Source organism: Ovis aries, chromosome 4, assembly GCF_016772045.2.
Source record: "Ovis aries strain OAR_USU_Benz2616 breed Rambouillet chromosome 4, ARS-UI_Ramb_v3.0, whole genome shotgun sequence".
Classification (NCBI taxonomy): domain Eukaryota; kingdom Metazoa; phylum Chordata; class Mammalia; order Artiodactyla; family Bovidae; genus Ovis; species Ovis aries.
In genome coordinates this window covers 89,920,190-89,992,278 of record NC_056057.1, presented here as the reverse complement: position 1 = coordinate 89,992,278, position 72,089 = coordinate 89,920,190, and the positions used below count along the sequence as shown (strand labels likewise).

The 72,089-nt window shown below is 39.2% G+C and overlaps 1 protein-coding gene across 2 annotated transcripts; it reads right to left on the bottom strand.

The window, feature by feature from the left end:
• Positions 1 to 23,699: 23,699 nt before the first annotated feature.
• Positions 23,700 to 59,568, bottom strand: LOC101102143 (hyaluronidase PH-20-like). Of its 2 annotated transcripts, XM_042248762.2 has the most exons (5): positions 59,467 to 59,568; positions 39,281 to 39,369; positions 32,323 to 33,483; positions 31,543 to 31,632; positions 23,700 to 25,758 (listed from the first exon to the last, which is right to left on the bottom strand). In XM_042248762.2, the coding sequence occupies exons 3-5, from the start codon at positions 33,271 to 33,273 to the stop codon at positions 25,147 to 25,149; spliced, it is 1,653 nt and encodes a 550-aa protein (XP_042104696.1). In that variant the 5' UTR covers positions 33,274 to 33,483; positions 39,281 to 39,369; positions 59,467 to 59,568; the 3' UTR covers positions 23,700 to 25,146. The 2 variants fall into 2 exon arrangements, with proteins under 2 accessions (XP_042104696.1, XP_042104697.1); XM_042248763.2 differs by lacking the exon at positions 39,281 to 39,369.
• Between the last annotated feature and the right edge of the window lie 12,521 nt (positions 59,569 to 72,089).

Genomic DNA, 72,089 nt, shown 5'->3' with positions numbered 1-72,089 from the left:
GAATAGAATCTGAAAAATATTAGATATATATATATGTATTTATAGATGTAATATCTCTCTATATATATATATATAACTGAAATATTGTTCTATACATCTGAAACTAACAAGACATTGTAAATCAATTACACTTCAATAAAAAGAAACAAACAAACCAAAAAAACCCAAAAACACCTGTCTGGGTACTGCATACGCACCTCAGATACAGCATACTCAAAGTAGACCCACAAGTCTCCTCTCCACCTGTGCCCCTTTCTCAGGAGTGGATGACAGTGGGAAAAACCTAGAGTCACATTAAGTTCCTTGCTTTCCCATTACCTTCCCAACTCCAAGCAATCAATTATTGATTTCTAGTTCTAGTCTCTTCTCTTTATCCCTAATATTAACACTTCCTTTGTTCAAGCTGTCATCGTTTCTGCTGTAGATAATAGAGCCTTGTCACCAGTATTTCTGCCTCCAGGCTCCAAGACTCTTCAGAGTTAAAATACAAAACTGACCATCTCAATCCTGCCTAAAGAATGGATTATGTGTTCATTAACAGAACCCAGAAGATCCGTCATATCTAACTCCATTCTACCTTTCCAGCCTCAACTTCCACTTCCCACCAAATACCACTTCTTGTCTCTTCTCTCTTTTTCACACACACACACACAGACACACTATTACAACTAGTATATTAGAGTCTACATTTAAAAATTTTATTCAGCTCACTAAGAATACATAAAATAACCACTCACAAGGAAACAATGATCACTCAATTTCCTACCCATTGTTTTCCTTCCTGAAAAAAAATACCCACAAAATTAACTTTTTTTTAACTTGCAGAGAAAAAAAAATCAGTTTTAAATCAGTTTTATCAGTAAAGAAAAAAAATTTTTAAGTCATCCTTCAAAGACGTAGAACCTACAAAACAATCTGAAACCAGCAATAGTATTTGTGTATTTTATCATCTTAACCCACATTTTCTGTCTGAAAGAAAAGCTAACTGATTCTTCTAGTGACATAAATGGTTAGCATGTGACTAGGTATTTCTGCTTGCTGGAACCAAAATCTTCAAGGATACAGAGATTTATTGCTGAAGAAGCCCAGGGGGTTGACCCTGCTCTTCTACTGCTCCCTGCTGCTGAAAATGTGAAGTTTTTCATTTTGTTATGAATGAGGCCAGGGACAGGTCAAGGTGATGCAAAATTCTAGTAGCTTTTCTTAAGCTTTCTTCCATTGAATGTCATTTTCTTTAGTCTGCACAAGCTGCACTTTGAAAGTATATATAAAAAATTAAGTGTCTCCTGATCACCTGTGCCCTAGGGTCACAGAAGTCTCAGCAGTTGGCAGACATCCATGGTCAGGTACTGCTGTGGAATAGAAAGAAGGAATTGGAAGTAGTTTTAAGTTCGATGTGCTGTGATGTTACTGCTTATAACTTTATGGGAGAGCATCGTTGTGTGATGGTGCAGAGCACAGGCTTACAGTCAAAGCCACTCACATCTTCATTTCAGCTCTGCCACCTATGGGACCTATTTTAAAGCTCAGTTTCCTCACCTGGAAGAAAAAATAATCAAATAGAAGTTGTCATGAACATTAGAGTACATGCATCTTTTTCAGTTATGCTTTCCTCAGGATATATGCCCAGTAGTGGGACTGCTGGGTCTTACGGTAGTTCTATTCCCAGTTGTTTAAGGAATCTTCATACTGTTCTCCATAGTGGCTGTGCCAGTTTACATTTTCACCAACAGTGCAGAAGGGTTCCCTTTTTTCCACACCCTTTCCAGCATTTATTGTTTGTAGATTTTTTGATGATGGCCATCCTCATTGTGAGGTGATACCTCACTGTAGGTTTGATTTGCATTTCTCTAACAGTGACTAATGTTGAGCATCTTTTCATGTGTTTATTAGCCATCTGTAGGTCTTCTTTGGAGAAATGTCTGTTTAGGTCTTCTGACTATTTTTTTTGATTGGGCTCTTTATTTTCCTGGTGTTGAGTTATATGAGTGGCTTATATAGTCTGGAGATTAATCCGTTGTCAGTTGTTTCATTTGCATTTTATCCCATTCTATAGGTTGTCTTTTAATCTGGTATATTGTTTCCTTTGCTGTGCAAAAGCTTTTAAGTTTAATTAAGTCCCATTTGTTTATTTCTGTTTTTATTTCTGTTACTCTAGTTGGTGGGTCAAAGAGGATCTTGCTGTATGTCTTGATGTATGTCAAAGAGTGTACTACCCATGTTTTATTCTAAGAGCTTTATAGTTTCTGGGCTTACATTTAAGTCTTTAATCTATTTTGAGTTTATTTCTGTGTATGATATTAGGAAGTGTTCTAGTTTCATCCTTTTATACGTAGCTGTCCAGTTTTCCCACTATTATAAATAGTGTACAACAGATGAATGGATAGGCAGGTTGTGGTACATATATATTCACTCATAAAATGAACACATTTGAGTCAGTCCTAATGAGGTGGATGAACCTAGAACGTGTTATACATAGTGAAGTAAGTCAGGAAGAGAAAAGCAAATATCATACATAAGCACATCTATATGGAACCTAAAAGGATGGCACTGATGAGTCTATTTGCAGGGCAGCAGTGGAGACGCAGACACAGACAGTAGACTTGTGGACGCAGTGGTGGACGGAGAGGGTGGGACAAGTTCAGAGAGTAACATATGAGTTATCATATGTGAAACAGATGATCAGTGGAAATTTGCTGCATGGCACAGGGAGCTCAAATCAGGTGCTCTGTGACAACGTAGAGGGGCGGGATAGTCAAACATATTTAGGTCTTTTAAATAAAGAACAACTCTGCATATATTTTAGTTATCCTGTTCCTCAAACTGGAAATTTTATGATCAGTTTAATTTCAAATTTAAACTCACCTCTCAGAGGGGATACTCCAGAAAGTGTATCAAGGGTTCAGATAAATGATGATCACTATCGAGCGCCTACCATTTTTATGACAAACACTCTGCTGATTCCTGTATGTTTTCTCTAATCTTCTCAACAACTGGCCCTCCAGGTTGAGGGAATAGACTCAGAATGTAACTATCTAACCCAAGGTCAACAACTTGCAGATGACTAAACTTGGATTAGTTTGTTCTTTCCCGATTTCCTTCAGCCAAAGATTGGGTTTCTCATGAAAAACTACCAGAATTTTCTTTAAAAGATATCTTATAAAATAATCATTTGCCAATTTTATTAGGTTTTATGGCTACATGAATGCAAAGAGATTCATTGGATAGATTAGTAGCTCCTAGTGACTGATATCCCTGATGACTCAGATGGTAAAGACTCTGCGTGCAATACAGGATACTTAAGTTTGATCCCTGGGTCAGGACGATCCCTTGGAGAAGGGAATGGAAACTCTGTCCAGTATTCTTGCCTAGAGAATCCCATGTACATAGCAGGCTGGCAAGCTACAGTCCATAGAGTCACAAAGAGTCAGACACTACCGAGCAACTAATCACGTGCGCGTGTGCGCACGTGCACACACACACACACACACACACACACACACACACACACACACATGCAGAGTGACTGATGTGGGCTTCCCTGGTGGCTCAACAGTGAAGAATCCACCTGCAATGCAGGAAACTGCTTGCAATTCAGGAGACTCGGGGTTCAGTTCCTGGGTCAGGAAGATCCCCTGGAGGAGGAAAAGGCAACCCACTCCAGTACTCTTGCCTGGGGAGTCCTATGGACAGAGGAGCCTGGCAGGCTACAGTCCATGGGGTCAGAAGTGAATGGCATGACTTAGCAACTAAGCCACCACCACCAGCAGTGAATGATGTGGTTTAAAAATACAGCAATGAAAATCAAAACTGACGCCACACGAGAAGTAATAGACAGAGGAAATAAAATGTTCTTTTTAAACCTGGCCTTTGATTTCCTGTTTCATATTGTAATCTGTTGATATCTGGAAAAGGTATACCTTACTTTTCAGAAACGGCAACATCTCCTAAAAATAGACTTTGAGCAATATGAGAAACAAAACAAGCTTTACTCTTATGAAAAAAAAAATTGTGGCAAGAAAAACATGTATACTATCATGTGAATTGAATCGTCAGTCTATGTCTGACTCAGGATGCAGCATGCTTGGGGCTGGTGCATGGGGATGACCCAGAAAGATGTTATGGGGAGGGAGGTGGGAGGGGGGTTCATGTTTGGGAATGCATGTAAGAATTAAAGATTTTAAAATTTAAAAAATAAAAAACTAAAAAAAAAAAAAAAATTAAAAAAAAATTAAAAAAAAAAAAAAAACAGAATACCCTTAACAAAGTATGAAAAAAATGTGTACTTTAAACTGGGATGCCATTTTTACTTATGGATAACAATAGAGAATTTGGTAGTCCCCAGTGCTGGTAAGGAAAATTGGCCCTCCCATTCACTATTGGTGAGACCCTTAATAGGAACAAACTTTCAGAAGAAAATTTGGCAATAACTCTCTAAGTTAAAATGTACACATCCTTTGCATTAGCCCTTCCATTTCATCCTGACAAGAACATGTATTATCTAAATACAAATACAAATTTGTTCTAAATACAGATCTATCAAATCTGCATTTTTGATACCTGGGCTGGGGGCGGAATTCTCCAGAACGTGGAATGTCCGTCAATGAGAACTTTCAAAAAATTTTTCATGTGATATAGTGGAATATAGCATGGTCACTATGAAATGTCCTAATGTGGACAGACACCTAAAATATATAGTCATGTGGGAGATGTAGATATAGACAACTATGGACCATAGCCTTATTTGTGTTAAATATGTTGTTTAATTAATTAAACAAAGAGGCCATTAAAGTAAGGTGGTTCTTAGCATACATAAGCAAACCAAAAATCTAAGCCTGTAAGTGACTCAGTGTTACACAATCAAGACACTAAGGACAACCAATCACAAATAGCCACCTAGGTGTTAAGCTCCAACTTTAAAAGAATAAAAAAGCTTTTAAACCAACATAATATAAAAGACTATATGTGTTTCTGGGTTTCCATTTAAATATTGAAGCTTAATATTTAAAACGGATGAACAATAAAGTCCTACTATATAGGAATTCTGCTCAATGGAATTCTGCTCAATGGAATTCTGCTCAATGTTATATGGCAGCCTGGATGGGAGGGAAGTTTGAAGTATGTATGGCTGAGTTTCTTCTCTGCTCACCTGAAACTATCCCAGTATTGTTAATTGGCTATATCCCAATACACAATAAAAAGTTCAAATTTAAAAAAAATTATTGGAGATTAAAAATGTAAAATAAGACTGAATCATCTTGATTGCTCCATCTCAACTCAAATATTAAACAAAGTTTAGACATAAAGAGACAAGTTCTGTAGTAAAACTTTTTCCTCACAGGAAGTATAATGCCTCAAAGAGTTGACTTTTAAAATTTTTATTGGAATATAGTTGTTTTGCAAATTTGTGTTAGTTTCTGCTGTGCAGCAAAGTGAACCAGCTACGTGTATCCTCTCTTTTGTAGATTTCCTTCCCATTTAGATCACCACTGAGTACAGTGCCTTGTTCTATATAGCAGATTCTTACTAGTTATCTATTTTACACATAGTACTGTATACATATCAATCCCAATCTCCCAGTTCTTATTAGTTATCCCAGTCTCCCAATTCATCCTCTTCCCCCCTTGGCATTCATAATCGTGTCTCTATTTCTGACTTGCAAACAAGTTCATCTGTACCAGTTTTCTAGACACCAGATTCCACGTTTGTAAGTGATATTATACAATATTTGTTTTTCTCTGTCTGACTTCACTCTGTCTCTAGGTCTATCCATGCCTCTGGAATTGGCACTCTTTCTATGACTGAATAATGTTCCATTATGTATAGGTAACTTATTTAAAATTCATTTTTAAAAAATATTTTATTTGACTATAAATCTTAGTTTAGGCATACAGGGTCTTAGTTGAGGCCTGTGTGGGATCTTAGTTCCCCTGCATTGCCAGGCAGATTCTTAACCACTGGATGACCCAGGAAGTCCCCATGTGGACCAATATTCTTTATCCTTTCCTCTGTTGATGGACATTTAGGTTGCTTCCATGGCCTGGCTATTGTAAATAGTGCTGCAATGAACATTACAGTGCATGCATCTTTTTGAATTATGGTTTTCTCCAGGAATATGCCCAGGAGTAGGATTTCTGGGTTTTACAGGAGTTCTATTTTTAGTTTTTTTGAGAAACTTCCATACTATTCCCCAGTATGGAAATTGTACCAATTTACATTTCCATCAACAGTGTAGAAGGGCTCCCTCTTCTCCACATCCTCTTCAGCATTTATTGTTTGTAGATTTTTTGATAATGCCATTCTTACAGATGTAAAGTGACACTTAATTGTAGTTTTGATTTGCATTTCTCTAACAATTAGTGGACCTGACATTCCAGCTTCCTATGAAATATTGCTCTTTATAGCATTGGACCTTGCTTCTATCACCAGTCACATCCATAACTGTGTATTATTTTTGCTTTGGCTCCACCCATGGCATCTGGTCCCATCACTTCATGGGGAATGAATGGGGAAACAGTGGAAACAGTGTCAGACTTTATTTTGGGGGGCTCCAAAATCACTGCAGATGGTGACTGCAGCCATGAAATTAAAAGACACTTATTCCTTGGAAGAAAAGTTATGACCAACTGCCAGGAGCCAGCACACGAGATCCCACCCATGACAAGGTCATGAGGAGAAGACCTGACAAGCAAGGCAGATCAGGACTCCAGGGAATTCGAAAAGCTGCCCTGGCACTCACCTTAAAAATGATATCTATCTTTCTGATGCTTGCTATACTAGGCTGCTCCTTAATTTCTGTGACACAGGCATAAGGCCTTCCCCAATCTCTTTCCAAACAAAATCAACTTAAAACTCTAATCAATATATCCCCCGGACAGTGGCATCCTATAAGATTATCTGGGATGAAAAGAGTATTTCAATCTAAACCCTTTTTGCTAGCATTTTAGTTTGCTTGACAAATGTGTTTATGCCCTTGGTACTAATGCACATGACAGTTCACAAGAACTTAATCATAAACAGCATAAAAAACCTGAACACACAAAAGGTCCTAATAGGCACAGAGCCCTTCAGGGGGTGAGGAAGCCCTATTAGAAAACATAAAAAATATTATTCTATGAAGTTGTTACTGGATCAATGTTTGCTTGCTGTGTTTTTGCTCTTAATATGCTAAGGGTGTACAATAATAACTATTGTTAATATAGTTCAGGTCAGTTCAGTCGCTCAGTCGTGTCCGACACTGCAACACCATGAATCGCAGCACACCGGGCCTCCCTGTCCATCACCATCTCCCAGAGTCCTGTCAGACTCACGTCCATTGAGTCCGTGATGCCATACAGCCATCTCATCCTCAGTAGTCCCCTTCTCCTCCTGCCCCCAATCCCTCCCAGCATCAAAGTCTTTTCCAATGAGTCAACACTTCTCCTGAGGTAGCCAAAGTACTGGAGTTTCAGCTTTAGCATCATTCCTTCCAAAGAAATCCCAGGGTTAATCTCCTTTAGAATGGATTGGTTGGATCTCCCTGCAGTCCAAGGGACTCTCAAGAGTCTTCTCCAACACCACAGTTCAAAAGCATCAATTCTTTGGCACTCTGCCTTCTTCACAGTCCAACTCTCACATCCATACATGACCACAGGAAAAATCATAGCCTTGACTAGATGGACCTTGGTCGCCAAAGTAATGTCTCTGCTTTTGAATATGCTATCTAGGTTGGTCATAACTTTTCTTTCAAGGACTAAGCGTTTTTTAATTTCATGGTTGCAGTCACCATCTGCAGTGATTCTGGAGCCCAAAAAGATAAAGTCTGACACTGTTTCCACTGATTCCCCATCTATTTCCCATGAAGTGATGGGACCGGATGCCATGATCTCCATTTTCTGAATGTTGAGCTTTAAGCCAACTTTTTCACTCTCCTCTTTCACTCTCATCAAGAGGCTTTTTAGTTCCTCTTCACTTTCGGCCATAAGGGTGGTGTCATCTGCATATCTGAGGTTATTGATATTTCTCCTGGAAATCTTGATTCTAGCTTGTGTGTCTTCAGTCCAGCGTTTCTCATGATGTACTCTGCATAGAAGTTAAATAAGCAGGGTGACAATATACAGCCTTGACGTACTCCTTTTCCTATTTGGAAGCAGTCTGTTGTTCCATGTCCAGTTCTAACTGTTGCTTCCTGACCTACCTACAGATTTCTCAAGAAGCAGGTTAGGTGGTCTGGTATTCGCATCTCTTGAAGAATTTTCCTCAGTTTCTTGTGATCCACACAGTCAAAGGCTTTGGCATAGTCAATAAAGCAGAAATAGATGTTTTCCTGGAACTCTCTTGCTTTTCCATGATCCAGCGGATGTTGGCAATTTGATCTCTGGTTCCTCTCCCTTTTCTAAAACCAGCTTGAACATCAGGGAGTTCACAGTTCATGTACTGCTGAAGCCTGGCTTGAAGAATTTTGAGCATTACTTTACTAGCATGTGAGATGAGTGCAATTGTGTGGTAGTTTGAGCATTCTTTGGCATTGCCTTTCTTTGGGATTGGAATGAAAACTGACCTTTTTGAGTCCTGTGGCCACTGCTGAGTTTTCCAAATTTGCTGGCATATTGCGTGCAGCACTTTCACAGCATCATCTTTCAGGATTTGAAATAGCTCAACTGGAATTCCATCACCTCCACTAGCTTTGTTCATAGTGATGCTTTCTAAGGCCCACTTGACTTCACATTCCAAGATGTCTGGCTCTAGATTAGTGATCATGTCATCATGATTATCTGGGTCATGAAGATCTTTCTTGTACTGTTCTTCTGTGTATTAATGCCACCTCTTCTTAATATCTTCTCCTTCTGTTAGGTCCAGACCATTTCTGTCTTTATAGAGCCCATCTTTGCATGAAATATTCCCTTGGTATCTCTAATTTTCTTGAAGAGATCTCCAGTCTTTCCCATTCTGTTTTTTTCCTCTATTTCTTTGCATAGATCGCTGAAGAAGGCTTTCTTATCTCTTCTTGCTATTCTTTGGAACTCTGCATTCAGATGCTTATATCTTTCCTTTTCTCCTTGTCTTTTTTGCCTCTCTTCTTTTCACAGCTATTAGTAAGGCCTCCCCAGACAGCCATTTTGCTTTTTTGCATTTCTTTTCCATGGGGATGGTCTTGATCCTTGTCTCCTGTACAATGTCACGAACCTCATTCCATAGTTCATCAGGCACTCTATCTATCAGATCTAGGCCCTTAAATCTATCTCTCACTTCCACTGTATAATCATAAGGGATTTGATTTAGGTCATATCTGAATGGTCTAGTGGTTTTCCCTACTTTCTTCAATTTAAGTCTGAATTTGGCAATAAGGAGTTCATGATCTGAGCCACAGTCAGCTCTTGGTCTTGTTTTTGTTGACTGTATAGAGCTTCTCCATCTTTGGCTGCAAAGAATATAATCAATCTGATTTTGGTGTTGACCATCTGGTGATGTCCATGTGTAGAGTCTTCTCTTGTGTTGTTGGAAGATGGTGTTTGCTATGACCAGTGCATTTTCTTGGCAAAGTCTATTAGTCTTTGCCCTGCTTCATTCCGCATTCCAAGGCCAAATTCCCCTGTTACTCCAGCTATTTCTTGACTTCCTACTTTTGCATTCCAGTCCCCTATAATGAAAAAGACATCTTTTTGGGGTGTTAGTTCTAAAAGGTCTTGTAGATCTTTATAAAACCATTCAACTTCAGTTTCTTCAGTGTTACTGGTTGGGGCATAGACTTGGATTACTGTGATATTGAATGGTTTTCCTTGGAGATGAACAGAGATCATTCTGTCGTTTTTGAGATTGTATCCAAGTACTGCATTTCAGACTCTTTTGTTGACCATGATGGGCACTCCATTTCTTCTGAGGGATTCCTGCCCACAGTAGTAGATACAATGGCCATCTGAGTTAAATTCACCCATTCCAGTCCATTTTAGTTCACTGATTCCTAGAAGGTCGACGTCACTGTTGCCATCTCTTGTTTGACCGCTTCCAATTTGCCTTGATTCATGGACCTGACACTCCAGGTTCCAATGCAATATTGCTCTTTATAGCATCAGACCTTGCTTCTATCACCAGTCGCGTCCACAACTGGGTATTGTTTTTGCTTTGGCTCCATCCCTTCATTCTTTCTGGAGTTATTTCTCCACTGATCTCCAGTAGCATATTGGGCACCTACTGACCTGGGGAGTTCCTCTTTCAGTATCCTATCATTTTGCCTTTTCATGCTGTTCATGGGGTTCTCAAGGCAAGAATACTGAAGTGGCTTGCCATTCCCTTCTCCAGTGGACCACATTCTGTCAGACCTCTCTACCATGACCCGCCCATCTTGGGTTGCCCCGCAGGCATGGCTTGGTTTCATTGAGTTAGACAAGGCTGTGGTCCTAGTGTGATTAGATTGACTAGTTTTCTGTGAGTATGGTTTCAGTGTTAATATAGTTAGGGATTTGAAAAATAAGAGTTTAGCCCTAGTGTGAAAACAATAAGACAATTGAATAATTTAGCTGATGACTTCTGCAAAAGAACTGACCATTATGTTACATTTCTACTATGTTGCAACCTGCTGTGCCTTTACCCTATGAGACTGCAACTTTTCTGTTAAGCTCAAGGCAAAGAATAGATTACAGAAAACAGGTTTTACATTCATCTAGCCTGTAGGAAAAAGTCATAAAATGTCGATAGGCCCCAAGGCCAGAAGACAATGCACAAAAATCTACTATGGAAAAGACTTTCATAAACAAAAAAGAATACAGATAACATCCTGGGTGTCATAAAGGACAAACTGATGTAATGTTAAACTAACTTTTGCTTAGTCATCCTTAACGTGCAAATTCAGGGTATAAAAACGCCTTGAAAAAATAAAGTAGCAGACCCTGCTTCATACCCGAGCTTGGTCTCTCTATCTCTCTCTCTTTCTCGCCAATGCCGTCCATCCTTAGGGTATCCCTGGATCCTGCTGAGCCAGTACCCCAGCATCCAACCTAGATAGCATATCGAAAAGCAGAGACATTACTTTGCCAACAAAGGTCCATCTAGTCAAGGCTATGGTCTTTCCAGTAGTCATGTATGGATGTGAGAGTTGAACTGTGAAGAAAGCTGAGCGCCGAAGAATTGATGCTTTTGAACTGTGGTGTTGGAGAAGACTCTTGACAGTCCCTTGGACTACAAGGAGATCCAACCAGTCCATTCTGAAGGAGATCAGTCCTGGGATTTCTTTGGAAGCAATGACGCCTAAGCTGAAACTCCAGTACTTTGGGCACCTCATGCGAAGAACTGACTCATTGGAAAAGACTCTGATGCTGGGAGGGATTGGGGACAGGAGGAGAAGGGGACGACAGAGGATGAGATGGCTGGATGGCATCACTGACTCGATGGACGTGAGTCTGAGTGAACTCTGGGTGTTGGTGATGGACAGGGAGGCCTGGAGTGCTGCGATTCATGAGGTTGCAAAGAGTCGGACACGGCTGACTGACTGAACTGAACTGAAATGACAAAAGACTTAAAAGCATGGTTAAAGATTTAATTACAATGCAATTGTTAAGAAAATTTGGCTACTTCTGTGACAGACGACATTTTAAGATAATAACTAGAATTATGACTGACAACATACCAGGCCATTTCAAATTTTTGGAATTTCATATAATTTCTGGAATATTTGTATTAATAATATTCATTCATGTAATGAATGAATAACTAAGAAGTTTATCATTACTCATTTGACAATGTTTTCTATGCAATTTAACATACAAAATCAGCCTAATGTGAGGGCCCTCTGAAGCATCTCAAACTAAACTGAACTGCACAATTAGTGATGATGAGCATCTTTCCATGTGGTTGTCGTCCATCTCTGTCTCTTTGGAGTACTTTTAAGATCTTAATGACTTTGTACCACAACCTCCAAGTATACAGCCCCTTGTGAATTTGGTGCATCCCAAACAGTGCCACCACTTTGTGCCTTCATCACTTTTGCCTCTTAAAAGAAGTCTGCGGCAAGGGAAGAAGGAGACATTTATTCAGGTGAGCCCAAGTAGGGCATTCAAGTACAACTACTCTAGGCTTTTACAGGGAATTGAAGGCTGATTGTGTCTGCATCAGATGTTTCTTTTAATCCAGTGCAAATTACAGTCCTCAGTAGAATCAGAGAAAGCATTCTAGTTCTTTTTCCTTACCTCTTCTCTCCTTTTATTTTCTTCTCTCCCACCTCCTTCCTTCCCTCACCCTTTGACTGCAAGCAGAGGAGAAAAGATAAGAATCCAGTTCTCAATTTTATTGATGGGTTTTATCAATAGATTTTCACTTTCCAAAGTTTAAACACACTATATGAGATTTCAGTGTCATCAAGATGTCAGTATCTTGTGCAGGATGACTGTGTTGACACAATCCCAGAAGCTTTGCTTGTGAAACAGATCATGTGAGTCTTAGTCCTCTAAGCTGGGGACACTGGTGGGCAAACTGCTGAGTCCTGAAATATCAGTCCTGTACCCAGGGTTGAGATTGCACTGCTTGTCAAATTCAAAGGAAACTTCCCTTCACCAAGTATAGTAATTCAAAATCTTTCCAAAAATGACTTCTCCATGAGAGATGATCCTTTCAGAGTTAGTCTACAAAGAACACTTTTAAATGGGCATATTGTTCATTTACTCTGATAGGTAGACTTACGAACTTACACAGACGAACAAAACACTACAAAGAGAAAACGTATTTCTGCTTCCCCATTTGTTCTGTGAGTCTTCATTTATAAAGGTGATTGAGTGGGTATGCAGAGGACCATGTGAGGAATACCAGCCATTGAACAAAACACAGATGCAGGAGTAGGAGAGAACTCATTCCAGGGTAAACAGATACTGGCTCATTTTAATAACTTTAGCAGGCTTTGGGCTGCATGGAGGAAAACATTCTATTTGATCCTCTTACAGTCCTTACATGCGTATGTGTGTGCAGGTGCGCATGTGCGTGAGCGTGCTTAGTGGCTCAGTCGTGTCTGAGTCTTCGTAATCCTATGGACTGTAGCCCACCAGGCTCCTCTGTCCATGGGGATTCTCCAGAGAAGAATGCTGGAGTGGGTTGCTATGTGCTCCTCCAGCTTGGAGTCCTTGGGTCTAAAAATTAAACTGACAAAGGTGGATTAGCAGGAGAAAAGCATACAAATCTATTAATATGTTTTATGGTGCACTAGTGCCTTCATCCGGAGAAGGCAATGGCAACCCTCTCCAGTACTCTTGCCTGGCAAGTCCCATGGATGGAGGAGCCTGGTAGGCTGCAGTCCATGGGGTCGCTAAGAGTCAGGTACGACTAAGTGACTTCACTTTCACTTTTCACTTTCATGCATTGGAGAAGGATATGGCAACCCACTCCAGTGTTCTTGCCTGGAGAATCCCAGGGATGGGGGAGCCTGGTGGGCTGCCATCTATGGGGTAGCACAGAGTCGGACATGACTGAAGCGACTTAGCAGCAGCCGCAGTACCTTTATCAAAAATATGAAGACCGAAGAAAACAGTTCAACCTGTGTGGTTAAATTCTAGGCTGGATGAAGAAGGGCAGTGGGGGAGAAATACAAGGAGTTAAAAAGAGTATGAGGTAATTGTAGGAAACTGGAGGAAACCGCACGGTGAGTTGTTTAGGTTCTTTTTGGCATTCTTTGGCCTTCAGAGAAAAATCTGCTTCTTCCCTCCAGGTCCACAGGGCACACCTTTCACATGAGGGTCTTTTGGCCTATTTCAGGAAAGAAAAGTGGAATGGGGAGGGACTTATAGGATCTTCCTGCTTCCGCTCTTTTCTCAAATTCTTTGAACTTGAAAAAATTCAGTAACCAATGTGCCATAATTTGGGGTTGTGTGTCCTGAACCCCAACAGGGCTAAAGAGGTGCTCTCCAGTTCTCTGGAATCTGGACCTAGGATGATGAAGGCAGAAGAGTATAGCCTCCTGGTATGTGCAGGCCCATAGAGGAGGTAGGACTTGGATTGGTTAGTTTCCATATCAAATTGTATGCTTTTTGCTATTTGTGAGACTTGACTAGTCCTGGAAAGTGCAGTCCATTCCCTGCCAGAAAGGTGTTTTCAGATGTTAACATCCACAGATGCAGAAAATAAATGACTGTTACTATTATTATTAAACAGGAAGTTAGGAGTAAGATCATTTTCAATATGTACCCCGCAAAAACAAAGAGGAGTGGTGGGGAGCATCTCCAAAGATGAAAATAATTTTAAACGAAATGTTCCAAAATAAATACCCTCTGGCAAAGTAAACCAAAAATGCATTCAACACAAGGTAGCTAAACAACTGAATTAAAAACATCAAATTTACTTTCAGTCTGTAGTAATTATATTCAATAGTCACTACAACCTTTTTTACGCAACTTTTTATCGAGCACCTATTCTGTGCCAGGAATTGTGCTGTGTCATAGGATCCCAGCATGTGGTTGCGCCTTTGCTAAGCTTATCTAGGAGTGGGTTAGAAAGAACACAGGCTGGAAATCACTTCAAAAGTGCAGCGTGAAGATACATGGCAAGTAAATGTCCTCACAGTCCTCAACTATCTAATCACACCAAACAGCGTATACCTAATAGTCCTCTTCCTCATAGTGGGTCAAACATCTTCGAAAGATCAATTAATTTGCCAACAGCCAATTTATTAAAATTTGAGAAATTCATTTTTTTTTACTACTACATTACCAAATAAAGAAATGGAGAAGCTCTATAGAGTCAGCAAAAACAAGACCGGGGCTGACTGTGGCTTGGATCATGAATGCCTTATTGCCAAATTCAGACTGAAATTGAAGAAAGTGGAGAAAACCATTAGACCATTCAGGTATGACCTAAATCAAATCCCTTATGACTATACAGTGGAAGTGAGAAATATATTTAAGTGACTAGATCTGATAGACAGACTGCCTGATGAACTATGGATGAAGGTTCGTGACACTGTACAGGAGACAGGTATCAGGATCATCCACAAGAAAAAGAAATGTAAAAAAGCAAAATAGCTATCTGAGGAGGCCTTACAAATAGCTATGAAAAGAAGAGAAGTGAAAAGCAAAGGAGAAAAGAAAAAAAGATATTCCCATCTGAATGCAGAATTCTAAAGAATAGCAAGGAGAGATTAAAAAAAAAAAGTCTTCCTCAGCTACCAATGCAAAGAAATAGAGGAAAACAATAGAATGGGGAAGACTAGAGATCTCTTCAAGATAATTAGAGATACCAAGGAAATATTTCATGCAAAGATGGGCTCAATAAAGGACAGAAATGGTATGGACCTAACAGAAACAAAAGATATTAAGAAGAGGGGGCAAGAACACACAGAGTTCAGTTCAGTTCAGTCGCTCAGTCATGTCCAACTATTTGCAACCCCATGAATCGCAGTATGCCAGGCCTCCCTGTCCATCACCAACTCCTGGAGTTCACTCAGACTCACGTCCATCAAGTCAGTGATGCCATCCAGCCATCTCATCCTCTGTCGTCCCCTTCTCCTCCTGCCTCCAATCCCTCCCAGCATCAGAGTCTTTTCCAATGAGTCAACTCTTTGCATGAGGTGGCCAAAGTACTGGAGTTTCAGCTTCAGCATCATTCCCTCCAAAGAGATCCCAGGGCTGATCTCCTTCAGAATGGACTGGTTGGATCTCCTTGCAGTCCAAGGGACTCTCAGGAGTCTTCTCCAACACCACAATTCAGAACACACAGAAGAACTGTACAAAAAAGATCTTCATGAGCCAGATGATCACGATGATGTGATCATTCACCTGGAGCCAGACATCCTGGACTCTGGAGTCAAGTAGGCCTTATATAACATCACTACAAACAAAGATAGTGGAGGTGATGGAATTCCAGTTGAGCTATTTCAAATCCTGAAAGATGATGTTGTGAAAGTGCTGCACTCAATATGCCAGCAAATTTGGAAAACTCAGCAGTGGCCACAGGACTGAAAAAGGTCAGTTTTCATTCTGGTCCCAAAGAAAGGCAATGCCAAAGAATGCTCAAACTACCACACAATTGCACTCATCTCACATGCTAGTAAAGCAATGCTCAAAATTCTCCAAGCCAGGCTTCAGCAATATGTGAACCGTGAACTTCCAGATGTTCAAGCTGGTTTTGGAAAAGGCAGAGGAACCAGAGATCAAATTGCCAACATCCGCTGGATCATGGAAAAAGCAAGAGAGTTCTAAGAAAACATTTATTCTGCTTTATTGATTATGCCAAAGCCTTTGACTATGTGGATAACAATAAACTTTGGCAAATTCTTAGAGATGGGAATACCAGACCATCTGACCCATCTCTTGAGAAACCTGTATGTCAGCCAGGAAACAATAATTAGAACTGGGCATGGAACAACAGACTGGTTCCAAATAGGAAAAGGAGTACATCAAGGCTGTATATCATCACCTGGCTTATTTAACTTCTGTGCAGAGTACATCATGAGAAACGCTAGGCTGGAAGAAGCACAAGAAGAAATCAAGATTGCTGGGAGAAATATCAATGACCTCAGATATGCAGATGACACCACCCTTATGGCAGAAAGGGAACTCAAAAGCCTCTTGATGAAAGTGAGAGAGGAGAGTGAAAAAGTTGACTTAAAGCTCAACATTCAGAAAACGAAGATCATGGTATCTAGTCCCATTAGTTCATGGGAAATAGATGGAGAAAGAGTGGAAACAGTGTCAGACTATTTTTTGGGGGGGCTCCAAAATCACGGCAGATGGTGATTGCAACCATAAACTTAAAAGACACTTACTCCTTGGAAGGAAAATTATCACCAACCTAGACAGCATATTGAAAAGCAGAGACATTACTTCGCCAACAAAGGCCCGTCTAGTCAAGGCTATGGTTTTTCCAGTAGTCATGTATGGCGGTGAGAGTTGGATGGTAAAAAAAAGCTGAGTGCCGAAGAACTGATGCTTTTGAACTGTGGTGTTGGAGAAGACTCTTGAGAGTCCCTTGGACTGCAAGGAGATCCAACCAGTCCATCCTAAAGGAGATCAGTTCTGGGTATTCATTGGAAGGACTGTTGTTGAAGCTGAAACTGCAATACTTTGGCCACCTCATGTGAAGAGTTGACTCATTGGAAAAGACCCTACTGCTGGGAAGGATTGAGGGCAGGAGGAGAAGGGGACGACAGAGGATGAGATGGCTGGATGACATCACTGAGTCGATGGACATGGGTTTGGGTAGACTCCGGGAGTTGGTGATGGACAGGGAGGCCTGGCGTGCTGCGATTCATGTCACAAAGAGTCAGACATGACTGAGTGACTGAACTGAACTGAACCAAATAAAGGCTAGTATTTTAGAAATAGTTCTTATTTCACCTCTTTCTGCTTTTCTTTTTTTTTTTCCTATATATTCCTGTGGGCTGTTTCCTGTTAGTCATGTTTGTGCTTGCATAATATCTGCATAGATTAAGAATCCAACAATTAATTTTCCTAAATGGACATACTGATGCAAAGTTCACTGGCATGAGCTTTTTTAAAAAAATTAAGCATTATTTTTTAAATTTTTCCTGTGCCGGGTCTTTATTGCTTTGCAAGGGTTTTCTCTAGTTGTGGCACATGGGCTTCTCATTGTTGGGGCTTCTCTTGTTGTGGAGTACAAGCTCTAGGCATGTGGGCTTTGGTAGTTGCAGCACACAGAATCAGAAGTCACGGCTTGCAGGCACTAGAGTGCAGACTCAGTAGTTGGGGCACATAGGCTTAACTGCTCGGTAGCATGTGGGATCTTCCCAGACCAGGGATCAAACCTGTGTCTTCTGTATGGGCAGGCGATTCGTACCCACTGCACCACCAGGGAAGTCTTTAAGGGCATTTTTTAACACCACTTTTCATGATTTCATTATTGCTTAGCAAATATCCTTAAATTGTTTTTCAGCATCTCTTAGAAATATCTGTTTAATTCTCATCAGTCAGTCAGTTCAGTCACTCAGTCATGTCTGACTCTTTGCGACCCCATGAACTGCAGCACACCAGGCCTCCCTATACATTACCAACTGCCGGAGTCTACCCAAAGCCACATCCATTGAGTTGATGATGCCATCCAACCATCTCATCCTCTGTTGTCCCCTTCTCCTCCTGCCCTCAATCGTTCCCAGCAACAGGGTCTTTTCAAATGAGTCAGCTCTTCACATCAGGTGGCCAAAGTATTGGAGTTTCAGCTTCAACATCAGTCCTTCCAATGAACACCCAGGACTGATCTCTTTTAGGATGGACTGGTTGGATCTCCTTGCAGCCCAAGGGACTCTCAAGAGTCTTCTCCAACACCACAGTTCAAAAGCATCAATTCTTTGGCACTCAGCTTTCTTTTAGAGTGCAACTCTCACATCCATACATGACTACTGGAAAACCATAGCCTTGACTAGATGGACCTTTGTTGACAAAGTATTATCTCTGCTTTTTAATATTCTGTCTAGGTTGGTCATAATTTTCCTTCCAAGGAGTAAGCGTCTTTTAATTTCATGGCTGCAATCACTATCTGCAGTGATTTTGGAGCCCCCCAAAATAAAATCTCTCACTGTTTCCACTGTTTCCCCATCTATTTGCCATGAAGTAATGGGACCAGAAGCCATGATCTTAGTTTTCTGAATGTTGAGCTTTAAGCCAACTTTTTCACTCTCCTCTTTCACTTTCATCAAGAGGCTGTTTAGTTCTTCTTCACTTTCTGCCATAAGGGTAGTGTCATCTGCATATCTGAGGTTATTGATATTTCTCCTGGAAATCTTGATTCCAGCTTGTGCTTCCTCCAGCCCATCATTTCTCATGATGTACTCTGCATAGAAGTTAAATAAGCAGGGTGACAATATACAGCCTTGACGTACTCCTTTTCCTATTTGGAACCAGTTTGTTGTTCCACATCCAGCTGACTGTTGCTTCCTGACCTGCATACAGGTTTCTCAAGAGGCAGGTCAGGCGGTCTGGTATTCCCATCTCCTTCAGAATTTTCCAGCATTTTTTAATAATATTGAATATATGCAAAGAACTGACTCATTAGCAGAGATTCTGATGCTGGGAAACATTGAAGGCAGAAGGAGAAAGGGCAACAGAGGATGAGATGGTTGGATGGCATCACTAACACAATGAACATGAGCTTGAGCATGTTCTGGGAGTTGGAGATAGACAAGCAAGCCTGGCATGCTTCAGTCCATGGCGTGCTAGAGAGTCAGACACAACTGAGACTGAACTGAACTGAATGCAATAAATCCAGTGGTCTACTATATGTTATTCTCCTTTCAAATTCACTTACAGAAATAAAGGCATATGTTTTCTCTAATAACTTTGGGACTGAGCCTTCTCCTGGTAAAGAGACAGGTTTTGTATGCTACTGAAAGTTTAACAATGTTATCTATATCTAACAAATTAATTCCCTATCTTTTAAAACTAAATTACTCAGGTCCTTTAGTGAGTGCATGTGTATCTGCCGAGTTGCTTCAGTTGTGTCTAAGTCTTTGCAGCCCTGTAAACCATAGCCCACCAGGCTCCTCTGCTCATGATTCTCCAGGCAAGAATACTGTGCCCTTCTCCAGGGGATCTTCCCAGCCCAAGGGTTGAATCTACATCTCTTATGTCTCTTGCATTGGCAGATGAATTCTTTACCACTAGCACCACCTGGGAAGCCCCAGTTCCATCTAGTACTCTCTGTTAATTCAGAGTTAAATTGAAGAAAGTAGGGGAAACCACTAGATCATTCAGGGATGATCTAAATCAAATCCCTTACAATTATACAGTGGAAGTGACAAAGAGATTCAAGGGATTATATCTGATAGAGTGCCTGAAGAACTATGGACAGAGGTTCATGACATTGTACTGGAGATAGGAATCAAGACGATCCTCAAGGGGAAAAAAAATGCAAAAAGGAAAAATGGTTGTCTGGTGAGGCCTTACAAATAGCTGAGAAAAGTAGAGAAGCTAAAGCCAAAGGAGAAAAAGAAATACATACCCATTTGAATGCAGAGCTCCAAAGAATAGCAAGGAGGTAAGAGTCTTCTTCAGTGATCAATGAAAAGAAATAGAGAAAATCAACAGAATGGGAAAGACTAGAGATATTTTTAAGAAAATTAGAGATACCAAGGGAACGTTTCATGCAAAGATAGGCTTGATAAAGGACAGAAATGGTATGGACCTAACAGAAACAGAAGATATTAAGAAGAGGTGGCAAGAATACACAGAAGAACTATACAAAAAAGATCTTCATGACCCAGATAACCACGATGGTGTGATCACTCACCTAGAGCCAGACATCCTGGAATGCGAAGACAAGTGGGCCTTAGGAAGCATCACTATGACTAAAGCTAGTGAAGGTGATGGAATTCCAGTTGAGCTATTTCAAATCCTAAAAGATGATGCTGTGAAAGTGCTGCACGCAATATGCCAGCAAATTTGGAAACCTCAGCAGTGGCCACAGAACTGGAGAAGGTCAGTTTTCCTTTCAATCCCAAAGAAAGGCAATGCCAAAGAATGTTCACTACTACCACACAATTGCACTCAACTCACATGCTAGCAAAATAATACTCAAAATTCTCCAAGCGAGGCTTCAACAATACGTGAACTGTGAACTGCCAGATATTCAAGTTGCATATAGAAAAGGCAGAGGAACCAGAGATCAAATTGCCAACATCCACTGGATCATCTAAGAAGCAAGAGAGTTCCCCAAAAACATCTATTTCTGCTTTATTGACTATGCCAAAGCCTTTGACTCTGTGAATCACAATAAACTGTGGAAAATTCTGAAAGAAGTGGGAATACCAGACCATCTGACCTGCCTTTTGAGAAATCTGTATGCAGGTCAGGAAGCAACAGTTAGAACTGGACATGGAACAACAGGCTGGTTCCAAATAGGAAAAGGAGTATGTCAAGGCTGTATACTGACACCCTGCTTACTTAACTTCTATGCAGAGTACATCATGAGAAACGCTGGGCTGGAAGAAGCACAAGCTGGAATCAAGATCACCAGGAGAAATATCAATAACCTCAGATATGCAGATGACACTACTCTTATGGCAGAAAGTGAAGAAGAACAAAAGAGCCTCTTGATGAAAGTGAAAGAGGAGAGTGAAAAAGTTGGCTTAAAGCTCAACATTCAGAAAACGAAGATCATGGCATCTGGTCCCATCACTTCATGGCAAATAGATGGGGAAACAGTGGAAACAGTGTCAGACTTTATTTTGGGGGGCTCCAAAATTACTGCAGATGGTGACTGCAGCCATGAAATAAAAGACGCTTGCTCCTTGAAAGAAAATCTATGACCAACCTAAACAGCATTTTTAAAAGTAAAGATATTACTTTGCCAACAAATTTTCATCCAGTCAAAGCTATGGTTTTTCCACTAGTCATGTATGGATGTGAGAATTGGACTATAAAAAAAGCTGAGCACAGAAGAATTGATGCTTTTAAACTGTGATGTTGGAGAAGACTCTTGAGAGCCCTTTGGACTGCAAGGAGATTCAACCAGTCAACCCTAAAAGAAATCAGTCCTGGGTGTTTCTTGGAAGGACTGATGCTGAAGCTGAAACTCCAATATTTTGGCCACCTGATGTGAAGAGCTGATTCATTGGAAAAGACACAGATGCTGGAAAGATTGAAGGCAGGAGCAGAAAGGGACGACAGAAGATGAGATGGTTGGATGGCATCACCGACACGATGGACATGAGTTTGAGTAGAACTGGTGATAAACAGGGAAGCCTGGTGTGCTGCAGTCCATGGGGTCACAAAGTGTTGGACATGATAGAGCAACTGAACTGAACTAAACTGTAGTTAGATGAACCTGTGTTCTTACAGCACTTCAATTTTTATACTTTATGTATATCACAGATTCTATGGACAAGTTCTGTTTACATGCCTAGCATCACCATCAGTGTGCAAGTTCATGAAGAGCAGGGATACTGTTTTATTTTCTTTGTATCTCAGACACAAATATGATCCCTGGCAAAAATTCTGGATCAAAATGGAAACAACTTTGCTTCTATGAACCTAACCATATACAAAGTGGTGTATTATACAAAATATTCCTGCCAAGTGTCTTTTTTCTATTTAGTAGCCTCTTTTTTCCACGGGGTTCATGGCAAAGTTTGCCATGATAAAAGTCTATTGTTTCGACACTCCATCCAACAACAGTAATACAGGCATCTTCTGTAACCATTAAAAACATATCTATCCCTTTCCCAAAGACTTTCAGTGTGTCGTTTCTTATTTATTTATTTATTTGGCTGCATTACGCCTTAGTTGTGATGCATGGGCTTCTCTAGGAGTGGCTTGTGAGCTCTAGAGCACTCAAGCTCAGTAGTTGTGATGCACAGGTTTCGTTGGTTACCCTGAGGCTTCAGAGATCTTAATTCTGGGACCAGTGGTCAAACCACATCCCCTGAATTGGAAGGCCGCTTCTTAGCCACTGGATCACCAGGGAAGTCCTTACTGTGTTATTTCTAAGGCTAAATTTCTTTTTGTGTATTATATGAGCCAATCCTCTCAAGAACCCTAAAAAATATGTATTAGTGCCATTTTATTAGAATAGAAGCTGAGCCAGGTTAAGTTTCTCAGGCTTGTAAGCTAGTAAATGTTGGAAGTTGGGATTTGCCTTTGTAACTGTCCAACTCCAAAATCTATTCCTTTTCCAATTCACCTTACTATCTCCATTCTATCACCTAACAGCCATTTAAGCATTCTAAGGAAGAGAGTTCAACTGTAGCATCCTTTCCAGATCACTATAAAATTGTCTCTTTTTGTGGCTTTGTCAGTAGAAGCATAATCGGAACAAAGACTGAAGGACAGAACTAAGGAAAAGGGCAGCATTAGTTCGAGAGGATCCCTTCTGTCATGACAGCTCCTACACTTAAAATTTCTCCCCATTGTCTTTTATTTGTTTGACAAATATTTAGTGGGCACCTACTAAGTCTCAGAGGCTATCCATTACATTGTGAATACAGCAGCAAGAAAAACAAACACCTGTCCTTATGATGTTTACTTTATAGGAAGGTGATGGGAAGCAAAAAGAGAGAAATTTTTGTGTGATAACTGCACATGGGGAAAATGGGGCAGGTCAAGCAGTTTGGCAGCATCTTCCTTGCAAGGCCCAAACTTTTTGATGTGGTTTACAGCAGCCTTCACCACATGGCCGTCTATTGAATACAACTCTGATCATCACAATCAGTGTTCTGTTCTAATAAGGTTTCTTCTATCTCATATCTCCGGATGCACTAATTGCTATTCAGTCTTCAAGGTAATGGACACTTCATATCTCTCATGGTGTCTTTGAAATCCTTCTCTCCCTCAGGCTCTTGTTTGTATACAAGAGCATGCTAAACTATAGTAGCTCTTCTCACACATTTTGCTGTAAGTTTCCACTTTCAATGTCTGTCTTTTTCAAATATACCACAAGCTCACAGATAGCAAGAAGCATGCTGCTTCACCTTGAACCTGCTTAATATTTAGCCTAACAGAGAAGAAACATTCAACAACGGCTATATGAAGGATGTGAATAACTGCTTAGATGAAACAAGGCATTTTAGGTACACAAGATTGTCAAATTTGATATCAAGAATTAAAATTAGAATAATTTATATGTGAACTTTGAAGACAGTAAACTGTGTACAAAAGTTAACAGGATAATTTGTAAAGTTTATCTTTCTATAAAACACAATTCAAACAAATTATCAAGATGAAATAGCTAAAAAAAAAACATAGTTCTATGCTGACATAGACTAGTGCACTTTGGATATTACTTAAAAAAATATGATGTTGAGCTTTAATATTTTTGGTATTTTATTGCAAATTACCAATAAAGACATTCATTTGCAGTAAATTGACATTATTCAAACTTTTACTTTCTGCAGAAGAACACAGTATCTCCAAGTATCATAGGCCTTATAATCAGTCTCTGATAGAACCAAGAATATAACAGACATCTCTCAGTATGTATTCATCACACTATGTGAAATGTTTGCTATACTTTTGGAAATTATGAGCTAGGAGATGACAGATATTTCATTATAGCAAAAGAAAAGATTTTCAGAGAATGACAAATCATGTAGAAAGTTTGTAATAGTTTTTATCATTCTGCTTATTGTTTAACAAGTGGAGAGGATGAGAATGATTTGGAGGGCTCCAAAACTTTATGAGTAAATCACGAATGGGCAGTTCCTAATTAAGAAACAACACCAGACTTGCAATTTAAAATGCTAGGGCTAAAAGAATTTAGCAGATCATTTTGTTCAGTAGTTCTTAATTTTGAGCATTGTTATGATAGGTTCCTTTGAAATTCTCTAGAAAGCAGTCAACTCTCTTCTCATAAATTTGACATCGTATTTATTTAATTTTTAAATAAACGCAAACTAATGCCAGTACTTTGGCCACCTCATGCGAAGAGTTGACTCATTGGAAAGGACTTTGATGCTGGGAGGGATTAGGGGCAGGAGAAGAGGGGGAAAACAGAGGATGGGATGGCTGGATGGCATCACTGACTCGATAGACATGAGTTTGAGTGAACTCCGGGAGTTGGTGATGGACAGGGAGGCCTGGCGTGCTGCAATTCATGGGGTCGCAAAGAGTCGGACACGACTGAGCGGCTTAACCGAACTGAACTGAACTGAACTTGGCAATTTTAAAAAATGGGTATCATCTTACAAAGAAAATTCTATGCTATCTTAATTATCAAGAGGCTACTTTGACTTTCAAAAGTAAAATGTAGCATCAATGCATTTAGTAATAACACTGCCCTATGATTTTGAATATAAAAGATGCTGATCACAATTCTTTATCAATCAGTACTAACTTCAAGTTAAATTTGATCATGAAAATGCAATCTTTGCTCAAAAAATTAAAATACTATCTTGGCCATGAGTTTTTATTCACATTTCAAATGTAAAACTTCAAATATATAGGTATCATCATTTGCCTAAAAATCATTGCTGCTACTGCTGCTACTGCTGCTGCTGCTGCTGCTAAGTCGCTTCAGTCATGTCCAACTCTGTGCGACCCCATAGACAGCAGCCCACCAGGCTCTGCCATCCCTGGGATTCTCTAGGCAAGAATACTGGAGTGGGTTGCGATTTCCTTCTCCAATGCGTGACAGTGAGAAGTGAAAGGGAAGTCACTCAGTCGTGAAGTTATAAACTATTATAATGCAAAAAAAAATCAAAACATAAAACATACAGATAGGAAACCTAATAATCACTGAATTTATATTTTAATAGTTTGTTTCATTTTTAATGTTTTGAATGTATAACTGACGGAATGTATTTTTCCAGTCAGCACTCTTATGGCCCCTTTGGATGGTGTTGGAGAGGGCTTCCTCTGAAAGCCTGATTTTGAGGGACACATGATCTTTCCCAGGAACACGTGCAGACACTTTGGCAGTTGGTATGGAGGATGAGACAGGGCTAAAAGTGGTAGAAGATATCTCTTTCTGGCTAGAAGAGTGCTCACTGTAGTCTGAGTTTAGAGAAGCTTTTATACAAATATCTTCAGCAAAACATACATTAATAGTACGAATGTTTTTTATATCCCTTTTTTTACAGTGGATGTTGGCATAACACCTGCAATAAAAACTTTCAGAAAATTGTAGCAGGTCTTCAAGTGTGGGTTTCCCATGTATGGTGTATTTTCCACGTCTCTGTCTTTGAATAGCAAAATTCATTGGGTTCAGGTGAAGATAGTCCGTTGAATTCCAGTCTTTCCTTGTACACACTCCTTTCTCGTGGCAAAGTACTTGGCTACACATTTTGGCTGCTAGAGTGACGTTGATTATATAAGGATTCAGTATAGTATTCAAGTAATTGTCTAGGTTCATGCAAGATTGCTGTAAAACCGTAAGAAGGTCAGATTGTTAAGATCCAAGTGAGTTCATATGTGAATTAATTCACTATCTTAAGCAATTTTTTTCATGGAATTCTCAGGGCAAGAATACTGGCATGGGTTGCCATTTCCTCCTCCAGGGGATCTTCCCAACCCAGGAATTGAACCCAGGTCTCCTGCATTACAGGCAAATTCCCTATCATCTGAGCCACCAGGGAAGGCCAAACAATTTCTAAAGAAGCATACACATAAAAACCAGACTCAGTAAGAGTAGGAAATGTTTTTATCTTGCTTTACTTTAATAAGCCAAACAATTCCAACTGTTCTTTGTAACATTTGTAAGTTTCACATGCTATTTCATGTCACTAAATAATTAACCAGTTGAAGTTTAATATACCCAGCCTTGGGCTTCCTCACTAATTCCTACACTAACAGGGGTGGAAGTGTGGGTGGAGGGATTAGAGCATGGGGTCTGGAGTCCTTCTGCCCAGTTTGGAGTCACAGATTCATGAATAGCTAGCTGTGTGAGCTTGGGAATCCCTTAACCTTTCTTAGTTTCCTTTCTGAGTGACCTTGTAGAAAGTAATTAAGCTGGCTATGACTCAGCTTCATCATTGCAAAATACAGATGATTATAACACTTGCCTCATAGAGTTTTTGTGAAGATGAAAGGATGCAATGTATGTAAAATGGCTAAGCACAGAGCCCAGGATATCAGTGATTACCTCTCAAAGTATAAACACTATAAAGTACAAATAAATGTGATAAATATCACATTTGTCAGACATGTTTGTGCATTGTGAAGAGTGGTTTCTAAACTGCTAGCTCAAAACAACTAAACAGGTTCAACTGAGTTTTTTGTTGTTAGTAGCTAAATTGTGTTCCATTGTTTGTGACCACATGAACTGTAGCCCTCCAGGTTCCTCTGACAACAGGATTTTCCAAACAAGAATAACGGAGTGGGTTGCCATTCCCTTCTCCAAGGGAACTTCCCAACCCAGGTATCAAACACATGTCTCCCATGTCTCCTGCATTACAGGCAGATTCTTTACCACTTAGCCAACAAGGAAGCTGTCAACTGAGTATATATTAAGTGTTATGTATATTGTCGCCCTTCTTATTTAACTTCTATGCAGAGTACATCATGAGAAATGCTGGACTGGAAGAAACACAAGCTGGAATCAAGATTGCCAGGAGGAATATCAATAACCTCATATATACAGATGACACCACCCTTATGGCAGAAAGTGAAGAGGAGCTAAAAAGCCTCTGGATGAAAGTAAAAGAGGAGAGCGAAAAAGTTGGTTTAAAGCTCAACATTCAGAAAATGAAGATCATGGTATCCAGTTCCATCACTGGGGAAATAGTGGAACAGTGTCAGACTTTATATTTTTGGGCTCCCAAATCACTGCAGATGGTGACTGCAGCCATGAAATTAAAAGACGCTTACTCCTTGGAAGAAAAGTTATGACCAACCTAGACAGCATATTCAAAAGCAGAGACATTACTTTGCCAACTAAGGTCCGTCTAGTCAAGGCTATGGTTTTTCCTGTGGTCATGTGTGGATGTGAGAGTTGGACTGTGAAGAAGGCTGAGCGCCGAAGAATTGATGCTTTTGAACTATGGTGTTGGAGAAGACTCTTGAGAGTCCCTTGGACTGCAAGGAGATCCAACCAGTCCATTCTGAAGGAGATCAACCTTGGGATTTCTTTGGAAGGGATGATGCTAAAGCTGAAGCTCCAGTACTTTGGCCACCTCATGCAAAGAGTTGAGTCATTGGAAAAGACTTTGATGCTGGGAGGGATTGGGGGCAGGAGGAGAAGGGGACGACAGAGGATGAGATGGCTGAATAGCATCACTGACTCAATGGACGTGAGTCTGAGTGAACTCTGGGAGTTGGTGATGGACAGGGAGGCCTGGCGTGCTGCGATTCATGGGGTCGCAAAGAGTTGGACACGACTGAGCAACTGAACTGAACTGAACTGATGTATAATTCAAGTATGGTTGAACCATGACAGGTCTTTTGCAGATATACTTATTTGGTGGAGTATGAGTCACTAAAATGATTCATCTTGAAACTGATATTTTCTAAAACTGGAAACCTGTCCTTTTCAAAACATGGAAGGTAGTTTCTTTCTTTCATGATCAACAGTTCCATTGAGTGAATTGTTCGTGCTCATCCTTCATTAGATCAAAGGAAGTTTTTGTTTGTGGTAGGTTGGCAGGCAAGTTGAGGAACCTTGGCAGCTTCCACTTGAATCTATATCTTGTTACCTTCTTGAAATGATGCCATCAATGGTAGGCAGAATAAGAGCCTTCCAAGAGTATTCATTCTCCAGTTCTATGGAACCTGTGGCTGTTTTACTTTACATGGTGAAAGGGGCTTTCCAGATATGATTAAGGTTGTGGGTCTTGAGATGGGGAGAGTCTACAGCCAAACCACCCTGAACATGACTGATCTCGTCTGATCTTGGAAGCTGAGCAGGGTCGGGCATGGTTAGTACTTAGACAGTAGGAGATGGGAGAATATCCTAAACCATCTGATGGGCTCAATCTAACCACGAGTCCTTAAAAATGTAGAAACTTTTTAGATTTGGATTTTTAAAATGAGCCGGGAGAAGGAGGACAAATACAAAAGTAAGGGACACTCAATCTGGCATTTCCGATTTTAAATGTAGATTGAGAAGACAAAAAACTAAAGAATACAGTGACCTTTAGAAGCTGGAAATAGCCGTAACCATAGCCAGTCAGAAAATAAAGATCTTGATGCTACAAACATGAGGAAATGAATTCTGCCAGCAACCCAAATAAGCAAATGAAGGTCTTTCCATAGAAAGGAACATAATCCTGCTGATATCTTGACTTTAGTGTATTAAGGTCCATGTTGGACTTCTGAAGTACCGAATTGTAAGAGAATAATTTTCTGCTGTTTAAACCACTGTTTGTTGTTATTTTTATGGCAGCAATAGAAAATCTCTTCTTAATTCTCCAGTAGCTTTACATAGCGTTTAGACTACAATTCACTTGTATACTGCCTGCTGGGGTGAAACCCCTCCTTCCTCTTATACAACCCCCTTCACCCACTTGGCCTTGTTGTTTCACAGGTGCGGCAGGTACTAGTTGTTTCTCAAGTGTGGCAGGTCCATTTCAAACTGCACTTACTGTCCCCTCTGTCTAGAATTCTCTTTCCCTTATTTTTAACATAGCTGACTACATCTTGTCATTCCGATTGCAGTTTTAATTAGATAAGATCCTTCTCAGACACCTTTCTTGTCCAGTTTCTCACAACTATTTCAATTTTCTGCATAGAACTTATCACATAAAATATTTTTGCTGTTTTGTATTGCTTCTATTCCTCCAAGCTTCACAAAGGCAGGGACTTTATCAGTATTATTCAACATAGTATCACCAGTGTCAAGAATATATAAGAATTTATTCCAAGATCAGATGATATTGCAGTTAGGTACAGAGACAAGAACTAGACAAAAAGAGGAGAAAAAGAATTAGAATGTTGGAGAATCATTACCCTACTCAAGATATAGTCTTTGGAAAGATCTAAACCTGGCTCTCTAAGAGAAGAAAATCTATTTTGTAGCATTTCTCAAGACCCATGGTGTAAATACTCCTACCATGGCCCATTTTAAGCTACCAACCTGACACCACTGAGTGCAGAATTAGGACTCAGGTACCCCACCATTACACTGTATGGAAGTATGGGTGTGAAGTACACATCACTATATACCATTTCCAGTTATACAGGTACAATAGATGTAAATAACCCTGAAAGTATAAATAATAGGAAAATAAATAATTGATGCATTTTTAGTATTTATTACTTTTGTTTTTAACATAATTTTATTCTAAGTTTTCATAATTTAATGTTTAATAATGATTGTGTTTAACAAACATTTCACAAAATTTCTGAATATTTATCAGGTCTCATGAATTGGGACCAGGAGAAGCTGGCCCAGTCACAGCATTGGATCTACTAAGATGGAATGGAAGGAATGGTTTGCCTACATTCAATAGCCACTGTTTCAAGTCAATTCCAGTCATTGCAAGTAAACCTACAATTACCAGTTTCTCAAGTTGTCAGTAAATCAGAGGAAACACAAGCAATCCATGATTCTGTTGATTTCCAATGACATAGGAAAAGGCAAGGTAATGCCAGAATTAACATTCAAAATGATAAACTTGGAAAAGTAGCAGATATGTGCAGCATAAAGTCCATGGGGAACAATTTCAAGGCAGTGTTATTTCTATCCAGTAGAAAATCATCATATTAAAACTGAAGGACTGTCCCTGTGTAAATAATACTGGAGGTGATTTGAGAGTCATAGAAGAAGAGTGTGAATCTAAGATTAAAGTGCAATTAAAAACAAAACAAATGTGACAATTAAATAGTTTGCCATGCCATCCTACTAATTGGAGAATGCCTCATTTATTCCTCATCAAAGTTCTTAATTTTAAAAAGAAGGAGTTCTTAATCTTTAAAAAAAGGAAGTAGTATAGGGAATTTATAAATTGTTCCATCATTGAATTATTAGGATCCTTGAGAAAGAGGTTTATAGATTTGAGAAAACAACTAATAAAAGTAAGGAATATTCTTAGGAGAATTATAATTCTTAAATAATTTTCTGACTTAAAAGATTTTGCAAAAGGGACATATACCTTTATCTGAACTTAGTTTCTATTACTTCCCTTAATTGGTGATCAAACCAGAGACAGTAGAATCTACCAAATGGGTTTGTGGGCTCAGATAACCTTGAAAGAATTTCACAAAGCCAAATATCTTTGTAAAGGAAGGGAAAATATGGCTAGTCTATCTGAAGGACAAGATATCAAAAGATATCTTCTGGTCTTTAGAGTATAAAGTTTGTTCTCTGCACATCCTAGGATAAAACCTCTGGGCCAAGAGCTTTATTAGACACCATGGCACCTATATCACTAGTATTCCCACACTGATTAGAGAAGTAAAAGTTTGGCTTCAACTCAGCAGTGCCCATGTAACTGCTCTACTCATGCTTTGAGTCAAGAATATTGAAGAGGTAAAAGATTAAAACCTGACACAGAAAATTGTTTTAAACAAGATGAAAATAGAGGAAGAGAGAAAAGGATTCGGTTGTGATAGTTAAAATGTATTACAAGAAAAGTAATACAATTCATTATAGATAGAACAAAATAAACATTTTTCCTAATAAAACATTTTTTACTGAAGATTTCACTTAAAATAGACTCTATTAAATATAATGTGTGGAAAATAAAGAAGGATTCCTTTCCCTCCCCCTTAGGGAAGCTTTGAACAATTCAATAAAATTTTCAGAAACTAACTAACTCCTAGCTTCCCCCAACTAGTTGCTGGCCCATGAAATAAACTGTCATTTAATGACTAAATAAATGAATAAGTGCTCAATAAACAGTAATTGGATGAACCGAAGCATGTGGGAATGTATATGGGCTAGTTGAGCTCTTCTGAGAAACAACACAACATAATATAGTAGAAAAAACCAAAACCACATAAGGAAATCAAAACTGTAGTCCTGTTTTTGCTACTTCTTAGTCATGTAGCCTAGGCATTTTCAATTTATCTCATCAAACTTCTGTTTCTTCACTGGAAAACAGCCTTACAATACAACCACACAAATGATAGTTTGATTTAGCCACTATTAATTGAGCACCTACTACTTTGTGCCAAAGATCATGTTTATTTTATTATTCAATCCCACAGAAACCCTGAAAAACATTAAAACCAAAAATATTTTCATCTATTTCCTACCATTTCAACTTACCCTAGTTAGGCTTAAGTTGAAGCTTCCCCACATTATAATTCCAGAAGCACCTAGAGCAATGCTCTCACCAATTGTATTCACAAGGTCATCCTGGCAAAGGTGAAGAGTTAACAGGGAGGAATAAAGTGAAATGTTATATGTTGGATGGTAACACCAAAGCCAAGAATGCTGATCCTACAAAAATTATGTAAATATTTCTCCACTATTCATTTCTATCTTTTAAGCCACCACTGTCTTACTATAACAAAAATTCAGATTTTCTGCTATTATTTAATTACTCTGACAAGAGAGCAGGTCTGTAAAATAAAAAATAAAAAGAACTGAATTAATACATTATCTATATTATGAAATCCTCCATGGTTGCGAAGACATTATATGATTACATTAAAATGAAATATAGTCTTATTTATTTTACATCCATATAATGAGGCAGAACTACCTGAGTGCATATTCCTAAAGGTTGAAAAGTGAACGAGAACGTGTTAATGGCTTAGTTGTGTCTGACTCTTTGAGACCTCATGGACAGAGGAGCCTGGCAGGCTACAGTCCATGGGATACTCCAGGCAAGAATACTTAAATGGATTGCCATTCCCTTCTCCGGATCAGGGATCAAACTTGGGTCTCCTGCATTGCAGGCAGATTCTTTATTGTTTGAGCCACCAGGGAAGCTTAAAGGTTATTAAACCTAAATTTCACTCCTTTCAAAAATGATGTTCAGTTCCACTAAATGCCACTAAATGCGGACAATATTCCATAGCCTTCTCTCCTTGATTTTCTTACCTGAGAAAGGAATTTTGGAGACTTATCGGTAAAAACTGGACGAGTGTATACAAAAACCGGAAGTGGACTTTTAACACTGGCAATTTTAGACATCCGAATGGCTTCCTGAACACGATTACGAACAAAGAGGGCAGCTTGTGGAGAAGATTTTAGCTTGGTATTCAAATAAATAGAGGGGTAAAGGGCAGTGCTTTCCTTCCACAACCAGTTGAGTGCATCATTTCTTCTTTTCTCTACATCAAAGCAACTTCCATTGTAACTAGGTTGGTTATAACGATGATTGTAACAATCAGGAAAAAGATAATAACCCCATAAGCGTTTTGGCCGAAGTAACTTTCCCAATTTTAAAGTCTCTTGCATGAAGCTCTTTGCTGCCTTTTCAAAATCCGCTTTCGCTCTCTTGGCAGCCTCTTCCAAAGGAAGATGTGTATTTTGCTGCAGAACCAACTTAATAGACTCATTCTTGTAAACATGTTTAGGTTTCCAGTTTCTTGCCCAGGTAGGCCTCCAGTTTTCCCAGTCAATGACTGCCAAGCCCACGTTGTTGATTGGCATGTAATAGGTAATGTCTTTTTCAGCTTTGTCCAAATGTTTTTTTAAGGAACCCACCTGAGGGATTCCACCATTCTTATGGACACCTGTTCTTTCATTTATGTAAGGATAGTAGCCAAGCCTATCAGCATAAAATAATGTAATAAGTTGTCCTGTAACATCTTTTTGGGGGGTTCCTACTAAAGAGAAGAGGCTCAGATCTGGAGGCATGTCAAATATTTTACCACAACGGTCAGTTGGGGCATTCCAGGCCCACAGGAAAGGAATATTTGGAATGAGAGGGGGTGCTGTAAAGTCCAAAGCCAAACAACATGGAATCAGAAGGAAGGTGAACACTGCCTGGGGTGCTCCATCGGATCCAACAAAGTTCTTAAAAGAGATATACTGGTGCCTTAGCATTCCTACCGCAAAGAGTAAAGATTTGAAAAGCACTCTTTTTCTTCTACACACTTTGGTTTATCAAATATTTGATGTAAGAAATAAACACAGAAGAGAAAGTATGGAATGAAGCCACTTTGATGGATAAAAATGTATAATGATGATATGAATTTAAATATTATTCTTCTTGCTTCTTGTTTTAGCAATGTTTGCAAGTTGCTTCATCTGTAACTGAAAAAAGAAAAAAAGAAATGTAGAATATATTGTTATACTCATTTCTGCATAAGAGACTGTAAGCTTTACCAAGTTCTCAACTTCAAGTGCAGGGAATTTAATTCATTGTTTGAAAATGGAAGACTCCTGTGTTTGAATCCATAAAATCATTTTCTCTTATGCATGATACAAAACCTATAATAGCTAACAATTTTCTCATCTTTCCAATCATTATTGAATCTACAGAGAAGTGAATGAAGCTATTTTTCCTTGTGCTTTCCTAGTTGTGAAGAATGCTATATCAAGCAATGCCTTAGCAAAAGACTGTTAAGTAAAAATAAATTCCAATTTGAGCCTCTTAAGCTTGTTTGTTATTTCCTGAAAGACCACTTTATAGTGGTCTGCCAAAAAAAGTGAAAACAACCTCAGAGAATTTTTAGGTTTTATATATATATATATATATATATATATATATATATATTTGCTTTTTAAGGGAGGAGGAGGCAAAAATCACTTCTACCAGAGGTAATAACTCTAAAGTTTGCTTGAAACTATTAAATCAAACAAAACCTCCCACTGAAGGGTAAGCTGAAGTGCTATTTAGAATGATGCTCCATCATATGTCAAAGAAAGTGAAAGTGAAGTCCCTCAGTCCCATGCTCCTCCATCCATGGGATTTTCCAGGCAAGAGTACTGGAGTGAGTTGCCATTTTCTTCTCCAGGGGACCTTCCCAACAAAGGGATCAAACCCAGGTCTCCCGCATTGCAGGCAGATGCTTTTCCATCTGAGTCACCAGGAAAGCTCACTCTACTATATGTCAAAGTAATGTCCAATCATGTTTACAGTTGATAAAATATCTTATGAGATTATATCTTCCACTGAAAGGACTGGTTCAGGTCTTGCTTAATAAAAGCAACATATGAACTTTATTATTTTATAGCCTTTGATAATTGAGATTGTAGTGTCATTCTTATTGTCACAATATGAAATGTTAGGGTATATTTTGTGGTAAAATAAAATAGTCAAGGATAAGAAATTAAGCTATGTGTTATTTAACACTTGGTATCTGCAAAAATTACCTATAAGAAGGCATATTTAAATATGCTACATTTGTAGGAGGAAACTAGAATGTCTATTTTAATTAGATTAGTAGCATACTACTATATACAGGTACAATGAGAATTGTACCACTTTTTCCCACAAACATGTGACCTTACCATAGCAAATTATCCACTTATCCCCATTGCTATAAAAGGAATTACTCTAAAGAGGACATCATTAACAGAATAAAATAAAATCCTAGGAATTGTTATAGTCTCATTCTTTGAAGATAATGGATTTTTTCTCCTTAATGTTTAGAACATGTAAAGGAACTAAAGATTTTCAGTTTAAACCCTTCTAAACTTCCTTATTTAGGACCTAGATAATCTTCACCGAAAATAATGGTGGAGGAAAAACTAATTCCTTTCAACTACCAATTACCAACACAAATGCCTGAATGGTAGCTAGTGAAACAAGTACATGGAATAAAGAAAGGATTGGATGTCCCTATATCTCAGTGAAGAACTAAGTTAGGCTTATTGAAATAACATTCAAACCTAATTCCCACATGGTCATTTTATATAAGGAAAACGTGGGACAGAATGAGACTATTAGGATGAATTCTACCCGCAGAAATCTTCGAAAAAGAATGGACATTTGTGTCTTCCTTATGAAGAAATAATGAAAGAGAGCAGATTGTTAAAAAAAAAAAAATAGACACTTCTATCCTTGAAAATCGTGAATCTAAAATTTAAAAAGTAATAAAGTTGTTGACATTTAAAGAAGGCTGGTACTCTACTGGGCTTAACATGCCCCGCCCACAACCCAAATACCCTTCCACCTCAAACCTCAGAATGTGACCTTACTAGAAAACAGAGTCTTTGCAGATAAAAATAAAGATATTAAGATGATATCATCTTGGATTTAGAGTTGAACCTAAATCCAGTGACTGATACTTAAATAAGAAGAAGAAAGGACACAAAGATAGAGAGATACAGGGAAGAAGGCTGTGTGACTGAAATAATGCAGTTATGGACCAAGAAATGCCAAGGATTTCCAGGAGCCAACAGAAGCTAAGCAAAACCAAGGAAAGGCTATTTTCTGGAGTTTTGAGAGGTAAAATGGCCCTTCTGACACCTTGATTTAGAATTGCTATCCTTCAGAACAGTGAGATAATAAATTTCTATTGCTGTAAGCCACCAAGTCCTTGGCAATTCATTACGGTAGCCCTGGGAATCTCATTCTAATCACCAAACATGAATAACAGATTGTAATTTCTACAAGTCTGTTTTCTCAAACTGGTTTCAAGAGAAAGGTTAGTATATTTATATGTATCATGAAGTAACTCATTTACCCAAACTGACCCCAAAACAACAAACCAGTGACAGATCCAGAACCTGCATCTTTCAGACTCATTCTGTGGAATAAAACCTTCTTGAAGTCTTCAGAGTTTAAGGGGAAAAGGAGAATTCCTTCATCCTTTGGGCCACATGATGTTTGTCAGCATAACCTCCTCAAATGTCACTGTTTCACACAAAGCAAGACAACTGGTACCTGTGTGAGCCAAGGTAATGATCAGAGTCCAAAGCGCACAAGGCCAGAAGACTCACTTGAAGTTGAATGCAGGTTTGAGTCCCAGAGATGAGAAGAGTTCTAGAGATATTTAATATCTCTGGGCAAATAGACAGATAGTTGAGAGACTAGGGTGTTAATATATAAGTGAGAGAAAAGAAAGAAGGCAGAAAGAAACAGTTTTAGGTCTAAAGTACAAAGGCAAGATCTCAAAATCACAGATCATAGATTTGTAGTCAAAGACTTAAATGAATCCCACCTAAACTGTTAGCAGAATCTTAGGGATTCTCAACATTCATTTCTGAGGCCCAGTTAGAAGAACCTGCATGATTCCAGAGCAATAGGAGTAGGAAAGGTACATTTGGGCTGGCTGAGGTTTTAATTGTCCCAAACACCTCTCAATATACTCGGGGCCTTATTACCTAAAGATAATAATAAAATCAGCCAATCATGAATGCAACATTCACTGAACCCCCATAGTATGCCAGGTACTGTGGCAAGCAGTAGTAACAAAGAAGAAGAAGAGGGGTGAGGGGAAGGAGAGGGAAGAGGAAAAGAAAAAGAAGGAAGATGAGATGAAGAGAAAGATGATAGCACACACTTGTTGACAGGTATTAGGAATGCAGAAACTGATGGCCAGATGTGAAGAGCACAACAGTGCTTTAGGATATGTTGAAAGCACCATGAAAGTCAAATACCAAAGATCTTTGGGTAGGTGAGCTATGACTCCACATAGAGAAAAATGCTCAAGCTGGACAAACCCAAGTAGGAGTGGGAGCTGGGAACGGAAGCAGGGATTAGACACAGAGGAATAGTGTTCGGAGCAATATATTCAATAATCCAGTAGGGAGAAATTTGAGGACATGAGAAAGAAAGATAATGTTGGCAATGAGGAGGCTCAGATATCATACCAAGGATTTCTCATTGTAGCCCTTAGACAAGTGACAGAATAAGTGAGAACGCAAGATGTGTGGAACTATGGCCAAGGTCAAAGGTCATATCCTGTTCTAAATAAACATCTGCTATTTGGCCTGAGTTGTTTGGAATGGTGCCAAATCCTTCAAGTTTTAATATGAAAAATTTTTAATGTGGACATAATTTTACATAAGGACAAATGTCTGTATGTATAAATGTTGGTAGTGTTCAGACATTGTAGAGAGGGGATAAAATATAAGCTGACAGAGCTTTGGGTTGTCTATCAGGGATCTTTGCTCCAAATTAGTGTTTTGTTAGGGTAGTGACATGATCAGATTTGTTTCATAACAATTATTATAACCATGTTATAACCAAATAGAGAGAGGCAAGACAAAAGGAGTAGAAATAAGTTAGAGATTAGAAGAGTAATAGGAGGATTTCCCTGGTGGTCCGCACTTCCAATGCCAGAGGTGAGGGTTCAGTCTGTAGTCAGGGAGCTAAAATCCCACATGCTTCATGGCCAAAACATTAAACAGAAGCAACATGGTCACAAATTCAATAAACACTTTAAAAATGGCCCACATCAAAAAAATCTTTTAAATTTTACATTAAAAAAGAAGAAGAGTGATAATGATGGGGAAAGAACAAGACTTAACAGCCATTGGTCACCCCAATTGCATTTGGAAGATTAAGGAAGCTAGTAACTTGAGACTCCTTGGTTTCTGGCTGAAACAGTTCGAAGGGATCAGATTGAATCAAAAAGACAGTCACTCAATCTCTGTATCCCCATAATTCTCCGTCTGTTAGCAAAATAGTAACAAACTTGATAAAGATAATGGTAGTGAAATTTCCTATAAAAAGTAAAATACCTTAGATATCTGAAATATTTTTAAGCTGTTTTTTAGATGTCATTTTATGCCCTGTTCAGGTCTGCTACAAAATAATTTGGGTTGGGGAAGGGTGACTAGGTGGGAAGGAGAAGATTTGAGTTCAGGTGGAAAAGATTGGCCATGGATTAATAATTGTAGAAACTGGTGATGAAGATTTGAAGGTCAATTTTTTCTATTTCTGTGCATGTTTGAATTGAAGGAGATGAGGATGTGCCATCTTCAAATATGCCCCTTCAGCGTATTGATGATTTTGACCTGAAGACACTTGAGAAACAGCAAGTATAGGAAAGACTTTCTGATCTCTCTATTTCTACCTAAAAGCAGGACACAAAATTTTCCATAAGAAAGATGCCCTCTATGGTACCAGAAAGATAACCTTCTTATCACTGGCAATGGGGAAACGATGCCAAGATAAAATCTCTTTTATCACCTATGAGTTTCCTTTTATGTCTTCTTTCCTTAGGACCTCCTCAGTCTCCATTACCTCACAGTCCCCAGATCAACCAAGCATGATAAAGGCACTGTTACATACCCAGCAAACAGCCTCTAGCCTCATGATACTGAAAGGGATTATGTATATATACAAATTATATTCATAAAAACTTTGGGAACCATTCTTTAACATGAAAAATAAAAAGCATAATTCCAAGTGAAGCAGCAATTCCCAGATGTATTGCCCACATAGCACTTATACACTAATCATATCAGAAAGGCATCTGCCCTTTCTGAACTGTTTAGTTTATCACTTCAACCCAAAGGCTGACTTCTACCTCCAGTAACAAGTAACAATGAATCCAAACTGAATTCTGAGTAAACTTCTGAAATAAGAGACCAGTGTAATATCCTCAAAGCAGAAAAATCCCCAAATCAGTTTCTTCTTTGAAAGCAGAATTTTATGTTTTCTGGAAAGAAAGGTGCTTTCAAGCAAGACATTTTTCCTAGAAAATTTCACATTAAGCTATTATGTTTTAAAATGTAACTTGGCCAGAAATAGGTAAGGTGATAAACTTGGTTCAATAAGAGAAGTTAGTAGCATTTTGGGTGGCATTCCATCAGCTCCTTTTCCTTCCCCATTCCTATCATTATTATTACTATCATCATCAGTATTTCTTATTATTGGTTCCTTCCACTTTGTCTCAACTTTGTCAGTTTCTCCCCCAGATAAATTTTACTCAGGTTGGAGATCCTCAAGACTAAAAAATATTGCTAATCCTTAATCTGTGTATTATCAACAAAGCACAAGTAAATGCAGAAAAATTTTCCTCCTAAAGTCAAAGACATAGCTTTAAAAAACACAGCACATTATACAACTTTAAATTTTTTTTTTTTTTCACAGAAAGCCATACATCATGTTCCCTATCAGGCTACACAGCAAAAACTTGAAAAGACTACTTACTTTTGAAGTGAAATTTAAGTTTTCTTCTGAAAAGTCTTTAGGTCAGAAACAGTTCCAGATAATCTAATAGTTCTGCAGTATTTAACCTGCTGGATGAGAAAAGACAACTCTTTGCCCAGTCAGTTAAAGAAAGACTTAATTTTTTGAGATGTTATTGTGTGATGGGGGAAAGGGGAATTTTGTATGTGTGTGTGTGTGTGTGTGTGTGTGTGTGTGTGTGTGTGTGTGTGTGTGTATTTCAATATGTGTGTTTGAATTCCAGAAAATTCAAGTGCCTTCCTAATAGAAAGAATTAGCCAGGATGATAAGTTAATATAAGAATGCTATAAATGTTTCATTGGCATTTGAAGTGAGTTTAAAAACCTGATGATAGAACAAACTCTTATGGCAGTCGTTTTGATGGTTGAAAATTTGTGATATAATGACAGATTTCTGCAGTGTAGTATAGATGAAGAATCAACTTTAAGACACTGGTTTCAAGGAAATATAGCATTCAGTGTAAAATTAATCTTTTACTACAAAATTTAAAAAATGAATTAGACTGAATATTTCCAAAATGATGAAGAAAGCCATATTTGATATTTGTTAGCCATAAGAAAATAATTTTCTGAGTTCTGCTTCATTCCATAAGGTGGGACTGGAGAAGGAAGAAGAGAAAAAGAAGGGTCAAATAAATAACACAGTTCCTCAAGAGAAGTCCCCAAAATCTAATTGTATTTAATTGCTGTAGTGGAACAAAAAGATATAATTTATACATCCTCATTTTATGCAATAAAACTTGTCCTGTTGAGCCATGGCATAATCAGAAAGTAATATAGTTAAGAAGCTAGGGGGGAGGCCCTAAGATGGCAAAGGAATCGGATGGGGAGAGGACTTTCTCCCCTACAAATTCATCGGAAGAACATTTGAATGCTGAGTATATTCCACAAAACAACTCCTGAATGTCGGCAGAGGACAACAGTTCAGTTCAGTTCAGTTCAGTTGCTCAGTCGTGTCAGACTCTTTGCAACACCATGAATCGCAGTGTGCCAGGCCTCCCTGTCCATCACCAACTCCCAGAGTTTACTTAAACTCGTGTCCATCGAGTCTGTGATGCCATCCAGCCATCTCATCCTCTGTCGTCCCCTTCTCCTCCTGCCCCCAGTCCCTCCCAGCATCAGTCTTTTCCAATGAGTCAACTCTTCACATGAGATGGCCAAAGTACTGGAGTTTCAGCTTCAGCATCATTCCTTCCAAAGAACACCCAGGACTGATGTCCTTTAGAATGGACTGGTTGGATCTCCTTGCAGTCCAAGGGACTCTCAAGAGTCTTCTCCAACACCACAGTTCAAAAGCATCAATTCTTCGGCACTCAGCTTTCTTCACAGTCCAACTCTCACATCCATACATGACCACAGGAAAAACCATAGCCTTGACTAGATGGACCTTAGTTGGCAAAGTAATGTCTCTGCTTTTGAGTATGCTACCTATGTTGGTCATAACTTTTCTTCCAAGGAGTAAGCGTCTTTTAATTTCATGGCTGCAGTCACCATCTGCTGTGATTTTGGAGCCCAGAAAAATAAAGTCTGACACTGTTTCCACTGTTTCCCCATCTATTTGCAATGAAGTGATGGGATTGGATGCTATGGTCTTCATTTTCTGAATGTGGAGCTTTAAGCCAACTTTTTCACTCTCCTCTTTCACTTTCATCAAGAGGCTTTTAGTTCCTCTTCACTTCTGCCATAAGGGTGGTGTCTTCTGCGTATCTGAGGTCATTGATATTTCTCCCGGCAATCTTGATGCCAGCTTGTGCTTCTTCCAGTCCAGTGTTTCTCATGATGTACTCTGCATAGAAGTTAAGTAAGCAGGGTGACAATATACAGCCTTGATGTACTCCTTTTCCTATTTGGAGCCAGTCTGTTTTTCCATGTTCAGTTCTAACTGTTGCTTCCTGACCTGCATATAGGTTTCTCAAGAGGCAGGTCAGAGGACATCAGGCACCCAGAAAAGCAGCCCATTGTCTCCGAAAAGAGATAGGAAAAAATATAAAAGATAAAAAGAGAGACAAAAGAGGTAGGGACAGAGATCCATCCTGGGAAGGGAGTCTTTAAAAAGAGAGAAGTTTCCAAACACCAGGAAACACTTTCACTGGCAACTCTGTGGCCAGCCTTGGAACCTCAGAGGGCAACATAACCGGGAGGAAAAATAAATAAATAATTAAAACCCACAGATTACATGCCAAATGGTAACTCCCAGTGGAGAAGCAGCACAGAAGCCCTCATCAGCCACTAGCAAGTGGGGGCTGGGCTGGGAGGCACGGGTTGCATTGCTTAGAGTAATGACCGGGCCTGAATGCCCCAAGGGCAATCTGAGGGAACTAACTTGAGATAGCAAACCAGACTGTGGGATAGCTACCCCATGAAAAGCCCTAACCTAAGATACTGCCAGGCCTGCTCACAGATCAAAGGACTGACTAGGGCTAGCTGGCTATGGACAGGCCCATCTCCCACTGGAGACAAGCAGGCGAGGGCACCAGAGCCAGAAGGGGGCAGTCTCGGCCCCAGCGAGGCATCATCTACCAAATGCAAGCAAGCTTCATTGCTAACCAAGACTTCTTGGGGTTCTGGATGGTCGACATCCGCCTGAGAAGGTCTGCGGGTTGTACACCCAGAAAACCGAGTGGCAGGGACAGGGGAGGTGATAAGTCGCAGTGACCACGCTCACCAAACACCTGGCCACCTGAGCTACTCCGACCTGGGAAGGGCACAAAATGCAGGCCCAACCGAGTCTGAGCCTTTGAGGATTACTTGAGTATCTGAACCTAAGCGACTTAGACCTGGGAAATGCATGCAACCCAGGGCCGGCCTCAGACAGTTCCGGGCAGAGCAACCTAGAGCCTAAGCAGTGTAGACAGGGAAAGCACACATGCTGTGAGCAAGGACAAACCCAGTGTGGCCGAGACTCTGCGAGCACTCCCCACACACACTAGTGTTACTTGTTTGCAGTGTTCCTCCCTCCCTATAGCACAACTGAACAAGTGAGCCTAAAAAAGTGTCCACCGCTGCCCCCTTGTATCAGGGCAGAAATTAGACACCAAAGAGACCAGCAAACAGAAGAAGCTAAAACAGAGGGAACTGCCTTGGAAGTGACAGGTGCAATAGATTAAAACCCTGTAGTCAGCACCAACTACACAGGAAGGGGCCTATAGATCTTGAGAAGTGTAAGCTGGATCAAGGAACTATCTGAAAATGAACGGACCCCACACTGTCCACAACAACACCAGAGAAAGTCCTAGATATATTTTTACTACTATCATTGTTTAAATTTAAAAAAAAATTTTTTTAATTTTTTAAGTCCTCTATTACTCCTTTAATTTTCATTTTTATAATTATCTTTAAAATTGTATTTTTGAGAATCCAACCTCTACTCTAGATTTTTAATCTTTGCTTTTTGGTGTAAAGGTCCGTCTAGTCAAGGCTATGGTTTTTCCAGTGGTCATGAATGGGTGTGAGAGCTGGACTGTGAAGAAAGCTGAGTGCTGAAGAATTGATGCCTTTGAACTGTGGTGTTGGAGAAGACTCTTGAGAATCCCTTGGACAGCATGGAGATCCAACTAGTCCATTCTGAAGGAGATCAACCCTGGGTGTTCTTTGGAAGGAATGATGCTAAAGCTGAAACTCCAGTACTTTGGCCACCTCATGCGAAGAGTTGACTCATTGGAAAAGACTCTGATGCTGGGAGGGATTGGGGGCAAGAGGAAAAGGGGACGACAGAGGCTGTAATGGCTGGATGGCATCACCTACTTTGTGGACTTGAGTTTGAGTGAACTCCTGGAGTTGGTGATGGACAGGGAGGCCTGGTGTGCTGCAACTCATGGGGTCGCAAAGAGTTGGAGATGATTGAGTGACTGAACCGAACTGAAGAACCCAGTCTTCAGTATCCATTTTTACTTGAGAGCAAGATTACTGGCTTGACTGCTCTCTCCCCCTTTGGACTCTCCTTTTTCTCCACCAGGTCGCCTCTATCTCCTCCCTCCCCCTTCTCTTCTGTACTCAACTCTGTGAATCTCTTTGTGTGTTCCAGACTGTGGAGAACACCCAGGGAACTGATTACTGGCTGGATCTGTCTCTCCCGTTTGATTCCCACCTTTATCCTCCTGGCCACCTCTGTCTCCTTCCTCCCTCTTCTCTTATCTGTATAACTCCGTGAACATCTCTGAGCGGTCCAGACTGCGGAGAGCACATAAGGAAGTGATTACTGGCTAGCTTGCTCCCTCCTCTTTTGATTCCCCCTCTTCTTCTCCTGGTCGCTTCTATCTCCCTCCTCCCTCTTCTCTTCTCCATGTAACTGTGAACCTCTCTGGGTGTCCCCCACTGTGGAAAAACTTTCATCTTTAACCTAGATGTTTTATCATCAGTGCTGTAGATGGAGAAGTCTTGAGGCTACTGTAAGAATAAGACTGAAAACCAGAGGCAGGAGGCTTAAGTCCCAATCTTGAGAACACCAGTGAACTCCTGAAGCCAGGGAACGTTAATCAATAGGAGCTCGTCAAACACCTTCATACCTACTTTGAAACTAAGCACCACACAAAGGCCAACAGGTTCCAGAGCAAGACATACCATGCAAATTTCCACCAACACAGGAACATAGCCCTGAGCTTCAATATACAGGCTGACCAAAGTCACTCCAAAGCCACTGACATCTCATAACTCATTACTGGACACTTCATTGCACTCCAGAGAGAAGAAATCCAGCTCCACCCACCAGAACATTGACACAAGCTTCCCTAATTAGGAAACCTTGACAAGCCACCAGTCCAACCCACCCATAGCGAGGAAACTCCACAATAAAGAGAACTCCACAAGCTGCCAGAATACGGAAAGGCCACCCAAAGATGAAGAGGCAGAGAAATACCCAGCAGGTAAAGGAATAGGATAAATGCCCACCAAACCAAACAAAAGAGGAAGAGATAGGGAATCTACCTGAAAAGAATTCCAAATAATGATAGTGAAAATGATCCAAAATCTTGAAAACAAAATGGAGTTACAGATAAAGAGCCTGGAGACAAGGACTGAGAAGATGCAAGAAAGATTTAACAAGGATCTAGAAGAAATAAAAAAAGAGTCAATATATAATTAATAATGCAATAAATGAGATAAAAAAACACTCTGGAAGGAACCAACAGTAGAATACTGGAGGCAGAAGATAGGATAAGTGAGGTAGAAGATAGAATGGTAGAAATAAACGAAACAGAGAGGGGAAAAAAAGAAAAATGAATTTTTAAAAATGAGGATAATCTCAGAGACCTCTGGAACAATGTTAAATGCCCCAACATTCGAATCATAGGAGTCCCAGAAGAAGAAGACAAAAAGAAAGGCCATGAGAAAATACTTGAGGAGATAATAGTTGAAAACTTCCCTAAAATGGGGAAGGAAATAATCACCCAAGTCCAAGAAACCCAGAGAGTCCCAAACAGGGTCAACCCAAGGTGAAACACCCCCAAGACACATACTAATCAAATTAACAAAGGTCAAACACAAAGAACAAATATTAAAAGCAGCAAGGGAAAAACAACAAATAACACAAAAGGGGATTCCCATAAGGATACCAGCTGATCTTTCAATAGAAACTCTTCAGGCCAGGAGGGAATGGCAGGACATACTTAAAGTGATGAAAGAAAATAACCTACAGCCCAGATTACTGTACCCAGCAAGGATCTCATTCAAACATGAACGAGAAATCAAAAGCTTTACTGACAAGCAAAAGCTGAGAGAATTCAGCACCATCAAACCAGCTCTCCAACAAATGCTAAAGGATCTTCTCTAGACAGGAAACACAGAAAGGGTGTATAAACTCAAACCCAAAATAATAAAGTAAATGGCAATGGGATCATATTTATCAATAATTACCTTAAATGTAAAAAGGTTGAAGGCCCCAACCAAAAGACAAAGACTGGATGAATGGATACAAAACAAGACCCTTATATACGTTGTCTACAAGAGACCCACCTCAAAACAGGGGAGACACACAGACTTAAAGTGAAGGGCTGGAAAAAGATATTCCATGCAAATAGAGACCAAAAGAAAGCAAGAGTAGCAATACTCATATCAGATAAAATAGACTAAAACAAAGGCTGTGAAAAGAGACAAAGAAAGACACTATATAATGATCAAAGGATCAATCCAAGAAGAAGATATAACAATTATAACTATATATGCACTCAACATAGGAGCACCACAATATGTAAGACAAATGCTAAAAAGTATGAAAGGGGAAATTAACAATAATACAATAATAGTGGGTGACTTTAATATCCCACTCACACCTATGGATAGATCAACTAAACAGAAAACTAACAAAGAAACACAAACTTTAAATGATACAATAGACCAGTTAGACCTAATTGATAGCTATAGGACATTTCATCCCAAAACAATGAATTTCACCTTTTTCTCAAGTGCTCATGGAACCTTCTCCAGGATAGATCACATCCTGGGTCATAAATCTAGCCTTGGTAAATCCAAAAAAAAAAAAAAAAGAAATCATTCCAAGCATCTTTTCTGACCACAATGCAGTAAGATTAGATCTCAATTATAGGAGAAAAACTATTAAAAATTTCAACATATGGAGGCTGAACAACATGCTGCTGAATAACCAACAAATCACAGAAGAAATCTAAAAAGAAATCAAAATATGCATAAAAATGAATGAAAGTGAAAACACAACAACCCCAAACCTATGGGACCCTGGAAAAGCAGTGCTAAGGGGAAGCCATACAGGCAATTCATAGCAATACATGCATACCTCAAGAAATAAGAAAAAGTCAAATAAATAACTTAACTCTACACCTAAAGCAACTAGAAAAGGAAGAAATGAAGAACCCCAGGGTTAGTAGAAGGAAAGAAATCTTAAAAATTAGGGCAGAAATAAATGCAAAAGAAACAAAAGAGACCATAGCAAAAATCAACAAAGCCAAAAGCTGGTTCTTTGAGAGGATGAATAAAATTGACACACCATTTGCAAGACACATCAAGAAACAAAGGGAGAAAAATCAAATCAATAAAATTAGAAATGAAAATGGAGAGATCACAACAGACAACACAGAAATACAAAGGATCATAAGAGACTACTATCAGCAATTATATGCCAATAAAATGGACAACATGGAAGAAATGGACAAATTCTTAGAAAAGTACAACTTTCCAAAACTGAACCAGGAAGAAATAGAAAATCTTAACAGACCCATCACAAGCACAGAAATTGAAACTGTAATCAGAAATCTTCCAGTAAACAAAAGCCCAGGTCCAGACAGCTTCACAGCTGAATTCTACCAAAAATTTAGAGAAGAGCTAACACCTATCCTACTCAAACTCTTCCAGAAAATTGCAGAGGAAGGTACACTTCCAAACTCATTCTATGAGGCCACCATCACCCTAATACTCAAACTTGACAAAGATGCCACACATACACAAAAAAGAAAACTACAGGCCAATATCACTGATTAACATAGATGTAAAAATCCTTAACAAAATTCTAGCAATCAGAATTCAACAACACATTAGAAAGATCATACATCGTGACCAAGTGGACTTTATCCCAGGGATGCAAGGATTCTTCAGTATCCACAAATCAATCAATGTAATACACCACATTAACAAATAAAATAAAAGCCATATGATTATCTCAATAGATGCAGAGAAAGCCTTTGATAAAATTCAACATCCATTTATGATTAAAAAAAAAAAAAACTCCAGAAAGCAGGAATAGATGGAACATACCTCAACATAATAAAGGCTATATATGACAAACCCACAGCAAACATTATCCTCAGCGGTGAAAAATTGAAAGCATTTCCCCTAAAGTCAGGAACAAGACAAGGGTGACCACTCTCACCACTACTATTCAACAGAGTTTTGGAAGTTTTGGCCACAGCAATCAGAGCAGAAAAAGAGATAAAAGGAATCCAAATTGGAAAAGAAGAAGTAAAACTCTCACTGTTTGCAGATGGCATGATCCTCTACACAGAAAACACTAAAGACTCCACCAGAAAATTACTAGAGCTAATCAATGAATATAATAAAGTTTCAGGATATAAAAGCAACACAAAGAAATCCCTTGCATTCCTATACACTAATAATGAGAAAATAGAGAAATTAAGGAAACAATTCCATTCACCACTGCAACGAAAAGAATAAAATACTTAGGAATATATCTACCTAAAGAAACAAAAGACCTATATATAGAAAACTATAAAACACTGGTGAAAGAAATCAAAGAGGACACTAATAGATGGAGAAATATACCCTGTTCATGGATCAGAAGAATCAGTATAGTGAAAATGAGTATACTACCCAAAGCAATCTATAGATTCAATGCAATACCTACCAAACTACCAACGGTATTTTTCACAGAGCTAGAACAAATAATTTCACAATTTGTATGGAAATAGAAAAAACCTCGAATAGCCAAAGCAATCTTGAGAAAGAAGAATGAAACTGGAAGAATCAACCTGTCTGGTGTCAGGCTCTACTACAAAGCCACAGTTGTCAAGAGAGTATGGTACTGGCACAAAGACAGAAATATAGATCAATGGAACAAAATAGAAAGCCCAGAGATAAATCCATGCACCTATGGACACCTTATTTTTGACAAAGGAGGCAAGAATATACAATGGAGAAAAATAATCTCTTTAACAACTGGTGCCTGGAAAACTGGTCAACCACTTGTAAAAAGAATGAAACTAGAACACTTTCTAACACCATACACAAAAATAAACTCAAAATGGATTAAAGATCTAAACGTAAGACCAGAAACTATAAAACTCCTAGAGGAGAGCATAGGCAAAACACTCTCTGACATAAATCACAGCAGGATCCTCTATGACCCACCTCCCAGAATATTGGAAATAAAAGCAAAAATAAACAAATGGGATCTAATTAAAATGAAAAGCTTCTGCACAACAAAGGAAACTATAAGCAAGGTGAAAAGACAGCCTTCAGAATGGGAGAAAATAATAGCAAATAAAGCAACTGACAAAGAATTAAACTCAAAAATATACAAGCAACTCCTGCAGCTCAATTCCAGAAAAATAAACGACCCAATCAAAAAATGGGCCAAAGACCTAAACAGACATTTCTCCAAAGAAGACACAGATAGAAATGGAGAAGAGTATTAAACCATATTTAAGAATATAAAAAAAGAAGACATGCAGATGGCTAATAAAAACATGAAAAGATGCTTGACATCACTCATTATCAGAGAAATGCAAATCAAAACCATAATGAGGTACCGTTTCGCGCCAGTCAGAATGTCTGCTATCCAAAAGTCTACAAGCAATAAATGCTGGAGAGGGTGTGGAGAAAAGGGAACTCTCTTATACTGTTGGTGGGAATGCAAACTAGTACAGCCACTATGGAGAACAGTGTGGAGATTCCTTAAAATACTGGAAATAGAACTGCCATACGACCCAGCAATCCCACTTCTGGGCATACATACCGAGGAAACCAGAATTGAAAGAGACACATGTACCCCAATGTTCATCACAACACTGTTTGTAATAGCCAGGACATGGAAGCAACCTAGATGTCCATGAGTAGATGAATGGATAAGAAAGCTGTGGTACATATACACAATGGAGTATTACTCAGCCATTAAAAAGAATAATTTGAATCAGTTCTAATGAGGTGGATGAAATTGGAGCCTACTATACAGGGCAAAGTAAGCCAGAAAGAAAACCACCAATACAGTATATGAATGCATATATATGGAATTTTAAAAAATGGTAATGATAACCCTGTATGCGAGACAGCAAAAGAGTCACAGATGTATAGAACAGTCTTTTGGACTCTGTGGGAGAGGGCAAGGGTGGAATTATTTGGGAGAATGGCATTGAAACATGTATATTATCATATGTGAAATGAATCGCCAGTCCAGATTCAATGCATGATACAGGATGCTCGGGGCTGGTGCACTGGGATGACCCAGAGGGATGGGATGGGGAGGGAGGTGGGAGGGGATCAGGATGGGGAACATATGTACATCCGTGGTGGATTCATGTCAATGTATGGCAAAACCACTACAATATTGTAAAGTAATTAGCCTCCAATTAAAATAAATAAATTTATATTTTAAAAAAGAAGCTGAAAACCATAGTATAATTAAACATGAATTCTAAATATTGAAATCTTAAACAAGTTATATTGATATATTGTAAAAGGTATAAATATTCACCTATTGAAAATGCATGACAGGGTCAATATTGACAGTGTTTTCTTGAAAATAATAAAGCAATTCATCTTATTCTTGGACAACAGTTCCTTTGAAAAGTATGTGAATGTGCCTATTAAGGATTTTCTGTGTCCAAAATATTTTTGTACACTCTAGAGATATTATTAAAGGTGTACATAATATACCTTTAACTGTAGGATTAGGTTATTTTCAACTTTCTAAGCCACTTAGTTGATACTCAATAGATACACACAGGAGTTAGTTATCAAAGGAATGAACTCAACATACTTTGAATCCCAGTAAACTCAAAATCATGGCTTATGGTGACGCTTTAAAATGAAGATTTTCAAACAAGAACAAAATGTGTCATTCAGAAGCCTCAGAACTATCCAACAAAAACCAGAACAAGACAGCAATTGAAGCAGTAAAAACAAATTTTTGAAGACAAACTACTGCAATAGGGGAAAAGAGACCTCAGTATACAACTGGGTTCCATTTTTTAATACAGCAAGGACTCTGAGAATTTATAACCGAGGAACAGGGGGCTAAGGGTGGTCAGTGGGTACAAAATTACTAAAGGAAACATCAGGGGTGAGGGGAGAGTCTGGCTAAAGTCACCTGACAGGATTCTTGCTGAATGCAGGCCAGGTGGTCAGATGTCATGTGGGGGATGGTGGCAGATGTGGAAGCTACATGTCCAGGGGATCAGAGAAGGATGCGGGATTCATGGTAAACTGCCTTCCAAGGGTTTTTCCTTTAATTGGACTCTATGAGGAAGGCCACTGAAACCCAGGGTTTGAGGCCATGGCAAAAAGATACCTCAGTGAGCCTGACAAATAGAGTCCAGTGGAGAATCTTTGTCAGCCCTGTTTGCAGCTGCAGAGTGAGTTAACTAGTTAATGAAATAAATGACTTTGATGTACCTGGAATTTCAGTAAACTCAAAATCATGGCTTGTGGTGACACTTTAAAATGAAAATGTTTAAACATAAACAAAAAAAAGTGTAGCATCCATAAGCCAGAATTCAAACATTACTCAGAAGACAAGTAATGTCTTCTATAGCCAAGCATGACATCCTGACACACCCAGATATGACAGAAATGAAGTAATTTAATCATGGAATAAAGCCATGAAGAGTCTCTAAATCCTAGAGGCTAATTAGAAGTACAGTAGCTTCCCCAGGGGTGCTCCTGTCAGACCCCAGGCTGAGCACCATGATGCCTGACTTGCAGTCATCCCACCAACATTCCACCAGGTAAATCTGGGACCAGGACTGGTTCTTCTGTGGTTCCAGTGCCTCAGCTGCCTGGTACTGCTTAGCAGGTTGGAGTTCAGGGCACACCGCCTGCTCCCAAAGATGCCAAAGCTGCATATTGATTATCTCTAATTAAAGTTACTTGGAAACCAGTGCATATATGAGCCCTTTGATCCTTTTTTGTCTCCCTAAATATAGGAGATAAATCTCCCTTGTGAAGAATACCCTCCCAGTAACTGGATGCTAATAGAAACATCCTTATCACCAGAGATAATTCATTTCAGGGCTGACAAGCCCATATACACAAACCCTGTTCCTTCTTTAATACTTTACTACTCAAGCCTAAACTTTGCTTAATTACCTTATTTATTAAGGCCTCAAACCTAAGCCTCTTTGTCTTGTCAAATGCTCACAAATGTATTGTATTGTTTCTTTACATAAAAAGATGCAAAATCTGCCTACTTCATATCACTCTCTGAGCATCATTTTATGATCTCTCATGCACATGAAATTTTCTCCTGCTAATGTGTCTTGTATAAATTTTATTACCAGTACAGGCACAAGAACTCAAGAGGGGTAGCAAGGAATAGTCCTACCTCCTGGACAGTATCAATCAAGTTCAAGTTTAAGAAAAATAATACCTCCATCATTACCAGTGCTTTGCACAATGAAATTCACAACAGTAAAATAGCTATAACATGAGATGTGAGTTTGCATTTGATCTCCTATTAGCCATGAGTTGTTTCTCTTCCCTTGAACAGTCAGATGACATTCAGTTTTTATTTCTCTGAATCGTCAAAGTCCTGGTTACTATATCTTCTACATATGAGATTATATCAAAGGTCCAAATGGTCACTGTAGTCTAACACAAACAGAAAACACCTGTGTATTCATAAATTTCCTTTGTCCAAAGACAACAAGGACCCAATAGCATTAAATGTACATGAGCATATTTACTAAAGGTGAAGATAAATACCATTAAAGAACAGATGGGTTCAGCTTCAAAAGACAATGCGACAAACAGATGTTTTCTTCTTATCTGTTTAAGATATCTGGAGCCTGTAGAGATAATTCTACATGGAGTACTCAGGGTGAAGACTGATTTTTTTCTTAGGATAGAGCACTGGTTCAAAAATGTGGTCAAGAGTTTTAAGCAACTTAACATTTATCATCCTAGAAAGCCATGTTCTGCAATCTGCCTTAAGAACGTATATTTGGGGAACTTTGTTGATCCAGTGGCTAAGACTTCACACTCCCAGTGCAGGGGGGCCAGGTTCAATCCCCAGTCAGGGAGCTAGATCTCAAACGCAGCAATTACAACAGCACTGCCATATAAATGAATAATTTTTTTTAATATATATTTTGTGAAAGCAAAACTATGGCTAAAGTCTCAAGCAATCAGTCTTCCCAGCAGGAATGTGTGGCAATCCAGTCTAGGCCAGCTTTTCAGCTAGGATGTAAACAAAAATAAAAGTCAAATTTTTCATTACCCATGAAAGTTCCTATTCCTTTGAAGAAGAAGTTTGGGGAGTTATAGGTTCTCATGTACAGAATTAATTACATGTGGGAATTCTATATATCTTCTTCCAGTGGGATCCTGTTGTGCACCTCTCATGTTAATCTCTTTTTCTTAGATTTTAAAAATCTCTATTCTGAGCCTAAAAATATATGTCTCCATGTCTGTTCCTACTGAGCAGCCTTTCCAAATACCAATAGATATGATTATTAGGACTTCCCTGGTGGCTCAGCAGTCAAGAATCTCCCTGCAATTCAGGAGCTACAGGAGATGCAGATTCGATCTCTGCGTCAGGAAGATCTCCTGGAGAACGCCATAGCAACCCCCTCCAGTATTCTTGCCTGGAGAATCCTGTGAACAGAGGAGCCTGATGGGCTACTGTTCATGAGGTAGCAAAAAGTCAGACATGACTGAAGAGACTTAGCACACATGACTACTGAAGTGTTAATCTCTGATTGCCACTAAGGTTATTTTAAATCTATCAGCACAGTCAGAAAAATGGTACTTTTTTCTTAGCAACAGTCACAGTTTGTGTTCAAATTTGAAATGTCTGCCTCCCTCAGTTAGTTCAGTCATTTCAGTCATGCCTGACTCTTTGTGACCCCATAGACTGCAGCACGCCAGGCTTCTCTGTCCGTCATCAACTCCCAGAGCTTGCTCAAACTCATGTCCATCAAATCAGTGATGCCATTCAACCACCTCATCCTCTATTGTCCCCTTCTCCTCCTGCTTTCAATCTTTCCCAGCATCAGGGTCTTTTCCAAGGGTCAGTTCTTCGAATTGGCCAAAGTATTGAAATTTCAGCTTCAGAATCAGTCCTTCCAATGAATATTCAGGACTGCATCCTTTACTCAGTTCAGTTCAGTTCAGTTGCTCAGTCGTGTCAAACTCTTTGCGACCCCACAAACCTCAGCACACCAGGCCTCCCTGTCCATCGCCAACTCCAGGAGTCCACCCAAACCTATGTCCATCAAGTCGGTGATGCCATCCAGCCATCTCATCCTCTGTTGTCCCCTTCTCCTCCTGCCCCGAGTGGCGCCAAACACCGAGGGAAGAAAGAGCCACCTCTATGGACTGTTGGTGAAGGCCTTTATTGGGCGGTCGCTCTCGGGCAGAACTCCCGGGGGTGGGTGAGCAAGGAGACAAAGGGAGTCTGCGAGGTAAGAGGGGTGAGGAAAGGTTTTATAGCTAGGGCCGGGTTCCCATATAAGGAAGAAAGTGCGGGTTTCAGCGGTGTCTAAGGGCTCCGTGTCGGCTTCCTGATTGGATGGCTTGGTTGTCGGCCTGCCTCCTGGGCTTATCTGCGGCTCTCTGCTGGGACATGTCCCGACATGTCCGACCTTGCCCGCTGCCCCGAATCCCTCCCAGCGTCAAAATCTTTTCCAATGAGTCAACACTTCGCATGAGGTGGTCAAAGTACTGGAGCTTCAGCTTTAGCATCATTCCTTCCAAAAGAAATCCCAGGGCTGATCTCCTTCAGAATGGACTGGTTGGATCTCCTTGCAGGCCAAGGGACTCTCAAGAGTCTTCTCCAACACCACAGTTCAAAAGCATCAATTCTTCGGCACTCAGCCTTCTTCACAGTCCAACTCTCACATCCATACATGACTACTGGAAAACCATAGCCTTGACTAGACGGACCTTAGTCGGCAAAGTAATGTCTCTGCTTTTGAATATGCTATCCGGGTTGGTCATAACTTTTCTTCCAAGGAGTAAGTGTCTTTTAATTTCATGGCTGCAGTCACCATCTGCAGTAGTTTGGAGCCCCCCCAAATAAAGTCTGACACTGTTTCCACTGTCTCCCCATCTATTTCCCATGGAGTGATGGGACCAGATGCCATGATCTTCGTTTTCTGAATGTGGAGCTTTAAGCCAACATTTTCACTCTCCTCTTTTACTTTCATCAAGAGGCTTTTTAGTTCCTCTTCACTTTCTGCCATAAGGGTGGTGTCATATGCATATCTGAAGTTATTGATATTTCTCCCGGCAATCTTGATTCCAGCTTGTGTTTCTTCCAGTCCAGCATTTCTCATGATGTACTCTGCATATAAGTTAAATAAGCAGGGTGACAATATACAGCCTTGACATACTCCTTTTCCTATTTGGAACCAGTCTGTTGTTTCATGTCCAGTTCTAACTGTTGCTTCCTGACCTGCATACAGATATCTCAAGAGGCAGGTCAGGTGGTCTGGTATTCCCATCTCTTGAAGAATTTTCCACAGTTTATTGTGATCCACACAGTCAAAGGCTTTGGCATAGTCAATAAAGCAAAAATAGATGTTTTCCTGGAACTCTCTTGCTTTTTCCATGATCCAGCAGATGTTGGCAATTTGATCTCTGGTTCCTCTGCCTTTTCTGAAAACAGCTTGAACATCGGGAAGTTCATGGTTCACGTATTGCTGAAGCCTAGCTTGGAGAATTTTGAGCATTACTTTACTAGCATGTGAGATGAGTGCAATCGTGTGGTAGTTTGAGCATTCTTTGGCATTGCCTTTCTTTGGGATTGGAATGAAACTGACCTTTTCCAGTCCTGTAGCCACTGCTGAGTTTTCCAAATTTGCTGGCATATTGAGTGTGGCACTTTCACAGCATCATCTTTCAGGATTTGAAATGGCTCAACTGGAATTCCATCACCTCCACTAGCTTTGTTCGTAGTGATGCTTTCTAAGGCCCACTTGACTTCACATTCCAAGATGTCTGGTTCTGGATGAGTGATCACACCACCGAGGTTGCAATTAGCAGAGATTATTTTCTTTTCTTTTTTTTTTTTTTTTTTTGGCCACAACTCAGAGCTTTCAGGAACTAGTTCCCCTACCAGGGATCAAACCCCAGGGCTAAGCAATGAAAAGGCCAAGTTGTAACCACTGGACTGCCAGGAAATTCCCTAGCAGGGACTTTAACTAATCTTACTCCCTTAGAATTCTCTTGAATTGCCACCATTCTACCTAATGATGTGATATAATCCAAAATTAGAATACAGCACACACAGCAGCAGTGGAAACATTTACTGCTGTTTTCCTTTACAAGCAAACATTTTTTCTCTCTACTTACATTTACTTTTAATTTTTTTCTTTCTGTCTTAACTGAGTCTTCCATTCACCAATGGGACCTGAAGGCTGGTGACTTTGAGGATTAAAGAATCTACATTCAGAAAAGGGTTGAGCATTTATTTTCAGGCTCAGATGGTAAAGATTCTGCCTGCAATGCAGGGGACCCAGGTTTGATCCCTGGGTTGGGAAGATCCCCTGGAGAAGGATATGGCAACCCACTCCAGTATTCTTGCCTAAAAAACCCCATGGACGGGGGAATCTGGTAGGCTACAGTCCATGGGGTCCCAAAAGTGTTGGATACAACTAACACTTTCACACTTTCACTTAGCTTTATTATCCAGTGATTGGATAGCTCAAATGATTCAAGTTTTACGTATTACTAAAATTTTTAAATAAAAATATATTGGTAACACCTAGATTAGTCTAACTCCCAGGATGCTGCAATGACAATACCTATGAAGTGTTCTTCACTAGAAGCTCTGTATATCTGAAGTGTAGTGTTATTTCCCCTCTCTTACCTATATTATTAAATCTTGCTTATTGTAGTTAACTGCATTTGGCCCCAAACTATAAGAAAGATACCTGTAACAAATATAGAGAGAATTGTTTTTGACTTATAGGAGCCCATAAAAGCCAATATGTGTAGTTAGATTAGGGATATCTCTAGAAAAAGTTAGGAATTATGAATTCCTAGTCCAAGAACTAGGGGCTTTCCAGGTGGCTCAAACAGTAAAGAATGTGCCTGTAATGCAGGGTTCGATCCCTGGGTTGGGAAGATCCCTTGGAGGAGAACATGGCAACCCCCTCCAGTATTATTGCCTGGAGAATCCCCATGGACAAGGAGCCTAGAGGGAAACAGTCCATGGGGTTGCAAAGAGTGAACAACCAAGCATAGCAGTAAGCACAGTCCAAGAGCAATAAAGAAATGTTTATCATGGCTACTGGCATAGCTAGACAATACAGAGAATTTGGGGGGTAATAACAGTAATCTAAGCCTCATTTAAAGAATGTAGTCAGTAAAAAGGTTATTGTTACCATCTTTCTAAATTCCATATATATGCGTTAGTATACTGTATTGGTGTTTTTCTTTCTGGCTTACTTCACTCTGTATAATCGGCTCCAGGATTGGGAACACGTGTACACCCATGGCGGATTCATGTTGATGTATGGCAAAACCAATACAATATTGTAAAGTAAAAAAAAAAAAAAAAAAAGAATATAGTCAGTGAAAAGGGAAGAGTCATACCTAGCAGAATCACTTCAAATGTAGAAATTCAGTACAAGCTGCATTAACAATTTCCTTTTTCTCTCCATCTATAGATTCTGAGACTGCATTGCCTGATGACTGTAAGACTGGATCTTTGCCTCAACAAAGATCACAGGGCACCAGTTGAAGGAAATAGAACTCAGTCTGTGCTTCCACGAGAACAGCTAATCTCTGCACTGAGATTGTCGCTGGTCAAAATCTACACACAGAAACTAATATTTCAGAGCAGAAACTAAATCACCTAAGTAATCTGTGCATTTTAGGCACAAATGCAGGGTAACTGTGAACATGATTATCTAAGAAAGTGATGTTGAGTAGGCTTATCTGCAGCATTTTCCCCCAAATTGTAGGTCACAAACTATTAGTGGACCACAGGATTGATTTAATTGGTTGGAATAAGCTTTTTAAAGAAAACAAGTGAAATAGACAATAATACAGTGAAATAGAAAAAGATAGATAAAAATGGGACAGAATAGGAAATACAGAAGGTACTATACTCCCATATAGTAAGCGTGAGTATGAATTTACAGACCTGTTCTATATATATTATACATGCATGCAATGAGTCACAGTGTAAAATGTATTTTTTTACTGTGGAATGGGTCAAACCACTTTGATTCTTCAAAGTTTTCAGCCTGACACACCTGGATATGCATCCTTGGTGCAGCTGTTTTCTAATTATGTGGTCTTGGGTAAGTTATTAATTCTCTTTAATCTCTTCAGCCACCACAACAAAATTCTGAGCTATCTCAGAGCTCTTTCATGTCTGTAAATGACTGAACTACTGGACTAGGCAACTTTGTTTTCTACATGAGGACAAGCAGGACTAGAATCTGGCTTCTCAACTTGGGAGCAATATGGCCTTGCCCAAACTGCTCTGTTGTTTTCCTTTTTTCTTTTCAATTAAAAAATATGACTATTAATGGCAACACTCTCACATGTCTGCTGTGAAATTTTAATGAGATAAAATACAGATTGCTTAGCACAAAGCCTGTGAAGAGGTTCCAAACATGCCACCCTAAATGTGCCCCTTTCCCATATTATTGTAACTATTTTGAGATGAAGGTGATTGAGCAACAGCAAATGCAATCTTTCTGACGTCTCCCCTGAGCAACAGCAAATGCAGACAATTTTACTGACCTCCCCCTTGACCAACAGCGAATGCAGACAATATTCTGACCTCTCCCTTGATGTCTGAAGATTTCCCTTGTGAAAGGTGTACTCTGTACCAGGAAGAGGGAAACATCAGCAGAGACGGGTAGCTGATGCTAAAATGAATGTGCAGAAACAAACTTATGAAAATGACCCTTATCCCCCAGTAGTTTCCCTCGGATATTTCCTAGCCACAATTTACTCTCCCTCAAATCTCAACCCTCTTTCCTTTTGTCTTGTCACTTCTTCACAATTTATCATTCTCTGTTAAAAAGATCTGTAAACTCTTGATCCTCACTGTTCCTTTGGGTCACCCTTTTTCCTATAAAAACTTACATGTGTGGGTAAAAATATTCAATAAAGTTTGTGTGTTTTTCTCCTGTTAATCTGTCTTTGGCCAGTTCAATTCACAGGCCCCAGCTATAGAACTTACGAGGATAAAAGAAAGTTCTTTTTCTGCCATTACACCAGACACATTGTAAATACCAAATAAATGTAATGTTCTTATTGTTAATAAATTAACAAGAAATTAGGAATAAAAATTAATAAATTATCCCCTTTATTATCCTACACCCTCCTCTGTATGAAAGATAAGCACAAAGAAAGGATAGAAACCCAAGACCATGTAATGATTCATAGACCTGCTGGCATTAAAGCTTCCTAGGAAATACCAAAATAAGACTTTTAAAAAAATCTAAATATATGAGCCATTAAGAAATTGTTCTGTTGGAAATGAAATACTTGGTAGTCATACTGCAGTGAAGCCAGATATGACAGTGGCGCTGTGCCTGAGGGATGGCCTTTATCACTGCAACATTCTCCCTGAGTTTGCTCAGTGGTAAAGAACCCACCTGCCAAGTAAGAGATCTGAGCTCAATCCCTGGATCAGGAAGATCCCATGGAGGAGGAAATGGCAACCCGCTCCAGTATTCTTGCCTGGAGAATTAAAAGGATAGAGGAGCCTGGTGGACTACAGTCCCTGAGGTCGCAAGGAGCTGGACATGACTTAGTGACTAAACAACATCATCCTCCCTGAAAAGGAGCCTACCTACATGAGATCGCCATGGGTCATGACTCTATTTGCAGATCAGACTGACTCAAGCCTTAGTATGTGTTGTATGTTGCATTAACTTGGCTGCCTCTTTGTGTCCTGTGGAAAAGTCCACTTAGAAAACAACATATTCTAGCTCAGACTTAAAACTGTCTTCTCTTAGCCTGACTGAAACATTTTTCTGAACTGTCAAATGTGATTTCTTTTCAGTCTTTTCAATTGGATTAGTGAAATAAGCAAGTGGCATACAAGTGACATTTAAAACAAATATTAGCAAAACAAATTATTAATATAGAACCCAGATAGTTTTACAATGTTAAGCCATTATATCTTAGTTTGGCTAAACAGGATGGTTCTGTTTCTATTTCACTAGAGAGGAGAAAGAGCAGTTATCAAAAATCAAAGAAGCAGTAGTTAAGAAGAGTATTTCTTGGCATCTAACTTACTTTGTCTACTGGCAGGTTTATTACATCTACACAATAAGAGTCATCATTAGTAACCATTATTATTGCTGAAATTAAACAATATACCTAGCACATCACATATATGTATCAAAATAGGCAACTAATGCTATCAAAAAGAAAAATTAACTGAAACATCGACCTTCTAGCGCCGTTATAAAGGTATATGAACAATCCTTGTCATCTCTGCCCCTCTCTGCTTCTCCGTAAAAACCTGACCACATTTACCCTTGTAGATGAGCCCAGCAGGAACTGCTGTCTGTCTCCACCAAGAACAGAGGTGAACAGGAGTGCCCTCTAATTTTCACCTGAGTCCAGAGAAACAGGAACTCAGAGCAAGTGTGACAGGAGACTAAGAATCTGGTCAGTTTATGACAGGATGGGAGTGTCCTTGAAATCCACCAACGGGGAGAAAGCACAGAAGAGCAGGACCTCTGAGAGGCTAGAGAAATCAGCTATGGAAATATCCAAGAACATACGTGAAGAAAATTGTAGGCTGTTCCACTTCAGAATTTTTGAAGAGTCTGAACCTAGTATAAGATTAGGGGATAAACCAAGTATGAGTTTGAGGGATGAGGACAAAATCTTTATAAGACAATTTTTTTTTTTTTTTTTGCTTAAAAAAAACGTAAGCCAGATTAGACAGATCACAAGACAATGTCAAAGAGTTAAAATTTTAAAGACACATACTCACTTGTCAACATAATTATGAGGTAATGAATCTCCCAAGGTGGTATTTAATTAATGTTTTAGCTACTTGATGCATATTTATGGTCTGGACAAAAAAATCTTTTATTCAGTTGCGTATGGCTTATCTACTTTTACTTTTTAACACACAATTCTTATAATTGAGAAAATCCAAGATAATAAGTAATGTTTATGGAAGGCCTAAACTGCCTTAACTAGTGCAATATTTATTATATTTTAAATGCTAACATGAGTACAGCAAGACTTTCATTAAAATGTCATTAAGAGACAGTGTTTACAGGAAAACAATTTCAACCAAATCCTTAAAATCAGACAATCAACACCTGATTCTGAAATCACCTAAGGGTTTTCTGTGAAAATTGGTTATGGGATTTATATCACTCAGTAACACCCTGGAGTAAGAATAATTCTCATTTTCCAAATGAAGAAATAAGCATTAGAAAAAAATTAAAAGATGACCACCATCCCAAAGCTAGAAAACTCAGTTCTACCTATTCTGATGCTCAAGTTGTGCCCAAGCCTCTCTATTATATGAGCCACTATCATAGAGATGAAACTATGAAATAAACAACAGGACATATTCTTGAGAGTAGGCCCAAATATTTTAATTATCTAGTACTGTAGGTAGATGATGGACATCTTTCTGTTTGTATAATTAACCAGCATATGGCTATTAGAATTAGCCTCACTTGAAAGAAAGGAATTAAAATTCAATCTAAATATCTTCAAAGGTATGCATTTAGTTAGACTCCAGTGCGGTTCTCTTGCCCCTAAACTAGCCCTTAGTTTTGGTTTAGATAACATTTGCAGAATGGTTACTTCTTCTATTAATTTTTTTCACTCAACTATTTTTGTGCATGTGCTTTAGCTTCAAATGATTAGAAGTGTTAGCACAGCAGTTGTGTCTTATGTTTGAACTTAGTTTACTTAGACTTGACCAGGAAAATAGAAATATTGTATTAGTTACTAACTTTCCACATACTGCAACCTAAAAGTTAGAATACATCATTTAAACTAAGAGACCAACACTTTACCTAAAGCAGAAGTAAGCTGAATTATTTGTGGAGGCCTTTCACCTCCTGGTTAATGTATGTGATCTTCTAACTTTGCCAACAGTGATTAAGTTAGTTATTGAAACTTGCTATATAACTTTCTCAGAAAACTGTCATATAGAATGGGCAAGTTCAAGCCTAAATACCTTTGGAGTTAAAGCATGATACAGAAACTGAACAAAGTGAACTAATTTGAGCCTAACTTCAGCCCCAATCCTGAGACAAGTTGATGAGTGCTAATATTTTAGCTTTTCTTTTTCTTCCCCACCTCTCTTCCTTCCTTCTCTCTCAGACACTCTACATGTGTCAACACATTTAATGCTAATATCAACCCTATGAAGGAGGCACAAGTATTGTCCCTATTTTACAGATGCCATTCAACTTCTTTATACCTCAGGCTGAGCAAATTTCCATTGAATCCCTGGCATTCAGATTTCAGAACTGTTTCTATTTCATTGACAACTGTTTCTATTTTCCTGGAGTGCCTTAATGCAGCAGGTCAGAAGAAGAAAATCAGCCAGTTTCAAGGAGGCCCAGTGGGTTCTTCAGTTTAAGAGATCCATTTCATCAACAGTCTGACTTGACTGATGTCTGAGATGTTTCTGGTAATTTTCAAAGCTTTAGAATAAAATTTTCAAATCCGAGGAAGAAAACTCAAGTGCCCAGGGAAGTATGACTGGAAGCAAAGTCCCAAAGCAGAGGTTTGCCTGCACCCCTGCTGGGTCCGGGGCTCTCTTGTCTCCTGGAGCGTCGGTCTGCAGTCACGTGTAGCCCTGGCAGCAGCTGGACAGAGGGTCATACACGGAGGGACGCACCACACGTTAAACCCTTCCATAGTCCCACGAGTGGCAAAATTGAGGAGTTTCTATCATTTTTTTCACATATTTTTACCAAAATGACTGATACTTTAAATGTCTCCCACTTCACCCAGAAACACTGTCATGTATTCTACTCTCAGCTTTGCTGGTCTCTCTAGACTTTTGCTCTAACCCTCAGAGGTTAAAGCGTCTGCCTCCAATGCGGGAGACCTGGGTTCGATCCCTGGGTCGGGAAGATCCCCTGGAAAAGGAAATGCCAACCCACTCCAGTATTCTTGCCTGGAGAATCCCATGGATGGAGAAGCCTGGTAGGCTACAGTCCACGGGGTCGCAAAGAGTCGGACACGACTGAGCGACTTCACTACTTGTTTCTGCTTGAACTCTCTTGATACCTTCAGTTTTCCTTGGTGCCTTGCTTTTATTTCCCTGTTGAGAGCATTCTGATGGGCACCGTAGTCCTCCACCTGCTTAGGTTTAGATTCTGGTTTCTCCTCTGAACTCTTGAGATGTCTCTTGTCTTATTTGGGTTCTATAATCTCTACAACCGAAGTGAGGCTCCCCAATTTCCCTCCGATGTCTTCACCTACTTGTTTGCAATCAGTTAAAATATCCTGCGTGATTCTGACCTTACCTGGCTTACATCCTCAGATTCAATTATTTACTTCTCTCTTGCTCCGGTTCCTTAGCTAATTTGCTTCTGTTTAGATTTTCGTGAAGTAATAGTTTAACAGGCTCCCTCAGGGTCTTCGTTTATTGCCTAAGGAAGAACTTCAGACTTTAAAGAGGGCTATCAAGGAGTGACTAAGGGATCTCAAACCACACCGTAAGTGTTGCCTACTTGATTTATTGATTGAACTATTTTAAATGGTGCATGCCAAGAGCAGACGTGGAGTATACCAATGTAGACTAGACCTTTTTTTTTTTTTTTTCATGTAGCATCTTAGTTTCCTGAGTAGGGATCATACCACCCTGTTCCCCTGCACTGGGAGCATGAAGTCTTTTTTTTTTTTTTTTTTTAGGGAATAGTTGATTAACAAGCAGTGTTGTAATCATTTCAGATGAATAGGTGCATAGCAAAGCGACTCAGCCATACATATACATGTATCCATTGCAAGGGTGGAATCTTAACTACCTGCTTGCTAAGGAAGTCCTCAGATTCTATTTTTATGTGGTTCACATTCTAGTGAAGGAATCAGATAATAAGCAAAAACCAACCAAACAAATAATTTCAAAGTGATAAATGCTGAATTAGTCTGTCTGAGCTGCTATAAAAAAATACCATAGACTGGGTAGCTCATGAACAACACAAATTTTTCCTCACAGTTCTGCAGGCTGCAAGGCCTCAGATCAAGGTGCCAGCATGCTTAGGTGAGGGTCTTTTTTCAGGTTGCAGACTTCTCACTGTGTCTTCACATGGTGGAAGGAGGCTTGCAAGCTCTTCAGGCCTCCTGGATTAAGGCACCCATTCTTCATGATCTAAACATCTCCTGAAGGCCCAACATCCTAATATCATCCCAACAGGCATCAGGAGTTCAGCATATAAAGATTGAGGGAGTTCAAACATTCAGACTGTAGCAAATGCTACTATAAGATTTAAAGAGAAAAATGAGAAAGAGCAGAGTTAAAAAGGCAATTCTTGTCCATTTTACAGTATACAACATATAAAGTTAATTCCTAAAGAGACTGTACAAATTAATACTTCCTCCAAAAATTGGTGCTTATTCCCCAGACCCAAACTAACACTGTATTATTATATTTTTCAAGTCTTTGCCAATCCAAGTAATATAAAAATAATATCTCATTATTTGATAATTATTTTATTTTGAGAAATTGGGTCATGCATCATTTTTTGTCATAATTTTTGGTCCATGTCCTTTTCCCATGTTAGGTTTGAGTTGTTTTGAATTGATTTGCTTCAGAACTCTTTATATTATCACTAGAATTATTATTTTGTCATGTATTCCAAATATATTTTTCCAGTTCATGTTCTGAGTTGTTCATGGTATTGTTTCCATGTAAAGCAAGCTGCTTTTCTTTACGTTTGTTTCTAAATATTTGGGGAATAAATGAGACTTAGTTTAAGTTCCCCAGTAGCAGACCCTAAGAGGAGGTTTCATGTGCAAGTGATTTATTAGGAAAACTTTTTCAGGTAGAAACTCTCAGAGAAAGAAAGCCACAGAAGAAAGGGGACAAAACCAAGAAAGGATGTAGTTTCATGTAAAGTCCTACAGAAGGCAGCATTAGCCTGATCACACTGCAGATCCAATTAAGGGCTTCAGGAAGCAAAATCATACTGAATAGCAGGGAGCAAGGAGGAAGAAAAGCCACCGAATCTGGGGGAGGGGATGCACACAGACTATAATAGGGACTTGGGGGGACCTGCCAAGTGTCTGTTAAATTGTGTGGGTCAAAAGTCAATGAAAGGAAAGAATCGAGAAGTTCAAATACGGCATTTGATTTCAATGTTGAAATTTATTATTATTTACTTGTGATCAGTTATTAAACAAGGTAACAGAAGGAATCCACCCAGTCAGGACAATTAAGTCCACCCTGACCTAGTCACCAGTGATTACTCCTTTTCTTCATCTCTCCCTAGATTTCCACAATCAGGCCTAACGGTGACAAAGCTATTGGGAAAGTCAGTTTTCAATTAAGTTGAAAGCCAACTAAGTAATTTCAGAGGCAGATCTTGAGTGTATATGAAAAGATGTAATGGACTGAAGGGGGATGCTTGGTCTTTCAGGAACACAGAATTGAGTCCTGCACTGTTACTCATAAAGAACATCCTTGCTTTATTTTTAGAGTAACTAGAAAATAACCCCTGATGTTGATCTTCATTAATATCACAGATTATTTTCTTCTTGGAGGATGCTTAGTCTCCACTAAGGGAATGTCTTTCTTAATTCTCTTATGGAGCAAAATGCAATATTGTGAGGTAAATATCATGCTGATAGCATCTGAAAAACTCTTATGACTCTTAATGACAGACACTTGTCTAGCACAGAGCACTACACAGTTTAGGACTGCCCTTGCCCAACTGTCACTTCCAGGTATGCGCCCTGTGTGGGTTTTCTACCTCCCTTAATGCTTTTAACACACATCTTTGACTAAAAATAACTGAATTACTGCCCTTTGTTCTAACACATATTTTTCAAGTGTCTCCTGAGTGACTGCTCTGAGCTCAACCTAGGAATACAGTGATGAATTCACTCTGACTTAGGAAGTTTCAGTGAGTAGAGGGAGAAAAAGGAAATGAAAAAAAAGTGTCTATCATGTAGGACATAGTAATTCAGAGACTGCTTATTATTCCCCACTCTCTTGTTCCCTTTTAGTAGTGATAGATTTTAATCTAATCTAATGGATGCCAGAAATACAGATCACATTTAACAGCCTTCCTTGAAGCTAGCTGGGGGTCAGGTGACCGAATTCTGTTCAAAGATATAAGCTGATGCATCATGTGACAGTTTCTGGGAAATGTTCTAAAAAGAGTATGAGTTGTTTTCTTAACATTCTTCAGGTGTGGTCAGTGAAGAAGTTTCTTTAGTATCATTTTGACCTCATGGATTTAAATATATTGGATGTGTTTCAATCTATTGCAGTTATTTCTTTAGTGATTCTCAAATTTTCTCCTCTTTGGCAGTGGCTCTTTGAGTTGTCTAGTGAGTACTTTCGATACAATCCTAGTGACCCCCAGCAGAACCCTTGCTTTATAGAATAACAAAATATTTCAGACACATTTTGTACTTTCCCTGTCTTAGGCCTGGAATCAGACAGTGTCCTAAGAGATCCTAGTTTCTTTTATGGGTGAATGATATTTAGATGTTTCGAGTTTGAGAGCTAAGGATGTATTGTTTATAGTTAATTTAACAGTTTTTTCTCAATTAAATAAATAAAAGAACACTGACTATGTGATATCAGAATCAGTCTACTTGCAGGTTATATTTGTCTATAAATTAGTAAGAAGAAATTTGGTGCAATAAGAAATAGAAAGTAAAAAAGATAAAACAATCCTATTAAAAATCACATCAAAAAGATGTGAATTGATTTGGAATAAAGTTACCCTTTGGTAACTTTCATCTCTTTAGATGAAAGATATGTATTCTGAAAACTATAAAACATGGAGGAAATTGAGGAGGACACAAAGAAGTGGCAAAATATCCCATGCTCTTGGATTGGAAGAATTATCATTGTATAAATGGCCATACTACCCAAAAGCAATATACAGATTTAAAGTGATTTCTGTCAAAATACCTATGATATTTTTCACAAATAATCCTAAAATTCACATGGAAGCACAACTGACCTTGAATTGCCAAAGCAATCTTGGGAGAAAAGAACAAAGCTGCAGTTATCAGGCTCGCAGACTTCAGGCTATGCTACAAAGCTTCAGTAACAAAATGAGCCAGGAGGTAGATGGCCTTCCCCAGTGTAAAATGATTGGAGATTCATTCCCTGAAAAAGGCTTCATAAAAGTTATTCAAACCACCGCAGGGTGTGACTCAACAACTCTGTCTCTGAGTCCATCCGTGTGTCTATCCATACATACTGTACCCTTTTTTCCTCCTAATAAATAAACACTTTACTTGCTTCATTACTTTCTGTCTTTGTGGAAATTCTTTTCTGCAAAGCCAAAGGGACAGGACGATTGTCATTGACCACTGGTCTAGTGGCTGGAATCTGGTAGTCTTACCATCATGACTCAGCCTCAATCTCTGCCTGGGAACCCAAGCCCAGACTCAAGCTGTTGCAGCCCAAGGCCATCTGAGATCAGAAACAGCATGGTACTGGTACAAACATAGAATAGAGAACCTAGAAACACACACACACACACACACACACACACACACACACACACACACACACAAATGGTTAATTAATCTATGACAAAGGAGGAAAGACTATAGAATGGAAAAAAGTCTCTTTAATAAATGGTGCTGGAAAAATGGGACAGCTACATGTAAAACAATGAGGTTAGAACATTTCCTCACACCATATACAAAAATAAACTCAAAATGGATTAAAGATCTAAATGTAAGACCTAAAACCATAAAATTAGAAGAGAAAATAGGCAGAACATACTTTGACATAAAAGATTGTAGCAATACTATTTTGGATCTGTCTCCTAAGTCAAAAAATAAATAAATATATAAGCAAAATTAAACAAATCGGAGCCAATTAAAAAAAAAGAAAGAAAGAAAACCATTGACACAACGTAAATATAACATATAGAATAGGAGAAAATATTTGCAAATGATATGATCGATAAGGGATTAATATCCAGCATATATAAATAGATCTAATGAAAACATAACTAGTTTGAGTTCAAAAGAAAAATTTCTAAGCCTGGGTATTTCTTCATGATATTGTCACTTCATTACTCTGAGTCATATAGACTTTTATCTACCTCAAAATAGAGATAGGATTGCCTATCGCAGTTTTTATGAGGATCAATATTGATAGTGCTAGATGATAATAGCTAACATTTGGTTGGGAACTTCTATGTGCCAGATTTCATGCTAAGTGTTTTATCTACTTGATACAATTAAACTGTATACAAGGAAAAAAGATACCAAAATGATCTCCCTTTTATGAAAGCGAACACTGAAGATTAGTGAACCTGAGCACCTTGGTGTTTCCATAAAGGAAAGTTAGGACAGTCCCAAGAAACTGCGGTCATTAAGCATCTTTAGAGGTGGATTTCTTGTCCAGGAACAGTGAGCCAAATTAAACAGAGAGTCTGCAGCTGGAATATCTGGGAACTGACGGAACATAACCAGTAGTCACAACCCAAATTAATAAAAGTATATAAAATTCATGGTCAAAAGTTAAATGAAAATGTTTGAATTCCATTGCAAGAAGAGAAAACTAGGCAACTCAGAATCCAGACAGGGCTCTTTTGCAAACTAGCTCTTTGACTTTGCCAAGTGATTTATTCTCCTCAGGCCTCAATTCTTCACAGAGGAGTTCTATGGGATTTCAGAGGCTCAAGAACTCCGATAAGAATAGAACAATAATGTTGGAGAGTGACTTTGCAATAACTCACTATAAATGTGCAGAGTTTAAAAAAAGAAAACCTGTAACAAATGTATAACTTCCACTGTTCAGGTTTCTGAATCAGTCATTCATTCATTCAAATATTTATTGGGCACCTACTGTGCACCAGGCACTGTACCAAGTAGTGTCCTGGCAGTGAACAAAGCGAAGTCTTCATTTTCCTAGTTTAGAAGACAGAAATAAGCAAATATACAATCTATACTATGTCTTCAGTGATAAATGCTACAGACCAGAGAATAAACAAGGGAAGCTGATGGTGAAGGGAAGTATCCCACCCCAGTGCTCTCTAGATTCTTCTGTGAACAGATCAGGCCCACTCCCAAATGTTCACCTCTCACCCATTTGCTGAAATACCCTCCCCCAAACATTCCCACAGTCAACTCTCTATCATTCAAACAGTGTCTGTTAAAGCTGCCCAACACATGAAAATCCCACTCTCCTCCATTCTGCTTTTTCTTTTTTTTTTCCCCATGAATCTAACATCTGAAACAAATCACTAATTTTGGTATTGACTGTCTCCTCCTCCAGAAAGACTATGAGTTCTAAGAAGGCAAGGCTTTTTGTTTTGTTCAAGGATATATTTCAAAGCCTAGAACAGCACCTGATAAGAAGTAAGGTTTAATAAATCAGTCAGTTCAGTTGCTCAGTCGTGTCCAACTCTTTGCGACCCCATGAATCGCAGCACGCAGGCCTCCCTGTCCATCACCAACTCCTGGAGTGCACTCAGACTCACGTCCATTGAGTCCGTGATGCCATCCAGCCATCTCATCCTCTGTCGTCCCTTTCTCCTCCTGCCCCCAATCCCTCCCAGCATCAGAGTCTTTTCTAGTGAGTCAACTCTTCTCATGAGGTAGCCAAAGTACTGGAGTTTCAGCTTCAGCATCATTCCCTCCAAAGAAATCCCAGGGCTGATCTCCTTCAGAATGGACTGGTTGGATCTCCTTGCAGTCCAAGGGACTCTCAAGAGTCTTCTCCAACACCACAGTTCAAAAGCATCAATTCTTCGGCACTCGGCCTTCTTCACAGTCCAGCTCTCATATCCATACATGACCACTGGAATTCATGTACAAATTGATTAATAGGTGAATAAATGAATTAAGAAGATGACATGGAAAGACTTCTCTGAAGTGGTGACTAGTAAAACTTGATATTTAAAACTCAAAAGTTTAGGAAAGTTGTTAATTAAATTTTGCCACATGCAGTTGATGAACAATTATGTGGCTTTAAAGTACTTATATTTTAACTTATATTAAATAGCAAAAAAATATTTACAATATATGGTTAAGTGAAAAACATGAGATGCAAGAATACACATATATTATTCTTATATATTATTTAGAACCATGTTTTTAAAATGTCTTTATAAGAAAAGCTAACAAGAAATATATCATGAGTTACCAGTATATATTATAGTGATTTGGGGGGTTTTTTTTTGGTTATTTCCATTATATTCACAAATTTTCTATAATGTGTTTTCTAAAAATAAATAATGAAAATATTTCAAAGTTAATCTGCATAATGCTACCTGTCTCCTATGGTATTATAATTTTCATTTGGTTTGTATTTTACATTTAGAAATTAGACCTTCACAGTGTCAGTAACCCCTGACAAGCAGGGACCCAGAGTTGAAAAGTAAAATCTATATTACAAATATTTCACAAAAAGATAAAGGAGGTGGAAAAGGAGATTGAATCAACTCTCATGCCTTCTATAATAGCATCATACCTGTCTTGAGTTTACCTTTCATGTAGATCATCTCTAGGAGAAGGAAATTCTATCAATTGAAATGGTGCCTTTCAAGAGAATGGAGAAGGCAATGGCACCCCATTCCAGTACTCTTGCCTGGAAAATCCCATAGATGGAAGAGCCTGGTGGGATGCAGTCCACGGGGTCGCCAAGAGTCGGACATGACTGAGCGACTTCACTTTCACTTTTCACTTTCATGCATTGGAGAAGGAAATGGCAACCCACTCCAGTGTTCTTGCCTGGAGAATCCGACGGACAGGGGAGCCTCGTGGGCTACCGTCTATGGGGTCACACAGAGTCGGACATGACTGAAGCAACTTAGCAGCAGCAGCAGCAAGAGAATACATGTATAAGTGATTATACACAGAACATAACATCAGGAAGAGGAAATTGCCCAAGACCTCATTTCATTCTAAGTGTCTCCATTATTTTGGTGATCCGGAGAAGATAACTGAAGATTTAGCAACATGTATTAATAAAGTACGCATGGGATGTGTTATCTCACTTATTCCTCAGAATAATTAAGAATCATATTACCAAATTTCAGATGATAAAAGGGGGAAATATGAATAACTTTCCCAGAGTCAAATAACCAGATGGATAATGAAACAACGATTTAAATTAGATTTAAACTGATTATAAACCCACTGCTCTAAACTCACATATAGGGACCAAAATACCCAGTATTTCTTGACAGGACCCCTTCCTACTTGCATTTCTGGGTCCCTTAAATGTCATGCATTAAAATATTTTTTATTAATGATTTTTACTTGCAAAAGACACCAACCCTACTTTTATTAACATGTCTCCAGTTTCTACATCTAGAGCAATATCAGCCTAGGCAAGCATGAATACTATCCTGAAGTCTTTCACTTTATTTGTGTGACCAGAGTCTTTGAGGGAGGGAATCATGGTGGGTGAGAGAGGTGCCATATTGCAATAGATGTCTTTGCAGGGAGTTGGTTACATCTCCCTTTGCCTCAGTTCCTGAGCCCTTGTGAGAAGTCACAACAGGAACTGCTTATTGAGCAGTTCTGCACTCATTGAGCCCAGGCAAGGAGAAGAAGCCTGAAGAAGTTTGAGCATAAGGCTGGAACAGGAATTCTGCATTTAATTCTCTTTAGTGGACCAGGTGACCAGGTCCCTAAGGTGACCCCATTTGTTAAATCAGATAATTGCTTAGTAATACATCCTTAAGTAAATTGCTACCTGGAAGGGCAGTCATTGAAATTAATAATTTAACATTTAGATATATACTTTTATTTATCAATGTTTATATGAAGACTAAAATATATTATTTCTAGCTTAAATACAACTTAAATCTTCTACCAAGGAAGAAAGGTACATTGACTTAACTACTGGATCTGGTTTCTTAGCCAAGTTAGAGCCAAAGAATGCAATGTTTCCTGTTTATATCAAGTGACAAACATGTCTACTGATAGTGCCTCTCAATGGATTTCATGGGAGAAAAAAAATTGTCACAAGTTTCATCTCTTCCCTAAGTGACTACTCTAGAGGCCACACAATTCCCTTTAAGCTCAATTATCTCACCACTGACAGCTCTGATAACCTGTGGAAACCAGCAGACACAGTGTGAGTAGTGAGCCCGAAAGAGAGGAAGGCCCCGAGCAGCCGTCAGCCGTCTGCATTTCTCTGCAGTCAGCCCCCTGGTATCCCTGATAACAATGACAGGAGAATCTCTCCGCCAGCACTGCCAGGTCTGTGTCAGATGCTCTGCCTTTCACAGTAAATGCTCCATCCTCGGAGGCCTCTATGTGGTAACTTGCAGAGTTCAGGTGAAGGTAATCAGGCATTTTCCATACCTTCCTTATGCATCTCCCGTTATTCCTGCAGACGTGAAGGCTTCATACCTCAGCGGCTCTGGTCACATTGCTATGTAGCTCCCTAAATCAGAACTCGCAAATTGCTTCACCTTTAATATAGTTGTCCTAGAAATGTAGGAACAAATAGGATTTAGTGTTTTTCTAGTACTGGTAGGGTTAGGGCATCTAGACCCACAAGGCAGCTCTTTGGATATGACTGACAATGGATTGGTCCCAGCCAGTGAACTCAGGCTCAGGTGCTGTAACACAGGGGATCCAGACCCAAAAAGATAAAGGTGATCATGACAGGAGATGGAAAATATATTGCCTTAGGCTAACTGAGCTTGGCAATGGGCCCCAGCATCAGCATACATGAGCTTGTGCTGTGCTCAGTCGGTCAGTCCTATCTGACTCTGCAGCACCATAGATTGCAGCCTGCCAGGCTCCTCTGTCCATGGGATTGTCCAGGCAAGAAAACTGGAGTGGGTTGCCGTTTCTTCCTCGAGGGGATCTTCCCAACCTTGGGGATCAAATTCATGTCTCCTTTGTCTCCTACATTGCAGGCAGATTCTTTACCTCTGAGCCATTAGGGAAGCCCCATAAGTGACCTTGTCTTCTTCCAATTTATATTTTTTCTTCTTCCTTCTAAA

What these genes read in the sequence shown, in the direction of transcription:
- LOC101102143 (XM_042248762.2), bottom strand. Translation starts at nt 33,273, where the DNA reads ATGCTAAGGCACCAGTATATCTCTTTTAAGAACTTTGTTGGATCCGAT. An exon ending in CTCCAAAATTCCTTTCTCAG is followed by an intron (nt 31,633 to 32,322) that starts GTAAGAAAATCA and finishes CACCTTTGCCAG; the next exon opens with GATGACCTTGTGAATACAAT. An exon ending in TCAACTTAAGCCTAACTAGG is followed by an intron (nt 25,759 to 31,542) that starts GTAAGTTGAAAT and finishes ACGGTTTTACAG; the next exon opens with CAATCTTGCATGAACCTAGA.